The 71,488-nt window shown below is 39.0% G+C and overlaps 6 protein-coding genes and 2 long non-coding RNA genes across 11 annotated transcripts; 2 read left to right on the top strand and 6 right to left on the bottom strand.

Moving 5' to 3' along the window:
• Positions 1 to 10,156: 10,156 nt before the first annotated feature.
• On the bottom strand, positions 10,157 to 11,739 carry LOC104230151 (uncharacterized). Of its 4 annotated transcripts, XR_011400039.1 has the most exons (3): positions 11,464 to 11,739; positions 10,646 to 11,287; positions 10,157 to 10,547 (listed from the first exon to the last, which is right to left on the bottom strand). It is a non-coding gene; the product is annotated as an uncharacterized lncRNA (long non-coding RNA). The 4 variants fall into 4 exon arrangements; XR_011400040.1 differs by having other exon boundaries at positions 10,157 to 10,559; positions 10,646 to 11,739; XR_711818.2 differs by having other exon boundaries at positions 10,646 to 11,739.
• Positions 11,740 to 13,151: 1,412 nt separating this feature from the next.
• On the bottom strand, positions 13,152 to 14,669 carry LOC104230153 (uncharacterized). The gene is made up of 2 exons (XR_011400038.1): positions 14,403 to 14,669; positions 13,152 to 14,089 (listed from the first exon to the last, which is right to left on the bottom strand). It is a non-coding gene; the product is annotated as an uncharacterized lncRNA (long non-coding RNA).
• A 17,370-nt stretch (positions 14,670 to 32,039) lies between these two features.
• Positions 32,040 to 33,083, bottom strand: LOC138868444 (uncharacterized). Its single transcript, XM_070145998.1, has 2 exons — positions 32,686 to 33,083; positions 32,040 to 32,526 (listed from the first exon to the last, which is right to left on the bottom strand). Exons 1-2 carry the CDS (start codon positions 33,081 to 33,083, stop codon positions 32,040 to 32,042), a joined length of 885 nt encoding a protein of 294 aa, XP_070002099.1.
• A 2,800-nt stretch (positions 33,084 to 35,883) lies between these two features.
• On the bottom strand, positions 35,884 to 37,310 carry LOC104230150 (peroxidase 5-like). The gene is made up of 2 exons (XM_009782888.2): positions 37,046 to 37,310; positions 35,884 to 36,733 (listed from the first exon to the last, which is right to left on the bottom strand). The coding sequence occupies exons 1-2, from the start codon at positions 37,283 to 37,285 to the stop codon at positions 35,969 to 35,971; spliced, it is 1,005 nt and encodes a 334-aa protein (XP_009781190.1). The 5' UTR covers positions 37,286 to 37,310; the 3' UTR covers positions 35,884 to 35,968.
• A 2,328-nt stretch (positions 37,311 to 39,638) lies between these two features.
• LOC138868443 (uncharacterized) lies at positions 39,639 to 40,857 on the top strand. The gene is made up of 2 exons (XM_070145997.1): positions 39,639 to 39,682; positions 40,473 to 40,857. Exons 1-2 carry the CDS (start codon positions 39,639 to 39,641, stop codon positions 40,855 to 40,857), a joined length of 429 nt encoding a protein of 142 aa, XP_070002098.1.
• On the top strand, positions 40,854 to 45,290 carry LOC138868442 (uncharacterized). The gene is made up of 4 exons (XM_070145996.1): positions 40,854 to 41,051; positions 41,265 to 42,260; positions 43,262 to 43,862; positions 45,142 to 45,290. Exons 1-4 carry the CDS (start codon positions 40,854 to 40,856, stop codon positions 45,288 to 45,290), a joined length of 1,944 nt encoding a protein of 647 aa, XP_070002097.1.
• Positions 45,291 to 48,890: 3,600 nt separating this feature from the next.
• LOC104230149 (peroxidase 5-like) lies at positions 48,891 to 50,405 on the bottom strand. The gene is made up of 2 exons (XM_009782887.1): positions 50,135 to 50,405; positions 48,891 to 49,822 (listed from the first exon to the last, which is right to left on the bottom strand). Exons 1-2 carry the CDS (start codon positions 50,372 to 50,374, stop codon positions 49,058 to 49,060), a joined length of 1,005 nt encoding a protein of 334 aa, XP_009781189.1. The 5' UTR covers positions 50,375 to 50,405; the 3' UTR covers positions 48,891 to 49,057.
• Positions 50,406 to 52,771: 2,366 nt separating this feature from the next.
• On the bottom strand, positions 52,772 to 55,335 carry LOC104230148 (copper transport protein ATX1). Its single transcript, XM_009782884.2, has 3 exons — positions 55,173 to 55,335; positions 53,955 to 54,030; positions 52,772 to 53,070 (listed from the first exon to the last, which is right to left on the bottom strand). The coding sequence occupies exons 1-3, from the start codon at positions 55,179 to 55,181 to the stop codon at positions 52,895 to 52,897; spliced, it is 261 nt and encodes an 86-aa protein (XP_009781186.1). The 5' UTR covers positions 55,182 to 55,335; the 3' UTR covers positions 52,772 to 52,894.
• Between the last annotated feature and the right edge of the window lie 16,153 nt (positions 55,336 to 71,488).

The raw sequence follows: 71,488 nt of genomic DNA, 5'->3' as shown, positions 1-71,488 counted from the left end.
CTGGATTTCTGGTACGCAGACTGTAATATGGAGTCATTCATTTCCTCGATTCGGGATTAAAATTGGTGACTTGGGACACCCTAAATCTCCCAAGTGGCGACTCTGAAATAAATAAACCAATCCCGTTTCGATTGTCCTTTAATTGGAAAAAACTCCCTTGCGCCAAGGAGCTTTGATCCGGCAGCGCGATGCGCCTACCACTCCAATGTCATAGGGCACAACATTGAGAGCTGTCATAGTTGGAGAAGGGAAGTAGAGAAAATGATCCGAGAAGGGCGGGTTGTGATTAATAACAGTGACATGGAGCACTCGAACCCCCTCGAGAACTTGCCGACGGAGGTTGATGAGATTGAAGCTGGTAATGGTCTCGGCAGTATTGATGCAAAGCTCAGTGGCTAAAATGCCAATTTTGATAAAGTGGGAGGACGTTTCGTTCCTTGGTCAGCAAGAGAGAAGCTTGTGGTGGCTCATTTTGTTGTCATTTCTGTTGTTCGGATTATTAGGGTTATAAGTCGGATGTTGTCTTGTCCAGTTTGTTTTAGGATTTTGTTCTGGATTGTTTTGTTTGTTTTGTTATTTAAACCATTTCACCGGTAGTCTAATACAAAATCCGGTCTTTTATTATTTCCAGTCATCTTTTTGTTTAGTCCTTTTATCATTTTTGTTCAATGCCGATTCTAGGGACATGACATGCGCACCCAGTTTGGGCCTAGTCTTAAAAGTTAATCATAAAACCCTGGGAAGGTGATCAAAGCATTTAAAGGAAATAAGAACGGTTTGAGATTATTTGGAGCCCGAGTCATGTGGAACTGGGGCAAGTTAAACACAAAGAAAACCGTTAAAGAAAGATTCGCCTAAATTGGCATGAGGGTCGTTCATAATAATGAGAATGAGAGTGTCGCCCAACGGTGCTTTAGAAGTGACAAATGAACAAACAGATGTTGAATATAATTGTCAAGTCCAGCACCATCGGAAGAGACTATAAATCTATTGTTTAATTGTGTTGTTTGCACTTGACATGTTTTGAAGACTGGAATGACGAAGGCATTTTGTTCTGCTACCCAAACACTTTATCCTTCGTTAACCCCTTTTGAGCCTTATTTATTTTCCTTTCATACCCCTCGTTCGGAATTAGTAGCAACGAATAGAATACGCAAGCGCGGCAGGTAAACAAAAGAAGAAAAAAAAGAGAAAGAAAAGAAAACAACAAAATAGAAGAAAAAAAAAGAGATAAAAAAAAAGTCAAATGAAAAAGAGGAATTGGGAACTACGTTTGACCTGATTCCTCAAAGAGGATACGTAGGCGCTTCACGGCTCGGTCATAGTTTTGAAAAATAAAAAAACAATTCAATTAAGATATCCCCAAGCAAGAAACTGGGGTAGAGGTTGCGTTCGTTGTAAATAAATCTGGTTCCGAAAGTTGTAATTAATAACCCAGAATCGATGCACTTTTGAGCCTTTAATACCCTTTTTTCCTAGCCCTATCCAAAACCCACATTACGGTCCAAAGAAAGACCTTCTGATCAGTCTTCAAAAGATGCCAAGTCAGACAAATGAAGAGTCTTACCGGCGAACATAACATTCTGTTCCACAGCAGAAAGGACTCTAATCTCCAACAGAAAGAGTCATACCAGAAACACTCCAAAATCCCCAGCTGGAGAGAGATATAAAACGAGAGAGTCTTATTGGTGAAAACCTTCACAGGCACCATAAGGCGATGAAAGCTGAGAGAGGAACAAAAAATGGGAGAGACTTGATAGCGAAAATCCTTCGGGCACTACAAGTCGAATAAGATTAAGAATCCGATGGGGAATCGCCAATTGAAGATCTTGAAAGATGATTGACGGTAAAGGATAGGCCACATGCGCATGTCATGACCATTAGAGTCGGTATCTGCATTTGATAGGTTTTATTTATAGTTTCTTTTGTTAAAGAGTCGTCTTTCCCTTGGTCTTTTTATTCTGTTCCTTTTTTATCTTTTTCCTTTCATAGAAAAATCCCCAATAGAGTCTGTCTGGTCAGAACAAGTGTGAATTGACTTCAAAATATGCCATCAGCTTTCCAATTATGCCAGATGAGATCTGACTAGTGCACCCAAATGGTATAGTCGTCAAGGAACAAGCGCGGGGCCAGTGTCAAAAAGATATCCCCAAAAGGGAGTTGACAAAAAGATTGACAAGTGTCAAGAGGGATACCATCGCCTTTACCAAAAGTTATAAACCTCAAGGCCAAGGCCCATGAACAAAGCAAGGAAAGCAGTGTGCATGATTTGGGGAAATTCATGCTAGACTAAAAGGTCGGGGAAATGCCAGTTTCCGAGCTATGCCACGAAAGAAGAGGGATATCCCCAGCAGGAAGGGATTATCCCCAGCACATAATATCATCCCCAACAAGTTGTGGAGCACAGAGCAAGGAAGAGAGAAAGGGAAAGCCATCCCAGTAGGAGTATCACAACCAACCACCGCGTTTTAAACTAACAAAATTTTGTTTGATTTGAAGCAGGTAACGGAAATGGCATTGATGCCAGAACTGCATGCCACAAGGGATATTATCAAACTGGGGCAGAAAATTTTCCTTCCATTTAGAAAAATTTTCTGGAAGTCAGGTACCCCCAGCTGATAACATTTTATCCCCCAGCAGGTAAGTAAATAATCCCCAGCAAGTATTGAGGTAAGACATTTTCAAGTTTTAAGGATATTTTGGGTTCATCTGCCCTCGAATAGGATATCTTGGGTTCATCCGCCCTCGAATAGGATATTTTGGGTTCATCCGCCCTCGAATAGGATATTTTGGGTTCATCCGCCCTCGAATAGGATATTTTGGGTTCATCCGCCCTCGAATAGGATTCTATTTTCAAAGTTGTTGTCCATGCCAGGCGCCCACCTGTATAACAAGGGAATACATTTTGTGTCTTTACCATTAGGCGCCCACCTGTATAACAAGGGAATACATTCCACGTCTTTACCCATAGGAGATGCATTTCCTCCTAAGTTTGTTTTAGTTTCACCCTTAGGAGATGCATTTCCTCCTAAGTTTGTTTTTTACCCATAGGAGATGTATTTCCTCCTAAAGTTTATTTTTACCAATAGGAGACGCACATCCTAAGTTAAGTTTCACCAATAGGAGACGCACATCCTAAGATAAGTTTCACCATTAGGAGACGCACGTCCTAAGGAGACGCACTTCCTAAGCTAAGTTTCACCAATAGGAGACGCACATCCTAAGGAGACGCACTTCCTAAGATAAGTTTCACCATTAGGAGACGCACTTCCTAAGTCAATTTCACCAAGAGGAGACGCACATCCTAAGTTAGTTTCACCAAGAGGAGACGCACTTCCTAAGAAAAGTTTCACCAATAGGAGACGCACGTCCTAAGGAGACGCACTTCCTAAAAATAGTTTCACCAAGAGGAGACGCACATCCTAAGTTAGTTTCACCAAGAGGAGACGCACTTCCTAAGAAAAGTTTCACCAATAGGAGACGCACGTCCTAAGGAGACGCACTTCCTAAAAATAGTTTCACCAAGAGGAGACGCACATCCTAAGTTAGTTTCACCAACAGGAGACGCACATCCTAAGTTAGTTTCACCAACAGGGTTTCACCAAGAGGAGACGCACTTCCTAAGAATAGTTTCACCAAGAGGAGACGCACATCCTAAGTTAGTCCTAAGATAAGTTTCACCAAGAGGAGACGCACTTCCTAAGAATAGTTTCACCTATAGGAGACGCACTTCCTAAGAATAGTTTCACCAGTAGGAGACGCACTTCCTAAGCCAAGTTTTACCAATAGGAGACGCACTTCCTAAGAATAGTTTCACCAATAGGAGACGCACTTCCTAAGTTTAGTTGTACCAATAGGAGACGCACTTCCTAAGTTAGTTTTACCCAATAGGAGACGCACTTCCTAAGAAAAGTTTCACCAATAGGAGACGCACTTCCTAAGTTTATTTCACCAATAGGAGACACACTTCCTAAGTTTATTCCACCAACAGGATACGCACTTCCTAAGTATAGTTGTACCCATAGGAGACGCACTTCCTAAGTAAGTTTTACCAATAGGAGACGCACTTCCTAAGTTTAGTTTTTCCTAATAGGAGACGCACTTCCTAAGTTTATTGTACCCAATAGGAGACGCACTTCCTAAGTTCAGTTTTACCATAGGAGACACACTTCCCAAGTTCAGCTCTACCAATAGGAGACGCACTTCCTAAGTTTATTGTACCCAATAGGAGACGCACTTCCTAAGTTCAGTTTTACCATAGGAGACACACTTCCCAAGTTCAGCTCTACCAATTGGAGACGCACTTCCTAAGTTTATTGTACCCACATGAGACGCACTTCCTAAGTTTATTGTACCCAATAGGAGACGCACTTCCTTAAAGTTTAGTTTTGCCCATAGGAGACGCACTTCCTAAGTTTACTTTTATCCCATAGGAGACGCACTTCCTAAATTAAGATTTCACGCATAGGAGACGCATTTCCTAAATTATTTTCATTCATAGGAGACGCACTTCCTAGTTCAAAATCATTAAGGTTTCACCCATAGGAGACGCACTTCCTAAGACTATTTAACCCCTAGGAGACGCACTTCCTAAGTTTAATTTCGTGCATAGGAAACGCACTTCCTGAATTAAGTTTACTTTATTAGGAGACGCACTTCCTAGTCTGGTTCGCTCAGGTTATACTTTTGCTTTAGGAGACGCACTTCCTAGTCTGGTTCATTTAAGATTTCATTCGTAAAAGACACATTTCCTAGTTTGAGTCATTGAGATTTTACCCATAAGAGGCACACTTCCTAATATTGATAGTCCATTTATAGGAGACGCACTTCTTAGTTTGGCTTTTTTAGATTATATTTTATTTCAGGAGACGCACTTCCGGAATTGAGATTTCACCCTTAGGAGATGCACCTCCTAGTTTGATTCATTTTAAGTTCGACCATAGGAGACGCACTTCCTAGTCTAGTTTATTGAACTTTTACCTGTAGGAGACGCACTTCCTAATCAAGGTCTTTCAAGTTTTTTAGGAGATGCACTTCCTAAAATCGAGATTTTATTCATAGGAGACGCACTTCCTAGTTCTAGTCACTGAAGTTTTCACCCCAAGGAGACGCACTTCCTAGTTTAGTTCATTCCGATTCAACCATAGAAGAAGCACTTTCTAGTTTGAGTCATCGAGGTTTTTATTTTAGCAGACACATTTGCTAGCAAGAGTTTTTGGTTTTACTCGTAGGAGATGCACATCCTAGTCTAGTCTTTAGTTTACTCTCATCATTGCATCAGTAGTATAAATAGGTTACAATTTTGCTAACGACTCACAAATCTTCCCAGTGCAAACTGAGGTTAGGAAATTTTCGTTTGTTTTGTTTGTTTTGGTGGTAGGATCCCGCCTGGAAAATAGAGGTTGTTAAATTCAAGATGATGAAGCCAGGCGCCCACCTGTATAACGAGAGGAATACTTTTCAGTCTTCACATTTCATGCCAGGCGCCCACCTGTATAACGAGAGGAATACATTCAGTCTTTACATTTCAAGCGTTGAAGTTGGGAGCCCGCCCAGATAACAGAGGCATACATTTCAGCATTAATTTTCAAGTATTGAAGTTGGGAGCCCGCCCATACAACAGAGGCACACATTTCAAGATCAAGTCAGAGGACAATAAAACAGAGGGTTACAACAGGAATCCCCAGCAGGAAACAATAAAAATCCCCAGCACCGGGAAGCAAAAGGATGCAACAAGAGGTCCCAGCACAAACTCAAGTGCATGTGTCAAAAGGAAGAAAAACATCTGAAGAAAAGCACCGGAGGAAACACAAGCCGACAAGAAAGCAAGGCAACAAGAACAAATTTTAGTCTAGCATAGCTTCTTGTTTTCTTTTAAACACGGTGTAACAAGGAGATCGGTAGGCAGTGATAACAGCATGCAACAACAGTAACATTGCAGTCTCACGGTAGTCCCAGCTACCAAAACTTCCCGAACTACATTGACCTGATTCCTGTTTAGCCCAGGATATGTAGGAAACCTTTGAAGCAAAGGTTCGGTCAAATCTTTTTCAAAATAAAAAAATAAAAAAAAATGCTTCACACGGAGTACTCGGATGGGCAAAAATCGCTCGCTTTATCTTTGCACGAAAACCATTCGTGTCTTCGGGCAAAGAGGGGCAGCTGTAAGCACGTGATTTTTGCCCTATATGAGAATTACTCCCAAAAAATTCAAAAATAAAATAATTTTTCTTGGTGTGCAATTTTTGTGATATTTTGTGTAACTATTTGTATGTTTGTCTATGCATGTTTATTTGTTAAATTAATAAAAAATACAAAAATAGGCATCTTTTGCATTTTTAGCATTTAATGTCCAAATGAACAATTTTATGCTTAATTATTACTTAATTGTGTGTTAATTGTTATTGGAAGTTAATTTGCGCTTTTATAACTTAATTTAGTTCTTAATAATAATTTAAGTACTTTTATAATTTAGTTTTAGAAAAATAAAAGAAGAAAAGAGAACAAAAATACAAAGAAAAATCGGATTGGGCCACTTCTTCAATTTCAAACCACAGGCCCAAATAATTGCCCAACTTTCCCCATGACCCGGTCCGTTTCAAACCGGGTCGATCCGGTCCGCTCCATTAACCCAACACCCCTTCTTCATTTTTGTCCAACACAAAACAAAACCAAAAAAATAAAAAATAAAAAGTGAATTATCACTATTAATAGTTTTATTTTTTGTTTTTTTATATATAAAAAAATACAAAAATATTTTATTTTTTTCCTCATATATTTTTTAATATATATATATATATATATATATATATATATATATATATATATATAGTAATTTCGGAAATGATTTTAAAAAAATAAAAAATAAAAAATAAAAAAAGTAAAAGAATGTAGAAAATTTAAAAAAAGTAAAAAGTTTTAAAAAATTTAAAAGTAAAATAAGGTTGGAATTAAAAAATAAATATAAAGGTATCTGAAAATTTAAAAAATTTAAAGTAATTGAAAGTAGCATTTTTAAAAGAAAAAGAAAAGATAGTGGTTTGTTTTTTAAAGAAAAGTTAAATAAAGTGAGATTCTCTTTTAAAAAAATAAAAAGTGGGATTTTAAATAAGATAAAGTAATTAAAGTTGGAATTTTAAAAATAAAAGTAAATAAAGGTGGGATTTCTTTTTCTAAAAAAATAAAAGCAATTTGTAAGTGGGATTTCTTTTAATTAAAAAAATAATAAAATAATAAAAAAACAAATCTGAAAATTTCGAAAATTTTGCTATAAATAGAAGAGAAAATTTAGGAAGAAGGGGTGGAAAAAAAGAGAGGAAAAACTAGATAGAGAGAAGAAAAAAAGAGGGGGCGGAGTGAGAAGTATACACCCGATATACATTCTGGATACACTGAATATACAGGGGCAGAATTCATTTTGGAGAGTTTTGAAGTTGAAAAAGAATAGTTACTGCTTCATTGCCTCGCTTAAGATCTGAAATAGTCAGAACCTTCCTGCCTTTTACTTCTTCTCTATACTTGGAGTCGTTTATAGTCTCCTGGGTTTTCTGCTATTCCTACTGTACTGGTTTGCGGTGTTGCTGAATCTGTTGTTGCTGTGTTATTACTGCTGCTGACTTCTCCTTCTTTTGTTCTTGTACTGCTGTTTCCAGGTACACATTTGTACAATCTCGGCTTGAAGCAAAAAATGAAATATTAATCAGGCTTTGTTCCTGTTGAATTCCTCCTGTTTAGATTTGTGGTTGAATATAATTTTTCTTTCTTCGTATAAAGATGTAGTTGAATGATTAATGAATAATGAGGTTGCATATGTATACTTTCTTCATCTAATAATGTTAGTTTAAATTAATCGGAGAATAATTAATCTGTTTTGATATTATGGTCAATCTCATGTTCTAGTATTATTGAATAACAGAATATAAAATGAAAGCAGTTTTTCTTTGTACAAACTCGATCGCAATTTTCCATTCGCATTAGCCGTAAACTAATAACTAATAAGTTACGTTTTTCAGCATGTAAATAATTAAGAGATTTTCTTTTATTTTAGAGACGAACTTAATAGAAAATATAGTCATTGTAGGTTTATCCTTTAAAAATAAAAATGAGACGAGCCTCGCCAAATAAAACGTATAGATTGCGGGGCCCTCACAAAATGTATGGTTTAATTAGAATTCGGAAGGACCGTTTAGCGAATTTCACGGTCTTCCCCAAAATAATAACGCGATAGTCTCTTTAGGCGCGTGTTTAATATTTTACTTTCTTAAGCCTGGGTGTGCATTTCATGCGACCCGAATCCAAATCCCAAAACATCAAATAAAACGTGTTCCGGATTGTGGGTGCATTTCATGTAACGCAGTCCAAAGACGTGCTTTAAGCGATGTTCACATTTCTTTTAAAAACAATAATAATAAAGCGGTTAAAAGATAAAATTTACACATAAGTTCATATTTGTATAAAATCAGATAATCAAGCCGAATATAATAGTTGAGCGACCGTGCTAGAACCACGGAACTCGGGAATGCCTAACACCTTCTCCCGGGTTAACAGAATTCCTTATCCGGATTTCTGGTACGCAGACTGTAATATGGAGTCATTCTTTTTCTCGATTCGGGATTAAAATTGGTGACTTGGGACACCCTAAATCTCCCAAGTGGCGACTCTGAAATAAATAAACCAATCCCGTTTCGATTTTCCTTTAATTGGAAAAACTCCCTTGCACCCTCGCGGGTGCGGAAAAAGGAGGTGCGACAATTACTGTGCGTGATTTGCTTTGGAAGATCTGGAAAATATTTAATTCCCCTTTTTAACGCATCTAAATAAGGAATCCTACAGCTATAATGATTCCTTATTTAATGCATTGTATATATTATGTAGAAATACTATTAGCATGAAAGGTAATATGCAAACTATGAATATATTTGACAATATAGTTTCCTATATGGTACAGGAACGAAAATTCCCAATTTTATTTTACCCAAATTTTACAAAGGAAAACTGCACAGTATAGTTGCTCTAAACAATAATAGCTCGCAAATTGTATATTTTTTTATTTATACATAATGTATAATATATATTGACGGCTGCAGAAAAAGAGATTAACAGAATTCCCCTACATTCATAAAATATCATTTTCCATTGGCAGAATGGCCTAAATGGCACCTATACTTGTGCCACTTTGTCATGCGGATCCTCCTACTTCATTTTTTTTCATCAAGACACTTTAACTTGTTCAAAATTAATATTTTAAACCCCTCTTACCGTTTGTGTATCTCACTTGCTTGACGTGGATGACACATCATATTCCACGTCATTTTTTAAATATTTTTTCTACTAAAAATATTTATTATATATTATTTTCTTAAAGAAAAAGAAAAAGAAAATCAATGCCTCCATCTCATCTCTCTTCCCTAAAATAAATTCACATATTACTTCTTCCTAGTAAATGTCAAAATTAAATGAAAATAGAACAAAATTAGTATTTGATAGCAACAATGGCCACTTTTAGTAAGAGATTTTCTAAAGCTTGTTGCTAACAAAAACATATGGCTAGAGTGCCGTAAAAATGGCCCAAAGAATATCCACCGTTTCTCATGGCCAAAGCACTACCGGAATTACCTCTCCCATGTTCAACATTGCAGAAATCGCCACTCTGTCAATCGTCTTGAGATCATGAAGCCAACTCTTGAAGAACCTAAGTGAATCACTAAGAGATGTTGAAGACCTTTCTCTTAAGTTTTCCATTGATGTGGACTTCAAAGCCAATGGGGAACTTGATATGGCAAGAAGGCAGCAGGAACTTATGGAGAAAACTCTCCCGGAAAGCTAATTCAATTAGCAAGCCTATTGTTAGCGTACATGGGGAGACGAAAAGGGGGTATTGTGTGTGTGTGGGGGGGGGGGGAGGGAGTGGGGGAATAGAAAGAAGAATAAAAAGCGCACAGGAGAAAGGGGGGGACGAAGAGGGAGGAACAGAATATCCCTTTTGCTTCTTTTTTTCTTATTTATTTTTTATTCTTATTTTAATGATTTTTTTCTTTTTATTTTAATTATTTCTGGTTCAAAATATTCATATTCATGCTCCTTATTCGTGTGAATTACACCCACTTTGTCCAGCTCAACCATTATTTTGACACATGTGCTTGGTCAGTCAGAGGGGTTTAAAATATTAATTTTGAACAAGTTAAAATGTCTAGATGAAAAAAAAGTGAAATAAGAGGACCGACATGACAAAGTGGTACATGTATAGGTGTCATTTAAGTCATTCTGCCTTTTCCGTTACTTCTTCAAACTACAATAGAAATCAGCATTTCATTCTTCGTCCTTCTTTCTGACTCCAAATCAAGAAAACAAAGTCAGAGCTACCACGCGCCCAGAAACCCGGGGAAAAAAGGAAAATGAAAAATGAAAAAAAGAAGCTAATTACAATTGTAAATCAGCATGGCAGAATAATATGACCTATCATCACAGTTTACAGATGTACATACATATCCTCTTTTACCTCCAGGCACGAGCGGTGAAAATGAAAGCAATTTGGATCTCTAGACCTGCTACAGAAACAGCTGATGGTAATTATGAGAAACACCATGAGCAAAATACATAAAATGAACAAACAAATTCTCGTAGCAGGATTACAAAAGCAGCAAACCTGCACAGCATTTTAAGTACTGATGAACCGTTTGTTCCTTAGTCGCACGACTTTCATTCTCGCAGAACTACATAGAAGCACACTCCCAGAAAAAAAATCAACTAAAAGCACACAACTTCTGACCATTTGAAATCTTGGTTTTTAGTTGGCCAAATATATAAAGGACCCCTTTGAGTTGTCACAATCGATCAGCAAACACTTCCACTTGATATATATGTGTGTCATTTAAACACATGTAGCTGATTGGGCATATGCGTGATAGCTACCAAAATTTTGAGCACGTCAACTCATTTTTTCAGCCTATTTTTGTTTTCTTTGAAAAAGAAATACTCTCTCCGTTTCAATTTACGTAAAACTATTTCTTTTTTGGTCCGTATCAAAAAAAATAACTCATTTTCTTATTTGGAAACAATTTACCTTTATACAATTATCTATAGCCACACAAAATCATTTTACACCACACGCTCAAAAGTTTCTCTCTTTTTTTAAACTCCGTGCCTAGTCAAATGGGTTCACATAAATTGAAATAGAGGGAATATTTTTTTCTCTTGGTCTCTTTTCCACTTTACAGTCACCTCCATTACCGACCACCATTCACTGAAGCTTCATCTACGCCCCTTCAACCACTACCGGCAACAATACCTTCCATCCAATTGAAACACATAAACAACAACCAATTACTTGAATCGGCCAAATAATAATTTTAAGGAAAAAATTACACACAAAAAGAAAACAATAAATTAAAGAAAGAAAAGTGATACAAGTCCAAATTCATAATCAAGAAAATGACAGAGAGAGAGAATTAAAGATTCCAATACAATTGAATCTTTCAAATTTTTCCAGCGAGAGAGGCCACAAGATGAGAATTTTCGGCGAGGTCCGTGGGTAGTTGGGTTATTCGCTTGGCTATTCGATGTTTGTATTAGTTTTAAGAGAAGGTTATAGATTTAATTTTTGAATATGGATAGGATAGGTTTTGGGTAAAAGGTGTGTCAGGAGAAGAAGGTGGGAAATGGAAGGGGTCTGACGGGAAAAACTTAGGTTTGTTTGGTGGATGGATGGTTTTGGAAAAGGGAATGGGGGATCGGGAATTGCAATTGGGTCTGTTTGGGCAGAAGGTGGGTTTGGGTTTTTCTTTTTTAGTTTATTGAATTTCTTTTTAAATTATTGTTTACCATTTTAATTCAGCATTAAACGTGTTATTATCTTATTGGTTCATTTACCACGTAACCGGCGATTGCATTTCACGCATGTGATCTATTGAACGAAGGTGTCCAAATGACACATATATATTCGGTAAAAGTGTCTAGTTGGATATTTGGGAAGTGAAGGTGTTCAGCGTGACAACTTAAAGGGGTCATTCATGTATTTCGCCTTTTTAGTTAATAAAAAAGCTAGCAGTTAAAACCAACATAAACTTAGAAGGAAACAATGTCTTGCTTGGGTGAAAACAAGAAGGAATCAAGGTTAACGTTGACATATCTCAGGACAATACTATGGCAAGTGTCGATTAACTTTACACTTGCTATACTACTTTTGTCAATAATTAGTTACACAGATGTTGATTTAGAGCATAATGAATCATTAAGAAATGATAGAGAATCGAAGAATAACAGTTCAGGGATGTCACAAGAGGCATACACTTTCATAGAGTAATGTCTTTTCCTGCTATGTCCATAAAAAGAAAAGACTACGAGAGTGTTTTGGCTAAGCTTATAAGCTGGTCAAACTGGTTTATAAGCACTTTTTGGCTTATCTACGCGTTTGGTAAAATTAAAAGTGCTTATAATTTAAGTGCTTATAAGCCAAAAATAAGCCAAAAGCCATAAGTTGGTCTCCCCCAACTTATCAAATTTCAGCTTATAAGCACTTTAGGTTTGACTAAAATATTTACTATTCTATCCCTAAAATATTTCTTTTAAATAAAACTCTTCGTATACCCAGTTCTTCAGCTGCTTATTATTAAATTCAACACTTTTATCCAAACACGTAACTGCTTATTTTTTAAATCAGTTTCAGCACTTAAAAGTGTTTTTCAGCACCTATGCTTATCAGCTACTCTAAATCAGCTAAGCCAAACAGACTCTATAACTCTTCTCTGTACATACAAGGAAGTAAGTCTTCCACCATATTCTAGTGCAAAATAAGTGCAACATGCAATTGGAGGATCCATAAACAGAGAGACAGCATATTATAAGACATTATATACAAATAGCTGTATTTGAATTAATTTACTTTTCTCGGCACAAAGACATGCCAATATCAAAGTTATCCTGACAAAACAAATCATGAAGCTTTATAGTAGCAGCAACAAAAGCCATGAATTGTCTTATCTGCGGGGCAGTTGTTGCAGGAGAGGAGCTGCAAATGCAAGCTATCATCTTTTGACTTTTGGAGGCAAAGGATGTATGCATCCAACTGTTGCCCTGGAAAATTCACGCGCTTATGCATAAAACGCTTTGGAAAGAAATGCATACGCTCCCAACAAGACCACCAACGAGATTGGTAATTCAAATCCACAATATGTCAACATTATGAAAAATACATCATACATTTAAGGTACTAACAATCTATGTTGCTCGAACTCTCAGAAAACTTTGCCGGGTGCGTGTCGGATCCTCCAAAAATACTATTTTTGGAGGATCCGACACTGGTGTGACATCATTTTGGAGAGTCCGCAACATAACTAACAATATAAAATAACAATATAAAATTTACATGTCCGCAACTCAGCTCAGCTACATGTTCATCATGGAGCGAGATGCGAAGATTTGTTAACAATGCTTCTTGGTCCCAACTTAAGGGACCGGAAGCATACAATGCCTCCAAAGTAGAGCGATAAGCATGTAACTCCAAACTATGAATACTTGCTGCTATTTTCTCAGGTGAAGAAAGAGAGTGTCTTTCCACCTTATCTGCTGAATTTCGAAAAGACTCTGCATCACTGCAAAGAAGCTCAGTTCCTTGGCAATAAACTTGTACTGGAGAACAGTTAGAAAATTTTCTATCGTTAAGACTACAACTACCAACAGAACAGGCATCGCTATGAGAATCACTAGATTCTGTACTTGTGGAAAGGAAATAGCCAACTGAACCACTTCTTTTGGTTTGCCTCAATGCGCAATATCCATCAGATACATTGTTCAATGAATTACGCACATATTTTTCATCCGTTCTGTTTTCTTTGCACTTAGCACTAACATTCCGTCTCTTAAAAGCTCTCTCGGTTGCCTCTAAATCCTAAATGTTTCTAGAGGTTTCAGTTTTAGTGAGGGCAACATGGGATGCACTATTCAGCAAGCTAATATGAGACTTCCTCAATTCAGTACAATCCCGAGCAGCTAAATGATCATCCCCAACAAATTTAAGAGACAGGACCTTGCTCACTTTTTTAGAAGGTATTACAGCAGAAAGGCGATCAGGTCTCCGACACAGTCCAGATCCCTAAAAGAAGAAACAAACATGTACTCTAGTCAACAAACACAGATCAATTATTTCAACTCGGAGTAACTAAAAAGATGACGACTATGAACAACCAAACAATATAACGAATGAATAAATAAGATAAAGGATAAGTGGAACTCAAAATAGAAAAGGGAAAAATTCTCGAACAATAAATTAAAGCGAAAAAGGGTGAAATAAACCGGGAAGTTCAATTGGGAAAAAAGAGATGAACGCTAACAAAAAGAATCATAATGAAATGAATTGGGAGCATTAGGTTTGCGGAAAGGGAGAGGAAGGGAGACTATAAACTCACCTTCCCAATTAGGTTTAGCACTCTGGTATTTGATCTGTGCACGCAAGGCTCCTTCAGGCATCCAGTCTGACATACCAAATAGTAGTCTCTATCCAGAACCTTAACAATTGTGGCAGTTGATTCGTCAAATACCTCCACAACTCGACCAATTTCCTCATTATCCGAACCCTCCACACATGATCTGATATCCTTCCTCGACACCCTCTCAATCCTCCCCTGCTTTCCATTGTTGTCTCCACCCTATTCTTCCACTTTTCATAGTTACTTACCTGTTTTATTTCTATAGTTTCTAATGATAATACTACTTTTTCGTCTTCTTGAACCGAGAGTCTATTGGAAACAGTATCTCTACCTATGGTAGGGCCGTAGGGGTAAGTGTATGAGTCAAAATCTGACCACACGTGAATTAGCACTAAAAGGAATGGTAAGGGGTCAACCAAGTCGTGGTCGTACTCACAAGTCATAATAACGATGAGTATCTCGGCCACTGCCGGGAGCAATGAAAAGTATAATCAAGAGAGGGTATTCTGGCTAAAGATCGTTGGACAAAGGGGAATATTTATAATATATATATATATATATATATATATATAGAAGGTAAGAAGGCAAGAAAGGGGGACTGACTCCCTGAGGAGAGAGAGGGATTGAAGAACAACAGGAGACCTCCAACAACAAAGCAAAAGATTAGATTTTGGTTGCAAATCTTTGTAATTGTCATTGATGAGTCAATAAAGATAGATCTAATAGTTATCAATGGCATTCCTTCCTTTCCTTCTTTGCTCTTACATTACGGAACAATATATCAAAGATGTAAGCTTATTATTTATGTTTGATGTCTCTTAATAATCTTAAGAAGAACTATATAAGCTCGACGGTATTCGATTCTCGTATTTGATATGCTTTGATCTAGAGTTAATTATCTTTGGCTAAGATTTACCCTTTATTTCATCATTAGTTAGTTTAACAAAAAGCTTAGCACTTTTTGGTCAAACAATTTGCCGCCGTTTGTGGGGATTTCTTAGCCAAAACCTTAATTTCCTTTAGATCTAAAACCAGCCAAAATATCACTTCTTGGCTGTCATAGCCTCACCATCTCGGTACACCAACTCTAAAAAGTGGTAGATAAGTTTTTGAGATAACCAAACCAATCTAGGTCAGATCTCTACATGAAATCGAAATAATATCCGACATCTATGCAAAAACCATGCCTCATCTATAGCGATGGGTTTGGCACGTCATAGGCATGCTCAAAGTAGGATCACAGTCACTACGCACTTAGCATGACCGCAACCCTATTTAACGTATTTACTCTATATACCAGCCTGTACTCCCACCTCTTAGGAAGGGACAATAGCCTACTAAGTGATTCTCTGAAATAACGGGCATATCCTGCCTTATTTTCGTACCCACACGCGCTGTGTGATTTATGAACAAGTATGACATGTTTCCCTTGTTGTTTGTGCATATCGAACGGGATCGGATTGGGACTCGAACTCGAGATCTCAATGGGTGAAGTAAGTCCAGCCCACGAGATGCCTAGATGTGACTAAACGAAGTCAAACACGACTGCCAAATCTGAAACCGCCATTTTAGCACGAGGCGAAGTAAGTAACCCTACAACGCCTTTCCCCATTCGCCGACTTTCCAGGCTAAGGTAACAAGCAATTTCGTTTGGATTTAACTTATCATACTCTCTTTTGGCTCAGAACAGGAACACGAGCATTCTCACAGGTACGCAAACAAGGAAAGAATGCCACCGGACACACCGAAAAAATGTTCTGTACCGTGTCATCTCGCAAGCAACGACAGAGCAAAGCCCTCTGCGCCATACCGTATCATAAATAATAGAAACAACCCAAAATAGGCCGACATTATTAAGAAACAATCTTTGAAACTGGGGACTGAGCAACGGGTCCATGAAACGTATAATCTCCCCAACCGGTAAAGCATGGGCTCGAAAAGCCTAGTGCCTAGTAACCCGAACAATAAGTCCATCATCCGTCTCGCCAACAACCTTTCCGGGCCGAGCAACGAAGGGACCGGGTAAACCCGTACTCCACCGACGCATACAAACTATGCAATGACGCACAATACTCTCCAATGAAAGCAAAATTAAGCAAACCAGACTCACCCCGATGCACACACAAACAACGCGGTAACGAGTAATAATCTCCAACAAAAGTAACGCAACAGACGAATCTCACCATCCCTCCAAACCCGCACATCACCAAAAAAATAGAATCTGATTTCGCTCGAACTCATATCGGTTATAATTCGACCTCGCTCGAGTTAACACCCTTACGACCATCGGCCATTGCCAAATGGGTTACGATTCGATCTCGCTCGAGTTATCACCCTTACGGCCATTGACTATCGCCAAATGGGTTACAGTTCGATCTCGTTCGAATTAACACCTTACGGATATCGGGTATCGTTTGATGGGTTACAACTCAATCTTGCTCAAATTATCACCCTTACGACCATCACCAAATTAAAAGAAAGTCCGACCTCGCTCGAACTTACAACGGGTCAAAATTTGATCTAGCTCAAACTCACACCCTTACGGCTGTTGGCCATCGCCAAATGGAAGTAAAAATTCATCCATTCGAATCAACAACTCAAAGTTCGACCTCGTTCGAATATATAAGTCAAAATTGACTTCGTCCAAGATGGCAACTCAAACTTCGACCTTGTTAGAATATATAAGTCAAAACTTGACTTTGCCAAGTCGGCAACTCAAAGTTCGACCTCGCTTGAATATATATGGAAAAATTGACTTCGCCCAAATTGGTAAGTCTAAATTCGATCCCACTTGAATATACAAGTCAAAACTGACTTCCCCCAAGCTGGCAAGTCTGAATTCGACCTCGTTCGAATATACAAATCAAGGTTGATTCCGCCCAAGTTGGCAAGTCAGAAGTCAACCTCGCCCAAACTTGCAGAGCCAAAGTGACTTCATTCGAACTCACACAACGAGACCCGACCTCTCTTGGATCAAGAAAACTAAATTCGCACTCATTCGAATTCCCATTTAAACGATCAGGGACTCATCACGGAGAAATTTGAAGATCTTCTCCCCAAGAAAGAAAAAACAAAAAAAAAATTGAGAGAAGCAGAAAGAAAGTCAAAAGATACACAAAAAAGTGAAGCAACTATTTTATTCAAATGTACGTGCGCAATAATCACTCCTTACAAAAAGGCCAAAACGGGCCCTAAAAAATGAAAATGAAAACAAATAACAAAAGGAACAAAAAATTAAATACAAGAGCTGCAACAAAGTTTCACTCAGCGTCATCTCCACCGTCGTTCTCCCCAGAATCATGATCATCAAGAGGAAGCCTATCCTCAATATCAACTCCATCACCAGCCTCTAGTGTCGCAGGGTCGTAACCGCAGGCAGTATAACCCTCGCGTACCTTCCCCCGAGCATCTTCAAAGGCGGCCTCAGCAATGCTCTCCACCTCCCACAAACCCTTCTATATATCACGTTGGGCCTCAGGATGGACCCATAGCTCATACAAACTGGGGAGGGGGGGAACAATAGCCGATGCAGACTCGTGAGGGGGAGCTTGAGCCAATAACTGTGCCTTCTCGGCTTCAAGAGCCGCAACTCGGTCTCCCAAGCTCGAAACATCCCGATTAAGTTCACCAATTCTCTCCTCGAGCCGTGCCTCCCTCAGCGTGGCTGTTGCCCTCTTAGATTCCTGCTCAAACTTGAGGACGCGGATAGTGTCTTCTAGCATGGCCGCCCTAAAGCCAACACTTGAGCACCCTCGGCTGCCTCCAACTCTGCCACTTTCCTTTCCAGCTCGGCAACCTTCTCCGCCCATTTTGCACTAAGCGCGTTGACTCTAGTAGCATTTTGCTCAATTTCAGCCCGTAAAGACAACACCTTCCCCTAAAGGTCCTCGCATTCCGCAGCAACCCCTTTGCCCACCTCGAGCTCCTCGTCTTTGGCATAAAGTAGCTCCTCAAGATCACTGCATCTACGGATAGACCGCATCAGTTCCTCATCTCTTTTCTTTAGCTCCTCCCCGGCAGACTGGGCACTAGCGCCCGTTCTAAGCTGATCGCGTATCTTATGGCACCTATTGCGATACCGCCGATACTTCTCTACCATTTTCAGAAAAATCTCAGCCTGTGTCTTATCCCTACGAGAGCTCTCAATCTCCAGCATGTAAGTCTAAAACAAAGAGAAATGAGAAAGAGTTAGTAAAGACAAAGGCCGCAAAACAAAGAAAACAAAAGTGAACTCACTCTTAGGCCCATTGCGGCCATGCCGCGTGACAACTCAGATTCGCTGACCTCCTGAAGAGATCCGCTTTTAGCGGCGGAGCATAAAAGATCAAACTGTATCACCAAATCCACCGTATCCTGTAATAGGTTGAAATTTGATGGAATTATGAGTATGCGGGAAGGGCCTTCCGCCCTTACCTCAATCCTGGTGAATCCCTCCTCGAACATCCTTATGTCCTCAGAGTCAATGTCGGATTCAGATTCATAATCTTTAACCATGACGCCTTTTCCTTTCTCATCTGCTCGGAACAACTAACCTCAAACTCTGTCCCTCCGTCACAATAGCCTCTTGAATGCTTGCAACGGGTATCGTTTCCGTGCCTAGGGTGGCACCACCGCCAGTTTCGGGAGCCATCAGAACAAGGTCGCCCCTCGAGGGCATTTCGGCTAAAGAAGCCCCTTCCAACACTACCCTTCGCCTCTTCGACGGGGCTTCTCTACTATCGAGGATTGCGCCCAAGCTTCTCATGGAAAGGCGCCCACTCACGAATCCCCATCATGTGGGGGAGAATTGCGCTCACCCACTCGCAGATATCGACAAATAGCGGGGGAGGCATTCTCTCGTATGCAAAAGAAAAAACAAATCCTCAGCGAAGTCATCAAAGAAAGACAACTGATGACCGTCTTAAGAAAAATTGCATAAAGTAAATAGAGAAAAACTCACGAGTGAAATTCCATGTCTCAGAAAATCATGCTAGGTTCGACACGACGTGATCTATTCGGATATAGAAGTAGCTCTCCCAAAAGCGGCGATTGGACTTATCGTCCATCTTCACCACCAAACTCTTGGTTCCTCGATGACACATATGAATCACCGTACCCCGAAGAAAATAAGGGGCGAAGAGGTGGAGCATGTGCCCTAGAGAAATTCCTCGGTCGGCCAGCTCCGTATACTTGATGAGCATGAGGAAGAGTTTGTATGCATACGGAGAGAGTTGAGCTGGACACACCTCACAGAAGCAGCAAAAATCCGCCACCAGGGAAGCAAGGGGAAGCGTGTACCCAATAATAAAGAGATATGCATAAAATGTGCAGTAGCTCGGGCGATGTAAGTGCACTATGTACTGATTCGCCAGCACCATTTCAATCTGATCGGGGATTCCCCACTTGGATTTGAGCGCCATAATCGCCGCAGCATCCATCGTGGAAAGAATGTGCGTTGGTTCATCTCCGGCAGGGCTGTTAAAATCAGTCCTCGTCTTTCCCAGGCGGGGAACCACCTTATCCACCATGGGAAACCCCTCGTCTTTTACCACATCCACTCCCTCTTCGAGTAGGGATACGTCATTTTCCAGTACTGGAGCACCTACAACTTTATCAAAATGGGAAGAAGCACTGGCCATTTGTTTTCTTTGATCGAAAGAAACGAAAATGATAAAGGAAAAAGATAATGGTCACAGCGAATCCTAGAAGAAGCAGAAGTATGAGAGACTAGAGAAGTAGGAGAAAGTTTTCAAAGTTCTTTCTTAAACAATTGAAAACCGTAACATTCAAATGAGAGGCTCCCCTATTTATACAAACATAAATGCCCTGAGCGGGAAAACTGTAACGACCCGACCGGTTGCTTTGAGCTTTTGCATTTTACCCACCAGTTCTCGGGCATGACTTGCCCCGTGTGGTATATTATGACTTAAATAAATCATTTGTGTTGGGTTTCAGGTTAATCAGAATGAATTTGGAAGAACAGTCTCAGTTGAAAGCTTAAAATTTGAAAGGGTTGACCAAAATTTGACTTATGTGTATTTGATCTCGGATGAGAATTTTTATGATTTGGTTAGCTCCGTTAGGTGATTTGGGACTTAGGAGCGTGATCGGAATGCATTTTAGAAGTCCGTGGAAGGTTTAGGCTTGGATTGGCGAAATTGAGATTTCGGCGCTTTCCGGTCGATAGGTGAGATTTTGATATAGGGGTCGGAATGGAATTCCGAGAGTTCCAGTAGTTTTTTGTGCCATTTGGAATGTGCGTGCAAAAGTTTAGGTCATTCGGACGAGATTTGATAGACTTTTTGATCGAAAGCATAATTTAAGAGTTCTTGGAGTTCTTAGGCTTGAATCCGAAGTTGATTTTGTGTTTTGATGTTGTTCGGAGTGATTCGAAAACTCAATTAGGTGTTAATGATGTTATGGGAGGTGTTGGTATGTTTCGGTTGAGGTCTGATGGCTCCGGGTGTGTTTCAGGTGAGTTTTGAGCGAGTACGGACATTTCGGAACTTAGAAAATGGATGGGGGTAAAATTGTTAGCGCTGGCCGTGGTTGAATTAGCGGTGGGCGCGCTGGCTTAGTGCTGGGCGCGTAAAAGTGACCGCGGCCGTGGTCATGAAGATCTGCAGATCATCGGTCCAACTTCGGAAGCTCATATCTTTTGATCCACAGGGAAATTTGAGATGATTCAATAACGAAAGTTGTAGCCCTTCGTGTCTAGTTTCCAGAAAGATAAAGATATCGCAATTTGGTCATCTGTAGCAAAAGTTATAGCCAAAATCCTAAAGTTTATCACTGCAGAGGAAGGCCTGTGCGGCCGCGGTTGTGTTTGCACGGACCGCACTGGCTTGCGCGGACCGCGGTCATTTTGGTGCGGCCCGCGGAGGCTGGAACCTAAGGGGTACCCTATAAATACGAGGTTTTGGGTTTTATTTAATATTTTGTCCTAGAGAGCTCGAATTTTAGCGATTTTTTGAAGGTTTTTCAAGAAATTCATCGGGGTAAGTGATTTTAACTCAGATTTGGCTAGAATACGTGAATCTATCACTAAATTCATCATTTAATTCGTGATTTGGGATGGAATTTGGGAAGAAAATTGTGAAACCTTTCAAAAATGTAAAATGATGATTTGAAGGACCAAATGGTATTGGAATTGGATAATTTTGGTATGGTTAGACTCGTGAGGGTATGAGAATTCTGAAAATGTAAATTTTACCCGATTTCGAGATGTGGGCCCGGGGCTCGAGATTTGCTAATTTCGGGATTTTTGATATTTTTCGAATGTTTTCGCTTGGGCTTTGTTCCCTTAGCATATTGTGGCGTATTCGTTCTGATTTTGGATAGATTCGGTGCACATGGAGGCCAATTCGAGAGGCAAAGGCGTCACGAGCTAGAGAATTAGCCAGTTCGAGGTGAGTAATGGTTGTAAATGATGTCCTAAAGGTTTGAAACCCCGAATTGCACATCGTAGTGCTATATTGAGGCAAGATACGCGCTGGATGATGAGCGTGGGGTCTTTCACTACTGGGGATTGTGACTTGGTCCATCCCGATTGATGATTTTACGAAATATTTGACTGAAATTCATTTGTTATCATCATGATTTGGGCTGATTGCCATATTTGGGCTTCGTGCCAATTATTTGAACCCTTCGGGGATTTTTATCATTGTTTCCTCACTGCTTGACTTATTATTTGATCTCAGTCCTGTTGATATCTACTGTTTTACAAGCTTAGCCACTTTTACTCAGATTTGAAACTAAAATGATATTTCTACATCATGTTTTGGGCTAAGAACTACTGTTTTACTAATACCCAAGAGGCTTATGATGATTTCTGGACTGAGTGAGGCCGAGGGCCATATGTGAGGATATACTGAGTGATATGAGATCGAGGGCCTGAGTTACTATTTATGCCACGTGGTGGCTTGAGTGATGTGAGGCCGAGGGTATGAGATACTTTATATGCCACGCGATGGTTTGAGTGATGTGAGGATATGCTGAGTGATGATGCCACGAGGTGCCTTGATATAGCGCTTGGGCCGTAAGGGGCCCCTCCGGAGTCTGCACACCCACAATGAGCGCGGGTACCCATTGTTCTGAGTGATTGATGCTATGCCCGAGGCGCTGATATGAGTGATTGTAAGGTAGCCCGAGGGGCTGATATTGTTCTGAGAGTGAGCCCGAGGGCTGATACTGTACTGAGTGATTGATACTGAGCCTGGGGGGCTGATACTGTACTAATAGTGAGCCCAAGGGGCTGATACTATGCTGAGCGATTGATACTGTGCCCGAGAGGCGGATTTCTACTTGTTATTTACCTGTTAAATTACCATTTTACTTGTTTTAAAAGGAATATCATCTGATTTCTTCACTGATTTACTGCTTTAAGTGATTTTACTACTTGATATGGAATTGCTTTGTGCCTTTACGTGTTTATATACTTTCAGCCACTATTTATAATTATACTCACTGAGTCGGAGTACTCACATTACTCCCTGCACCGTGTGTACAAATTCAGGCATAGCAGAGTCCGAATCTGAGCGCTGATTCTTTCCAGGCTAGGCAGTGATTTGGAGTTACGAGGTAGCTGTCGACGTTCGCAGCCCTTTGTCTCTCTTATCCTCTATCATTTATGTTTTCTTCAGACTGTTGTATCGGATTCCGTACTTTGTATACCTATAGCAGATTCTGTAGTAGCTCATGACTTGTGGCACCCCAGATTGAGCATGTGTCGGGATGGTTCTTGCGGTTATTATCGTTAAATTCTGAAATTTATGAGTATTATATTATTTGTTATTACCGTTTATGATGATTAACTGTTTAAAAGAGTTGTTCTGTTTTGGTTTAGTTGGCCTTATCTTCACGAGAGGCGCCATCACGACTGGGTTCGGGGATTGGGTCGTGACAAAAACCAAGAGCCGCTAGTTAGAAAATGAAAAGGGAACGGGAAATGAAACAATACCTAGGAAACGTGCGCCATAATGATGCATGAGAAGTATTTATGACATCATGAATTGACGTGACGATCCAATTCTGAACTGACGTAACCGTCCGACACAATTCTTGAAACGTTACGTCGGTACCTTGCTATGAGGATCTTGATCCTCACATAAAGCGTTCAGATTCCTCCCAATTTTTGAATCAACAAAGTCCGCCCATCGAGCTCGCCAAGAGGCAACCCCAACGAGCGGATGGACTAACTGTATGGGTCAAAATTTGACCACATGTGAATTAACGCTAAAAGGAATGGTAAGGGGTTGACCAAGTTGTGGTCGTACCTAGAAGGTGTAATAACGATGAGTATCTCGGCCACTGCCAAAATAGAGCTATCAGAACGCTTGTACAGCAAAACATATGTCGTTATACTTGAGGGGAGTGATGAAAAGTATAATCAAGAGAGGGTATTCTGGCTAAATACCGTTGGGCAAAGGGGAATATTTGTAATATATATAGGAGGTAAGAAGGCAAGAAAGGGGGACTGACTCCCTGGGTAGAGAGAGGGATTGAAGAATAGGATGAGACCTCCAACAACAAAGCAAAATCCTAGATTTTGGTTGCAAATCTTTGTAATCGTCATTGCTGAGTCAATAGAGATAGGTCTCATAGTTATCAATGGCATTCCTTCCTTTCCTTCTTTGCTCTTACATTACGGAACAATATATCAAAGATGTAAGCTTATCATTTATGTTTGATGTCTTTTAATAATCTTAAGAAGAGCTATATAAGCTCGATTGTATTCGATTCTCGTATTTGACATGCTTTGATCTAGAGTTAATTATCCTTGGCTAAGATTTACCCTCTATTTCATCATTGATTAGTTTGATAAAAAGTTTAGCACTTTTTGGTCAAACAGTAAGTAGGATTGTTTATAGTTCGGTTTGGATCGATTTTTCCCTAAAAAGAAACCAAACCAAGTAAGTCGGTTTTCAAATATTAGAACCAAACCAAACCAATTAAGTTGGTTTTTTCTCGATTCGATTTATGTCGGATTTTGTCGGTTTTCGATTTTTTCGGTTACTTGTCAGTTTTTTCTCAAATATATGACATGCACTACCAAACACATATTCCATCGACTACATTTTCAATGTAACAATATCAAACATTTGCCCTTTGAGAAATCTATGATTTAACAAGATATATTGATGATAATTGAATCAAATAATGATGAATAATTTAAGGAATCAATTAAAAATAGATTATTTTTAACATGAAATGGATTCTTACACTTAACAAAAGAAAAGTATCAATCAATCTTGAATGTAAAGGCAAAAAACTATACTAATAGTGCGAACGATTAACATTTACCATACAATTTTAGAAACTTTGTACAAATATATATATATATATATATATATATATATATATATAAATTTGAAATAGCTATTTCTATTTTCAGTTTGGTTCGGGTTTTTTTGATTATTTCTTATTAAAACCAAAACCAAACCAAACCAAATTTGATCGATTTTAAAATTCAAAATCAAAACCAAACCAAACCAAAAACGTATCGGTTTCTTTGGTCGATTTGATTTGGTTTTCGTTTTGGTTCGATTTTTCGGGGTTTTATGAATAACCTTAGGGGTAAGGTCTGCGTACACTCTACCCTCTCCAGACCCCACTTGTGGGATTTTTCTGGGTTGTTGTTGTTGTTGTTGTAGGGTTGTATCAGGTATTCTAGTTTTTTTTTAAAAATCTTTTAAGTGATGCACCCACTTTAGCCCCTTTACAATTTTGAATTTAAGAAAATAAGTGTAAATGACAGATATCTTACGTGTAAAAATAATTTCCCATGTGTAAAAAAAGAGTTAGGGCCATAAAACTAAAAATAAGTTTGTAAAGAGTCATAAAACTAATTGACCTGTGAGCTTTCAAGATGATATGGCCATTTACAAATTGAATTTAAGTAAATGTCCCTACTGATAGGCTCTAATCCTATACTACTATAGAATGGCAAGAGTGGTCGATGCAGCTTTTACTCGAAAGGTTAGGATCGAATCCACAGAGAGCTAATATTGGTTTGGAATTGGGTTTCTATCTAATCTAGCTATGTGCGATGTTCTTAATTGCACTTTCAATCATACTTTATTTTGGTTGCTATTCTACTTTTACTACTAATAAAGAATGAAATTAAACTAAGTATGATATTTTTGTAAGGGTTTTTTCAATTGGTAAAAAGGCACCAGGGAAGTGACTTACACCTAGGTGGGTATATAATGGTGTCTAAGACTTAGGGAAGACTTGTTATAATTGGGATCATGATATAACCATTGCACATAATTACTCCCACTATACCTCCCAGTAGTTTGAGTGACTTTGCCCTAATTGGCTTTCTCAAGCCCAATTGGGTGTTTAAACAATGCAAGCAAAATTGGCTCAAGTGGGGTATTAATATTTCTAGGTTTAACCCTTTAATCGAGGCTATCAATCTCTTGAATGCACCCCAATTCCTTGTTCGCTTGAATTTCCTAGACTTAGTCACTCTTTCTCAAGAAGAGCCTAAGTCAAAAAGGCACAAATCAGTGTTTGCAACCACAAATTCAACAATTAAAGCATGAATCAAGCTAAATATCATTAATCCATAAACATTTAAGCCCTAAAATTAAAAACCCATTAAATACCCACAACTAGGGTTGGGCCACAACCCTAGCTAATGGGTTTAACTACTCATAATCAAAGAATAAATCAAACATGGAGATGAAATGTAAGCCATAAAAAGTAATTACAAGAGTAAAATCTAAGATTAATAGCTAAAGATGTTCTAAAATTACTCTAAAGGGCTAAAAATGGCGGTTCATGTGCTCTACAAAATAACAGATGACCTAAAAATCTGAAAAAGAACTATTTATACACAACTAAATTTTTCGGACAAAATTGCCCTTACGGGGATTTCGCTGACAGCGGAAAATGGGTTGCCTCAGCGCTTGGACTTTCGCGGCCGCGCAAAAGCAAGCGCAGACCACAATTCTTCTATTCTGAACTTGGTCTAAACTCTGAGTCCGCTAAGAGCAAAAAATCTAATGCCTCAGTGCTCCTCCAACCACGGCCGTGAAATATGTGCGTGGACCGCGGGCTTCAATTTGAACTCCAAACTTAGATCTCTGATTCTCATTTTTGCTGAGGGCGAGAATTGGACCGCGACCGCGTCAGATGACACCGCTGATGTGCAATTTCACCATGGGCAGCGGTAACTTGTTAAGCTTCAGGAACACTCTCTGAATTCTCAATCCACTAAGAGCAGCATCAGGACCGCCTCAGCGGTAGACCTTCCGTGTCCGCTACTATTTCTCGTTGTCCGCGCCCTTTGATTTCAACTTTGAACTTGTGCAGGTTTCACTCTTTTTTGATCTTGTTATGACTTCGTTATCTCCTTTTGATCAAACACTGCAAACAAGCACACTAAGTTAGCATTCGGGAATACTTGTACATACTTTTAATCCAAAACCTAAGCAAAAATGAGCATAAAATAGGCTAGAATCCCTAGTTATCAACTTCCCCAAACTTAAGCTTTTTCTTGTCCTCAAGCAAACAAAGTAATTCCCACCTCCTCAAGATAAAAGGAAGGAAAATTTTAGCTGTCCTAAAGTAACCTCATCAAGAATCAATTGGGACTAACAATTACCCTCAATTCAAATGCATTATTAACAATACACAACCTTTTTAGTACCATGGCTTTAGTGCGACACAAAAGCATCAAGAGTTGAATCAACTCATCAAGGAAACTCTTTCTACTACTTTGGTCATTGTGGAACCTAAAAGCATACTCCTCAACTCTCCATATGCAAACCTCGTTTTTAGATTGTAGCACTCAGAACGAGGATTGTGGAAAACACACTCATCTCTCTCAAAGGAAGGTCACAAGTCCGGCTCTAAGTATCATAAGCTTGCCCCTTATGTGAGTCACCATAATGTAAGCTCACTCAACTCAAGATCATATAGGGATTTTGCGGGAATGTAATGAAGGTTTTTGGTTCAAGGTAGGATATATTGGTCAATGAAGGTTTCATCTTTCCTTAAGCACTTCATTTTCTTCATTTTGGCTCACATTTTCTTAACTCTTTGAGTCATTTACTTATTCCTTAGGGGCTAGAGAGACACACTGTCACTCTTTCTTGTTCATTTCAATCCTCTTTTTCTCTTTTCTAATCTTTCCAAGCCTTTCATCTTTGCTTTTATTGAATCCCTTCATTTCTTCCACATTGTTCACTTTCTTTTTGACTTTTTGGCTTTTCTTTCTTTTTCTTTTTGCCTTTCCTTTTCTTCATTTTGTACCTTTTATCACTTTTGCATTCCTCGTCTCCCCCCAAACTTATGCTTTTGCCTTGTGCTAAGGAAAGATCGGGTGCCAAGAGAGGATCATTTTAGAACGGATAAAGGCTTGTATCATGTTTATTGAAAGAATAAGGGCTATGGCTCAACGGGGTTGACTAGGAATATCATTCTTGGTAGGCTATTGTTGTTCTTAGGTCTCAATTTAGATCAAGGAGAGCCTATAATCACTTCTCAAATTGAGCTACACTTAGGATTTTGCCTAGATAAATATTCAGGGCAAATTCTAGACTTATTGGCACGAGACTTGGACTTGCAAATTAAAACCTCACTACACAAACTATAGGATTGCTAAAGAGACAAAGTCGAGGGCCCACAACAACCTTAGCTAAGATTTTGGCAACACAAATGGTTTCGAGAAACCACTCGATGGTTGTTTAGTCAACACAAGAGTCTCAAGGTCACAACTATCACCATCATATACACACCAATTTGTTTTTAACCATAAGGTCAAAGGTAAATGTGTTAGGACCAAGTGAAGCATTGCCTGATGCACTATTGTTCACTAACTACTATTTACACAAAAACGAAAAGAAAATAGACTCAAACCCTTAAGAAGGTTGTAATGCCATCCATCATCGGGAAGAGCCACCTCGTTCACACAAACTCCACCTTTGTAAAGAACCATGACGTTAAGAAAACCAAAGGCTTATTGATTACGAAAACTTGTAAAAAATAAGAAGATACCAACTAAAAAACAAACTACTAAATGAAATACTAAGCTAAGTTATTAAGGAAAATTGCAAAAGAAGTTATGAAGTAAAATACGGAAAGTAAACTGAATATGTACAATAGGGGATATAGATGAATATACATAATGAGGAATGAATATATACATGAGAAAGTAACTTTATATACAAACCAAGATTGAAAAATAACAAAAAGTGAAATAAATGGTAAAGTCATATACATACCAAAAGTGAAAAGTAACAATAAAAGAAAAATAAGTATCATATTTACATCCCAGTATCACAAATCAAAGTAGGACCACCCCCAAAATAGGAACTATCATTGTCCTCAATGCTAATAGCCAAAAAAAGATCACGGAAGAGGTTAAAGAGTAAAGAAAACTCCCTATGGGTCCTCTGTCTGCATGGGGTCCTGTGGCTGGGTCCCTGGATCACCTCCCTCGGGGTCCTGTGGCTGGCCTGAAGCACCTCCCTCGAGGTCCTCCAGCTGAATCTCCAAGTCATCAGCCTGAGGAATCAATCCTCTCCTCCTAGGATCGCCATTAGCCTCCTGCTCTAGTATTTGCTCTGTCTGAGCTGCTGGAATCTGGTTCTGTAATAATAGCTCCAATGGTAGGTCACCATCTGACTTCATCTTCTCCACCTCTCCTCTCAACAGCTTCACGAACTACTTTGAGGCCCAAGTCTTTTTCAGTTTCTTCGTCTGCTTGCTTAGCTCCTAAATTGATTTTCCTTGAATTGCAAGAGCATCAATGATGAGCTTTTGGTTGTCCATGAGCTTCTTCTGGTTGTCCAGAAGCTCCTTAAGAGATTCCTCCACTGAAGTTGGCACCTGGGGCTGTGCGGGAATTGATTGGTCTGCCACTGAACTGGATAGTACAGACAGCTTAGAAGTTGCTGCCTACATCCAGTTGTTGATGCTGGAGAGGGTCTGGTTCAACCTATGTGTAGTCAAAGGGTATGCTGATGAGGAGGGCACTGAGGAAGGCATGTAAGTAGATGGTCCGGAGGCAGGATCTAGTATGGCAGTGGGAGGCTCAAAAGTAGTGACCACCACTGCTGGCTCTTCAGACAGGCTAGTAGAAGTAGTCGCTTTGCCTTTGGATTTGGGGTTGCCTGGACCCTGAAGGTTGTACCATGAGAAGGGCTTCTTGGGTTTCACCTTGATATCAAAAACCCTTTTCTTGACCTCCTGATCCTCCAAATACATGGTAAGGAAGTTTGTAAAAGAGTAGGATCTCTCACCCCTATTGACCACTCTGGCTATTGCCCTGGACATGATATTTCCAACATTAATCGGGTACCCCGCTATAATGGACGCCACTATAATCGGCCGGGAAATCGGCATGTCACTGCCATGACTAGTAGGGTCCAATATGCTGCACACAAATGTATTCCAACCCTTTGCCTCGAAGTTCAGGGTGTTCCTATATATAGAGACCCCTACTGTCAACCAAGCTGGAGTAGTATCCAGGAGAGCTAGTAGTGATGCCAACCACGGGCGGGCCGCCTCCTCCAAGGCCACCTTTTCTAAGTACAACGACTCATCTTCATCATTAAAACCAATATAGTCGTTCATAGTCTTTCCATCAAACTTGATCTTCAGGTTCCGCACCTTAGTCATAAATGTGCCCTTTTTGATGTTGGCGACATTGGCATAAAATTCCTTGAGTAGGTGCTCATTAGTGTCCGGCAGCCTGCTTGTGAAGTATTTCCACCCCACTCTTTCATCAAAGTGCTGCTTCACATAGGGTTGTGGGGCAGAAGATCCCGTTCTATAAACTGACGCTCATGTATGAGTGACCTTTGAGGCCACCACTCCTTAAATTTATGATAGGCCTGCTCACTGACAAACCTCTACTGCCACACCTCCGGTTTTCTTGTCCTTTCCAAACCTCTAGTATGGGTATCACCCCCTCTCCCGTCATCATGTGTCTCAGTATCAACATCAATAGGCTCCGGTCTATGTGGGGAGGTAGTAGGAGAGGCTGGTGTCGAAGACTCACTATTCTCCGTTGAGCCATCAGACGACTCAGACGAAGAAAGAGAAGTAGGAGAGGCTTGGGGTGTATCTCTCAGTCAAAAATCTCTCCAGGAAGTCTGCTACATGTGTGGGCATAGAGTCACTCTCTGAGGCCTCCCGGGAGGGAACATACTCACTCCCCTCGGAGTGGGATGCATCTCTGTTTGCAGCTTTGCTAACTTTCCGCATTTTCCCAATAGATTGCCACACTGCTAGGGGTAACTTGATTTGTCCTCATCCCCTACCCTGGGAGGACTCTGCTTTCCCTTTTTTTTTTTTGTCATTGCCACCTTTTGTTTTAACCATTTTCTGCATACATAACTAGTGGAAGATTGTTAGTACTGGTGCTAAAAGAAGCAGTAAAGAACAACAAAAAACAATTGACAATATTGTAAAAACTAGCAGACTCGCTGACAACGGATAAAGCAACACTGCCGCGGAATGAGAACCATTGAGAGCGGAAACTTGGGCGCGGCCGCAGAGGCATGGGGATAAAACTACCCATCCTCTAATTCTATGATCCCGCTGAGCATAGAAAATTTGGTGCAGCCGCAGAAGTTGCACTGTTGTCCGCAAAAAAACAACCGCGGCCGCGGACCCATATTTATTACTTCTTTGAAGCTGAGTACCGCTGACTGCAAGAAATATAGCAAAACCACGTAAAATGGGCCGCTGTCAGCAGACTTTTCCACTGTTGACCGCGGTATTCAAGACTTCCAAACTCAAGTTTGTCTCATGAACGTTGACCGCGTAATTCAAAAATGGACTGAACAATCCCAGGGTTTCTATTTTTCAAGCATTTAGTGGATATCATCTACATTGTTAACCGCACTAAGTATTCATTAATCAATCCTAACTATTTAAGCCTAATTTAGTTACATTAATGAAGCCTAAGTTAAAATTAAAAGAAAAAGAGGAAGAAGAAGCAAAACCTAAAAATTAAGAGAAAAACAAGAACAAATTGAACAACAATTCTGAATTGAAATTACCAGTTGAGTGGTGAGTGATGGGAGTGGACTTCTAGTTCATTGTGTATGCGGACTAGGGCTTGGGTGAACAATAATTTTTTTTTCTTGAAAGTGGAGAGAGCAAAAAGGGTAAAAGGTCTCATGACCTCCTATTTATAGAAAGCACCCTGAGACCCATAGAACTCACCTGGAGCGGCTGCGGAATATCACTGTGGTCCGCACTTTTGACGAACAAAAGGGTTGCTTATTTAAAACAGTCGCTGAGAGCGAAAAATGGCACGCGATCACAGAAAGGCACCGCTAATTGTGGAAAATGCACTGCAGATGCGGATGAAATTTCAGAGAAGTTTCATTTTTGGACTTTTCAAGCCCGCGTCCACTACAAAATTACGCCTCCGCAATATGGCCACCGCTGACCGCGAAAAGTGGAGCTCTATCTGCGGTCCAACTTTAGACTAGGCCATAATATTTTTCAGCTTAGTCCTGCACTGCATCAAATATTCCTACACACATCTCACAACCACTTAGTCAAAAACAAATCCTACACTAAGAAGAAAATCAAAAAGAAGAAAACACATGGGTTGCCTCCCAATAAGCGCCTGATTTAACGTCGTGACACGATGCAGGTTACCATCAATTATTTGAGATGGATCATTGCCACCACGTGGCTGTCATCGAACTTGCCAAGATAATACTTTACTCTGTGCCCATTAACTCTGAAGATTTCACCCTTTTTGTTTTTCAAATCAAGAGCACCAAACAGGGTTACATGCACAACCTCAAAAGGGCCACTCCATTTTGACTTGAGCTTTTCCAAAAAAAGTCGTAACCGGGAGTTGAATAAGAGAACCAAGTCACCTTCCTTGAATTCCTTACTACGGGCATACTTGCCATATAAGTACTTCATCTTGTCCTTATACAAGGACGAGCTGGAATAGGCATGAAATCGGAACTCATCAAGCTCATTGAGTTGCTCTACCCGGAGATTTGCTGCAACATCCCATTCAAGATTTAACTTTTTCGAAGCCCACATGGACTTTTTCTTTAACTCAACCAGAAGATGACACACTTTTTCAAACACCAACCGATATGGAGTCATACCAATTGGAGTCTTGTAAGCAGTCCTGCAATCCCACAAAGCATCATCCAGTTTCTTCGATCAGTCAGTCCTATTTGCATTGATAGTCTTTGACAATATGCTCTTAATCTCCCTGTTGGAGACCTCAACTTGCTCACTAGCCTGAGGATGGTAAGGGGTTGAAACCTTGTGATTTACACCATACCTTGCAAGCAAACTGTCAAATGCCTTATTGCAGAAATGAGAACCTCCATCACTGATGATTGCTCTAGGAGTGCCAAACCGAGTAAAAATATTCTTCTTGAGAAAAGCCACCACACTCCGGACCTTGTTGTTGGGTAAATCCATGACCTCAACCCACTTGGAAACATAATCAATGGCCACTAGAATGTACGTGTTACCACATGAACTCAAAAAAGGCCCCATGAAGTCAATGCCCCACATGTCAAATATGTCAACCTCAAGAATAGTGGTGAGAGGCATTTCATCCTTCTTTGAGATTCCACCAGCTCTCTGACACTCATCACATCTCTTCACAAGCTCATCCGCATCCTTGTACAATGTAGGACAATAAAATCCACAGCTAAGCACCTTTGAAGCCATTCTGGCCCACCATAATGACCACCGTAGGGAGAGGAATGACAAGCATCAAGAATACTCATTTGCTCCTCTTTCGGAACACATCTCCGGATCATACCATCATTACATATTTTGAACAAATAAGGCTTATCCCAGTAGTAGTCCAAACTATCCCGTTTAAGCTTCTTCCTTTTGTTAGAAGAGAGCTCACACGGAACAATTCCGGTCACAAGAAAGTTGGCAACATCCGCGAACCAAGGCATGCTATTCACAGATATGGAGAGGAGTTGCTCATCAGGGAATGAATCATTAATTTTGAGGCCATCACGAGGCCTCCCCTCCTCATCCAAGTGGTACAAGTGGTCCGTCACTTGGTTTTCACTTCCTTTTCGTTCAACAATCTCAAGGTCAAACTCTTGGAGAAATAGAACCCATCTCATCAACCGAGCCTTAGAATTCTTCTTTTTTCATCAAGTAGCAGAGTGTTGCATGGTCAATATGAACTATCACCTTCGGACCCATGAGATAAGGCCTACACTTCTCCATTGCAAACACAATTGCTAGGAACTCTTTTTCCGTCACCGTGTAATTTACTTGAGCATAATTCATTGTCTTGCTTGCATAATACACCGAGTGAAACATCTTGTTTACTCTTTGACCCAATACCGCTCCTATCGCAACATCACTTGTATCACACATGAGCTCAAAATGGAAGCTCCAATTGGGTGCGGTAATAATAGGAGTGGCTGTCAATTTATACTTGAGAAGTTCGAAAGCTTTTATGCATTCATCATTAAACACGAACTTGGCATCTTTTTCCAATAATTTGCACAAAGGATTCACTACCTTAGAAAAGTCTTTGATGAATCTATGGTAAAGCCCCGCATGCCCAAGAAAACTCCTAACCCCCTTGACTGAAGTAGGAGGAGGAAGCTTTGAAATCACTTTAATTTTTGCCTTGTCTACCTCAATTCCGTTCTTTGAGATATTATGGCCGAGGACAATGCCCTCCTTGACCATAATGTGGCATTTCCCCCAGTTAAGCACTAGATTTGTCTCTTCATATTGGGCCAATACTTTGTCAAGATTCTTCAAACACTTATCAAAAGAGTCACCCACAACACTGAAATCATCCATGAACACTTCCAAGAAGTCCTCTACCATGTCAGTAAATATAGCCATCATACACCGCTGAAAGGTAGGCGGTGCATTACACAAACTAAATGGCATCCTAGAAAATGCAAAGGTATCATATGGACATGTGAAGGTGGTTTTCTCCTGATCTTCTAGAGAAATCAAAATCTGGTTGTAACTTGAGTACCCATCCAAAAAGCAATAGAAGGCACGTCTAACAAGTCTATCTAGCATCTGGTCAAGAAATGGCAATGAAAAATGATCTTTGCGGTCACTTTATTCAACTTTCGGTAGTCCATGCACACCCTCCATCCGGTGATAGTCCTGGTGGAAATCAACTCATTTTGCTCATTGGTGACCACATCCATACCACCATTCTTTAGCACACATTGCACCGAAGAAGTCCAGGAACTATCCAAGATGGGGTACACAACCCCTGCATCTAACCACTTGATCACCTCCTTTTTGATAACCTCTTACATAGCCTCGTTCAACCTCCTTTGATGTTCTACGGAGGGCTTGACATCATACTCAAGTATAATCTTATGCATGCAAAAGGCGTGGCTTATTCCTCGAATATCATCTAGAGTCCATCCAATTGCCTTCTTTCTTCTTTGGAGCACCTCCAGTGTGACCTGCACGTTAGTAAGACAAGAAGAAATAATAACAAGTAAAGTTGAACTAGGGCCCAAGAATTCATACCTGAGGTGTGAAGGCACAGGCTTCAACTCCAAAACGGGAGGTTCCTCGATTGAGGGCTTTGTTGGTTGAGTCTTTCTGTTCTCAAGATCCAAAGAAAGCTTACGGGGCTCATAAGAATAAGAACCCATTCCGTGAAAAGAATTGACACACTCCACCCTACCTTCATCCTCATTCACTTCAAGGTTCAACAATACCGCTTCTAAAGGATCCTCCACATTGATCATGGCACTAGTATCATCAAGTATCACCTCCGTGACAAGATCCACAAAAGATCAAGCTTTAGTACTATTTGGCTGCATCATTGATTTGCACACATGAAAGATAAATAATGTTTTCTTCACCCTCGGAAGGTGAGCTCCCCTGCTTCCACATCAACTAATGCCTTCCCAGTTGCTAGGAAAGGCCTTCCCAATATTATAAGCACCTCATAGTCGACTTCACAGTCAAGAATCACAAAATCAACAGGCAAAATAAACTTGTCCATCCGGACAAGAACATCATCAATAATACCAAACGGCCTCTTCATCGTTATTTTTTGTGAAAATCAATTTGTGTTTGACTAATTAATTTGAAAAGCACTTTTGAATAGGCACTTTAAGAGTATTTTTCTCAAAAGTACTTTTCAAAAAGGTGTTTTGGGAAAGAAACTTTTTTTTTTTGCTTACTTGCCAATTTTCTTGCAGCGTGTGACACTAGTTTAAACAGAAGTAATTCAATGTATGAAAAGAAGTAATCATTCTTTCTTTTAGAAACTTTCAATCAGGAATAGAAGTTTATTAAGAAAATTCATCTGTAACAATTCAACAAAGATTGAACCGTCGATCCTTACTTCAGTAGGATGTTTACAGCTCACAAAAACCATAAAAAGAAGACTGAAAGAATGACAAATTAGTTCACAGCAAAATATAGCAGTTCTTCCTGCCATGTTACCTGGTGCTTGTCCTGGTGGAAGATAGCAGAGACCACTGATATAGCTAATGTGAATGTAAGCTGACCCGAACAGCGCCCTTATAAATTAAAAAGATACAAAAATAATAACAACATTGCGGTTCTTCCTGATCTCACAATGAAAATTAGTTCACAAAATGGCAGTTCTTCCTGATTTCACCCTTCCACCCTGTGAGGACATCCAAGGTACCCATATGCACCATTGCATCTGCGAATTTCTTACCCCACACGCGCCCATATCTCGCGTTGAAGTTCACCATTTTTGCAGTTTTAGGATTACTCATCAATGTTTGATCAGAAACTAATAGCCCCTTCTTACTCTTCAAATCCATGTAGTATCTATTATCCAACCTGTTTGGTGTTAGGACATCAAGATTCGCAGGGTTAGCGACTCCTGTTCCATTTGTAAGTGCTTCTGGTGGGCAAATGGACTTTAACATTCTTTCATATTCAGGATCAATTGGCAGATTTTGTTGCTTGTTTTGAGGGTATAGCCGATTTGCAAAAACAGCGCAATGAGCAATACCAATAGAATGTGCACCAGAGAGGGTGACCATTTCATCAACCGACATCCCTTTTCTTGCAAAGCTCTTGATCAGTTCCTTGACACCAACAAATGGAGATGGAAGATTAGGTAAAGCCTCATCCTTGATAGAAACGCGTCCATCACGGCGTCCTGCTTGGACAGCATAGTTTATTTTCCCTACTTTGTAAGAACTATCACGAGCAGCAAAGGCGAGAATGTCTGCACACGAGACAGTTCCAGGGCATGCAGCCTCAAGCTTAGCTTTAGCTGCATCAATCACCTCAAAACCTCGTAAACTGTTCTTATTTGCTACGCTTTCCTTTTCTGAATTTGGTCCATCCAATAGCACAGATGCATCACATCCCTAAAGTACATAAATTGCAGAAAAAAATATTAAGTTAACGAAATTATCAAGTGTAGCACTTGTTGAACTATGTGACAACCTCATTTAAAGGCTTAATGGGACGATCACACAATTCAATATGGTAACAGAGCAAGTCGAGATTTTGAGTTCAAATCTCACCACCACCGAAATATCAAAAAGTATTTCCGCATATTTGGTCCATGAAAACTAATGAGGCTCCCACGTGTGGGGCGTGCTGAGACATAATATGTTAATGAAATAATGAAATTGTTAAGAGAACACTAGCATATTAGACAAAAGGACATAACATACCCTCACAAAGCAGTCATGAAAATGTAGCCTGATAAGGCCCGCAGCAATGCCTGGATTACGAGAAACGGCTTTGTACACAACATTTCTCACAATGGATTCAGCAGAGGGACAAGTATGTTGATAGAAACCAACTTTAAGCGGACAGTGTTGTTGTTTTTTGGCCAAGGAAGAGACTGAAAAGGATAAAACCATGCAAGAAACAAGTGCAATAACTGAACAATTGAAGCCCTTTGAATCCATTCTTTTTTCGGATTAAGAACAGCTAGCTACTTCGGATTTTTCCTCTAGTTGCTCTCCTCAGATGATGTATAACTTATGTACACCGTGAAGTATTTATAGTTTGGAATATGCTTTGTGTCAATATTAAAACAGAACATGTCTGCCTCTAATACAAACTGCAAAGGTTGAAGTTTTCTTTAGTTTCTATGACTTTTGAAGTGTTCCACAGATACCACCTTAATATATTCATGAAGAATTTAAGTTAAGATGTCCTAGGATACAAGATAATCTAGAAATAATATGATTGAAAACCAAGAATCTGGACTTAATTTACTGTGGTTTACCTGAATGGAAATTGATTAATTTTAACTCTTTATCAAATGTTGATGAGGTAAAAACATCTTTTCGGAGAACAGAATAAGATTCTTGATTCTGGAAAACTTGACTCACTATGCTAATCCATAGGCAAATTTTGATTTCACGAGTTCAAATTCTCATTCTTTTCGAACCAAAATATTTTCCCTCAGTAATCTTTTTAGTGGATAAACAAATTTAATATAAAGGTCAAGTGTTCTTTTTTTATTTGATTAGATGGTAGCCACTATGTTCTCTTTTCATGGCCAATGTCAACTCCTTACTTTAAGTTGTAGAATAGAAAGTCTTGACTTTTTTCATCTGATTCTTTTTGTGATAACTTATACCATGAACTCCATTCCTATTGTATAACTCAAACATTCTTGATCAGCTATTTATATGTCCACCTTGATTGATCTGCAGACCAAAAAGAAAGTCCTTTCTTTCATTATTATATGAGTTTTATGAAATAAGTTAAAGGCATCTTATTAAGGTTTGGCTTTAGGCCGCCACTTCCATAGTTAGCTTTTAGTTTACTTGCTTTCATTCAGTTATAGTTAGTAAAAACATCTCCAATTGCTATTCAAAATATCTGTAAAGTTGATTACGAAACATTCAGTGAGTATAACAAGAGTAATTGGTAGGTTAATTCCCTGTTGATTCGACTTTGGGCTAAATACTCGGATTATATTTGCAGCGACCGCTTTGTTTTTTTATAAGGTATAGTTAGGCGTGATCAAATTTTGGTGTCGTTTCCGGGGAGTTAACGGTGTTATCAATTATAGTTGAAAGAAATACAAAAATTCTTAGTGTAGTCATTTTTCTTTATTTTCAATCTATACATTGAAATTTTAACGTTTGTTGACTTGGTTGTATAGGTGCATGCCTAGAAACTCATCGAGAACTGGTGAAGTATTTGAAACATTATCAGATCCCGAGAAAGTTTTCAAGGCCTTGAATCGGGCCAACCAGAAAAATAAACAACAACAATCAACTGAACAACTCGAACTAGACATGGGGGATAATGTGTTAGACCCAGCTGCGCCATTGGCGCCAGTGGCACCTCTTGTGTCAGAGGCTGCTCTATATGACTGGGCATAACCCACAACAGAGAATTTGGCCACAGCGATATTAGTCCCGTAGATACAGGCCAAGTCATTTCAAATCACGAACAACATGCTGCACTTGTTGCAAAACAAGGGGCTATTTTCGGGGTCATACATTGAAGATCCTCAACAACACTTTAAGAATTTCCTGTCAATCTGCAAAACTCAAAGGCAGCCCAACGTAACTCAGGAAGCAATAAAATTGTTGTTGTTTCCATTCCAGTGACAGGAGCTGCCCAGACTTGGCTAAACTCGTTCCCTATTAATTCCATCACGACTTGGGAGGAGTTAGTCAAGCAATTTGTGAATAAGTTTCATCCACCCAACAAGACTGCTCAGCAAATTGATGAAATTTTGAGCTTCAAACAGAAATCAATGCAGACACTGCAAGAAACATGGGAACGATTCAAAGGGATGTTGTTTATATGTCCACACCTCTTTATTCCAGATCAGATGTTAGGGCAGCGATTTTACATGGGTTTGACAGATAGCCTGAAGGCTAATGTTGATGTTTCAGCTGGTGGAGCATTCTTGGGCAAAACATGGAGAGAAAGCCAGAGCCTACTTGACAAGATGGCACAAAATTTGGGGTGGACAACCAGGAATGCACCTATCACTCCAGTAGTTCACTCAGTGCCCTTAGATCTATCTAACACTCTTGTTGAAAATATGGCCACATTAATGACACAGATGAGTATACTCACCAAAAAGGTGGAAGAGTCAGGATAAAAGCAGCAAGTACACATTGTAGATACTACCAATGGGGGCTTATGCACATCTTGCATTAGTCAGCCAATTGGTAACCAATGGAATGCAGAAAGTGATCATCATAATTACCCTGGGAACATGAATTATGTATCTAATTATGGGGGCCAGAGACAGGGTGGTCAGATTTGAGGCTAACAGAATCAGCCATGCATGTCAGTCCAGCCACAGCTCAACAATGGAAATATGGGAGGTATGCAACCTCAAAATAATATTGTGCCTTACCAAAGGCCACATGGATAAAACAATCAAAATAAGCAGCAGGGGCATCATCCTCCTCAGCAGCAGCATGGTGGAAGATAGGAAGATGGGTTTGCTAGACTCGAGGCAATGGTGCAATAGGTTATTGGGTCAAATGCAAAAATGAGTGAAATGGTAGATGCACATGAGATAGTTATAAAGAATATTGAAGTGCAGATGGGCCAGATATCGATGTCTTTGAACAATCGTCCTTATGGGACATTGCCTACAGACACTTAAATAAATCCAAAAGATCAAGGCCCGAAGCAGTTGATGGCAATGAGTCTACGTAATGGCAGAGACTTAGACTTGGAGAAAGAGAGGGCTCGAGAAAGCAGATAGATTGAGATGCTTGTACCAGTGCCCATTGAGCTAGATGATTCAACGAAACTGACAGAGGTGACAGTACAGCCTACCCAGGAAGAAACCAACACACAGATTGAGGCTGAGAAAGAAGCTGAGATAGCCCAGGAACCGCTAGTTGAGGTGGTGTCTGAAAAATAGAATACCCAAATCATTGGGAAGAAGAGACCTTCAGCACCATTCCCACAGAGGCTGGCCAAGTACCAAAAAGAGGAATAATACAAGAAATTCTTGGAGATGCTGAAACAAATCCAGGTAAATATTCCATTGATTGATATTTTGAAGGAGATGCCTGGTTATGCAAAAATGATGAAGGACTTGATGTCCCGAAAATTCAATTTCTAAGACTTGGCCATAGTGACTCTAACTCAAACCTGCAGTGCTGTGGTGACTAGACCAATTGCTGAGAAGTTGTCTGATCCAGGGAGTTTCACAATTCTCTGCACTATTGGTAACTTTGCCTTTGCCAAGGCACTTTGTGATTTGGGGGCTAGCATTAATCTTATGCCCCCGGCGATCTATAAGAGGTTGGGGATTAGAAGAGCTAGACCCACTTCTATGTTATTGCAGCTCGTTGACAGAACCGTGAAAAGACCCTCTAATATCCTAGATGATGTGTTGATTCAGGTAGAGAAATTTGTGTTCCCTGCAGATTTTATGATTCTAGATTGCAAGGTGGGTGAAGAAATTCCCATAATTTTGGGAAGGCTATTCGTGGCCGCAGGGAGAGCTCTCATTGATTGTGAAACTGGGAGCTTAAGATGAGATTGAACGATGAGGAAATAACATTCAATGTACATAAATCTATAAGGCGACCGAGTGAATTCGTCAATTGCTCTCTTATTGATGTCGTGGATGTAATTGTAGAAGCAGATGATGAGACGTTGACTATTAAGGACCCTCTTGTTGCATGTCTGGTAAATTTAGATGAGGTGAATGGGAAAGAATTGGTAGAATGGGTGCTGGCTTTAGAGGGAAGAGGGTTTTGGGATAGAACACTTGAATTCGAGCCCCTGCACTTAGAAAACAGAGAAACTCTTCCAGCCAAGCCATCCATAGAAGAACCACCAAAGCTGGAGTTGAAGCCACTGCCCGCCCATCTCAGTTATGAGTTCCTTGGACCTAACTCCACATTACCTGTTATTATTTCATCTTGTTTGTTAGATGTGCAGGCACAACAACTTTTGCAGGTACTCAAGGAGTGCAAGACTGTCATTGGGTGGACCATGGCAGACATTAAGAGGATCATCCCGGCATATTGTATGCATAAAATTCTGCTGGAAGGGGGGCACAAACCTTCCAGAGAACACCAAAGAAGGCTGAACCCCAACATGAAGGAAGTGGTGAAGAAAGAGGTGATTAAGTGGTTGGATGTGGGAATCATTTTCCCCATCTCTGACCGCAACTGGGTTAGCCCAGTGCAGTGTGTTCCTAAGAAGGGTGGTACGACGGTGGTAAAAAATGAGAACAATGAGTTGATCTCTACAAGAACTGTCACAGGCTGGAGAATTTGCATGGACTACATGAAATTGAATCTGGCCACCCGAAAAGACCACTTCCCACTTCCCTTCATTGATCAGATGCTTGATAGACTGGCTGGGAGGTCTCACTTCTGTTTTCTAGATGGATACTCAGGGTACAATCAAATCTCCATTGCACCAGAGGACAGAGAGAATACCTCCTTCACATGTCCATATGGCATTTATGCTTTTCGGAGGATGCCCTTTGGCCTATGCAATGCACCTGCCACATTCCAAAGGTGCATGATGGCCATATTTACTAACATGGTCGAAGACATAATGGAGGTTTTCATGGATGATTTCTCAGTGGTGGGAAACCCATTCGACGAGTGCCTTATAAATCTGGCACGAGTGTTGAAAAGATGTATTGAGACTAACCTGGTACTTAATTGGGAGAAGTGCCATTTCATGGTACAAGAGGGCATAGTCTTGGGATACCGAGTATCAAGCAAGGGAATCGAGGTGGATCGTGCTAAAGTTGACGTGATAGCAAAGCTTCCACCCCCCACTTCAGTCAAGGCAATCAGGAGCTTCCTCGGGCATGACGATTTCTACCGGAGATTCTTAAAAAACTTCTCAAAAATTGTCAACCCTTTCTGTAAGTTGTTAGAAAAAGATCACCCTTTCTTATTTTCTGATGATTGCAGGGTAACATTCGAGGAGGTTAAAAAAAGGCTAGTCATAACACCCATCATTGTCGCCCCCGACTAGGAGCAACCAATCGAACTCATGTGTGACGCCAGTGACTATGCAGTGGGAGCAGTGCTGGGACAACAGAAAGACAAGCTAATGCACCCATTCTATTATGCTAGTAGAACGTCGAGTGGAGCCTAGCTGAACTACACTGTGACTGAAAAAGAGATGTTGGTTTTGGTGTTTGCATTCGACAAGTTCAGATCATACCTGATTGGCTCTAAGGTAATTGTATATACTGATCATGCAACTCTTAGGTACTTGATTGAGAAGAAGGAGTCCAAACCACGCCTGATTCGTTGGGTGCTATTACTACAAGAGTTCGACCTTGAGATTCGTGACCGTAAAGGCACAGAAAACCAAGTCGTTGATCATCTATCACGACTTGAGGGAGCTGAAAACTCAGTTGAGGTTGAGGATATTCTGGAAATCTTTCCAAACGAGCAACTACTCGCTACAAGCCTTGAGGAAGTGCTATGTTATGCAGACTTTGCAAATTACCTAGCAAGCGGTATAGTTCCCTATGACCTTTCTTCTGTGCAAAAGAAAACGTTTTATCGTGACTGCCGCATGTATTACTGGGATAAACCTTATCTATTTAGAATATTGTTGACAATATGATCCGGAGGTCTGTCCCCGAGATAGAACAATCTTCTGTTTTGTAGGCATGTCATGCATCAACGTATGGCTAGCACTTTGTAGGAGTCAAGACGGCAGCAAAAGTACTAGAAGTCGGGTTCTACTGGCCAATAGTGTTTAAGGATGCACATCAATAGGTGAAGGGCTGTAATGAATGTCAGCAAACCGGGAACATTTATCGTCGCCATGAGATGCCCATGAACCCAATTCAAGAGGTTGAAGTGTTCGATGTCTGGGGGATAGACTTCATGGGCCCCTTCGTCAGCTTCTTTGGCAATAAGTACATACTTATTGCTATAGATTACGTGTCCAAATAGGTGGAAGCTGCAGCACTTCCCACCAATGATGCAAGAGTGGTGGTGGGGTTTTTGAAGAAGAATATATTCACCCGTTTCGGGACCACCCCGAGAGCTATTATCAATGACGGAGGCACTCACTTCTGCAATCGAGCCTTTGAGAAATTGTTAGCAAAGTACGATGTACGCCACAAGGTGGCAACCCCGTATCATACTCAGACCAGTGGACAGGTCAAAAAGTCAAATAGAGAGATAAAGAGTGTACTGACCAAGACTATGAACGCCACAAGAACTGATTGGGAAAAAAAGCTAGATGATGCACTTTGGGCCTACAGAACTGCTTTTAAAACACCAATTGGCATGTCACCATATAAGTTGGTATTTGGGAAAGAACATAGAGCTTGGTGGGCAATGAAACACCTAAATCTGGACATTGAGGCTGCGGGCACAACTAGAGTCACAGAATTGCATGAGCTCGACGAGTTCCGATATCTTGCTTTCGATAGAACAAGGCTGTATAAGGAGAGAATGAAGAGGTTGCATGCCAAGAACATTGTTGAGCGAAATTTCAATCCCAAAGACATGGTATTGCTTTATAACTCAAGACTAAGGCTATTTTCGGGTAAACTCAAGTCACGATGGTCTGGACCATTTCGAGTGGTCGAAGTATTCCCTTCAGGTGTCGTAGAGATTGCCTCAGAGAAAGACTCTCATACATTTAGAGTCAATGGGTAGAGATTGAAACTATATGTGGTCAGGAATGAACCAAAGGAAGTGTCAGAGATCCATCTAATTGAACCTCAGAGGTCGAGCGAGCCTTAAATGCGCTTATCTGCGTCGTGTCGCGACGTTAAATCAGGCGTTGCATAAGAGGCAACCCATTTATTTGTTGTAACTGTCGTGCCATAACATTAACTAAGGCGCTGGTTGGGAGAAAACCCAATGATAGTTAGTAGTTGTTAATTTTGATTTTGGGAAGTACTAATCAATGCAGGTGAGCTTGGGTAGGTGATAAGTCCAACGGACGTGGAAAGAACAGGTGAAAAAATAAAAAATGTTTGTGCCCAGGAGCGCGCCCGCGCTACAGGCCGCGCATATGGGCAAACATTCTACCTCAGCTTCTCAACCACTAGCATGACCGCGCTATGACCGTGCTAGAAGCGCGACCAGGCTAGTGGTCGCGCATATGGCCAAGCACACTATCCTCACTAGCGCGGCCGCGCTCGTAACGCGCTACGACCGGCCTAGTCCCGCCCAGCTAACGCTTTATTTAACTTAATAATAATTTTTATTTTCTTTAGTCTTTATTTTGTATGTTAAATTCCCTAACTATCCCCCCCCCCACTTTAATTACTCCTCTCTTCTTCACTCCCAATAATCCCCAACGCAGAAACCCCTGCCCCCTCCCTCCCCAAACCCTAACTCCCTCCTTCTTCAAATTCCATCTTCTTCAAACTCTCCCTTCTCCAAATTCCCAACCCAAATTTCCCAGGGTTCAATCCCAACCCCCTACTCTTCTTCACTTCTCCCCACATTATCTAACTACAAGTATGGTTTCTTTTTGCCATTTTTTTTTATAGATTTTCGTTTTTCTTTTTCTTATTATGTAGTAGTTTTTTTTTCTTTTCTTTTCTTTTCTTAGTAGACATTTGTAGTGTTTGTGGGTGGTGATATTTGTGGGAATTGTCTCTTAACTTAGTAGGTGATTTTGGGAAAATTGTGGTGGTATTAGGGTGCAACATGTTTGAATTGGGGTGTGGGTATATAATGCCCACAAGGTGTTTGTTTAAGTGCCACAGTGAGTGTATATGAGTAATTGTGACCAATTGTGCGCGTGAAGTCTGAGTAACCGCATTGAGTCACATATTTTTTGGGTTGTGCTAATGTTATTCCTTTTTCAGGTACTATGGCTCCATCTAGGAAACGACGCACCATAGGTGCTTCTTCCAGCAGTCAAGCTGGATTGTCCAGGGCGCGCGGGTCAGCTCCTGCTCGTCCCTTTGATAGTAGCAGGTTCGTCGGCCAAGGATCAGGATCTCTTTGCGGATAAGGCCCCTAAGAAACCGATACTAGAAAGGGGAATGGATATAGGGTCACTCCAGCTGGGCTGCCCTATCTTGTATAATGAGCTGGTAAGACAGGGACTCCAAATATTCTTTGAAGAGCTGGACGAGGGAAATGTGATGGTTGTCCGTGAATTTTACGCCAATGTAAAAGAATATGTGAATGGCGTAGTAACAGTACGCAGAAAGGCGGTGGATGCCTCTTTTGAGGCTATACGTAGGATATACCAACTGCCCGCTCCCGTGGATCCGTATGAAGACGGCTATGAAATGTATGGCAGATCACACACACAGTGGGATATGTTCTTTCCAACAATCTATGCACCCGACAAGGAAATTATATGGATGAAGTATGGTCAGAAGTTTCACTCCGCGGCGCTAACCTTTGAAAAGAAGTGCTGGTTGTATGTTATCAACAACCACCTGATCTCGTCTTCCAACACCACGGAGGTGAATGGTCATCGGACGGCTCTGATTTGGTGCTTTATGATTGGCCACAGCTTTGACGTGGCCAAGGTGATTCATGAGGAGATGTTCACCCGTTGTCCGGTGAAAAGGTATGTGTTCTTTTTCCCGGGTCTAAGTCAACGTAAAAATAAAATTAAAAAAATATATAAAAAATAAAATAAAAAATAAAAACAGAAATATGTTGGACTCTTCCTGATGACAGATCTTCTAGACAGTTTTTTTGAGGGAAGTAAGTCTAAAGAAAATACCATTTTTTTTTTTTTTTATTTTAGGTAGTATAGTAACTCCCCCTTGATTTTTATTTGGGCCACGGTTCTTTTCCAAGGGTTTTGCTTGAACCGGGTGTAGTTAGTTTTTATTTATTTTGTTTCTAGTTTTAGTTAGTTCTGATGGGCTACGAGCTGAAATAGAAAGAGAAACCCTTGCCGTTGATACACTTGAAAACAGTAGACACTAGAGTGTGATGCTTAGTCTCAATGGTTGATTCTTGCTAGAGTGACTTAAATTGTATATTTGCAACTGACTTAAGTACTCAAACGAGAGTGTCTTGATAAGCCAATCTGGAGTGAGTCATGTACCATGTGTGTGTGAGTTGTACTGTATTCTATGCTCTGCATTTGATGGCTAGAACTTGCTCCATGTGTTTGCAAAGCGAAATAGTAGCTTTATTCAGTCTTAGAAGTGATATAGGCATTTCTTTGTTAAGCCAGATATATAAAGTAGACCCACCTAAATGCAATACATTGTAGTTAACCCCGTTGAGACTATAAGCCTGTTTCCTTAGCAACCACATTATTTGAACCCTTTTTACCTCTCATGAGTACTTGAATGGTTATGAAATATGTAAAAGCTAAAATGTGGGGTGGTGGTTTGGTTTTTGAATGGAACCAATGAAATAGATAATAAGGTTCAGTATTTTGAAAAAGTAAAAGAACAAGCACCACTTAAAAAAAGAAAAAAAGAGAATGAGTAAATGTAGTATTTGATAAGTGGTGACTTGACACAATTGCACCTAATGGTTTGACATAAGTATGATTTTGAATGCTAATGTGATTGTATTAAAAGTGCTTAGGGAGGTTAGTCACTATATCCAAATATATCCTACTCGTCCCTTAGCCTACATTACAACCAAATGAAGTCCTTAATGATCTTAGACTAAATGGGCTCGAATAGTAGAGTAGTACACTACGGGCAAGCCTATGGTACATCTGTGTGGCATATGAATTTTCTTTCGGAGAGTGTGCGGATTTTTTCTATATAAATTCCTAATTATTCTTAATATTATTGTTTGTGAAACTACTCTCTTGTGTGATGTAAGGGCATATGATTTACGAAGGAAAGGTAAGTCTTGACTTCTATATAGAGTAATTTGAGTAAGTACGAATATTGCACGGCACGTGAGAGTCGATTTTTGGGGCAAAGATTGTACACTACTAGACGTGACTTTGGTGATTTGTTCTTGGTGTGATACGTTAGGGGAAAAGCTTAGTGAAGGACGCTTTATAGAGTATGGTGGATTGCTCGAGGATTAGCAATGATTTAAGTGTGGGGTGTTGATAATAGGCTAGATTTATGTAATTTGGCGAATGTTTATGCCCCAATTTGACTGTGTGCACTGTTCTAGGATAGTTAAATGACGATAAATTGGTTCTAATTGTGCATTTCATGTTTTGCAGGAGCGAATTGCGCTTATGAGGACTTAGGACAGCGTTTGGAGCTAAATGAAGCAAGGGAAGCCCCTCAGATCCTCCTTTCTTCCTTTTGTATTTTATCATTTATGATGAATTTTGTTGTTGTTAGTATGAATACGATTATGAGTAGCTAAATATTTAGTCTAGGGTTTTGATGGAACCTGTTGAAGAATGAACTTCATGTTATATTAATATAGTTTGCCCCGTTTAATCTCTATTTGTTCAACTACGTTCTTTTTGTAGTTAATTGATAGGATCCTCAATTAGTTGTGCCTATTTAGTATGTATTACTTGGGAGAGAGTGCATATTTAGGTAATTGTTAAACAACACCATTCCCAAAGTATATGAGGGATCAATAACCGAGGGTTTAAAGGCGGGATTAGGGATAACGAAGCCTTGGGTGCGATCTTAAGTGAGCTGTAATAAAAGTCAGCTAGCGTAACTCGGGAGAGTGCGTCTACTAAATTGTTGTAATTACTCGAGAGAGATTTAGTAAGAGTGTTCATGATCGATAGAGACGATTAGGCAATTCTATGCAAAACATAACAGGACGGGATTCTATCAATAGGGGAAATCATAACCTTAGGTCCTTCTCTTATTTGCATACAACCCAGTCATAGTTAGCTTTTAGTTTACTTGCTTTCATTCAGTTATAGTTAGTAAAAATATTTCCAATTGCTATTCAAAATATCTGGAAAGTTGATTATGAAAAATTCAGTGAGTATAACAAGAGTAATTGGTAGGTTAATTCCCTGTAAATTCGACTCTGGGCTAAATACTTGGATTATATTTACAACAATCGCTTTGTCTTTTTTTATAAGGCATAGTTAGACGTGATCAATATCAGATATGAGGTGCATATGATGAGCTTTAAACTCATAGCTGTAGTGGAATTGACATACGCAGAACCTAAGAAGTCTCTCATTTTCTTTTTGCTGATTCTAGAGATGTTAATTCAGTTGCAGCACAAGGTTTTGAGCCTATCTCAACCTTGAAAATTGGCCTTATTAATTTAGGGAAACACACCAATTTTTGGACCTTAAAAAAGAAATAAAGAAAAAGATCATTATCAAAGTGATTTAAAGATAGAAATGTATTTCACCTCGAAGGATCTTTCATTTTTGCAGAACTTTTGTATTTCCAAGTTCGCGCAGAATGTCACACTAGCTTAAATAGAAGTAATTCTTAAGTGCGAAAAGAAAGGGCAGCCCGGTGCACTACGCTCCTGTTATGCACGAGGTCCAGGGAAGGGCTGTACCACAAAAGTCAATTGTATGCAGTCTTACCCTGCATTTCTACAAGAGACTGTTTCCACGACTTGAAGCCATGACCTCTTGTTCACATGACAACAACTTTACCGGTTACACCAAGGCTCCCTTCAAAGTGCGAAAAGAAGTAAAAGTAAATTCTTTCTTTCACAAAGAAACTTCTAATCAAGAATAAGTTCTATTAAGAAGATTCATCTGTAACAATTGTACAAAGATTGAACCATCCTCAGTTACATAGGATGTATGCAACTCAAAATAACAATAACAAGAAGGCTGAAATAGTACTGGAAACCTTTACAAAACTGAAAAGGCAAAAGCATGACAAATTAGTTCACAAAATGGCAGTTCTTCCTGATTTCACCCTTCCACCCTGTGAGGACATCCAAGGTACCCATATGCACCATTGCATCTGCGAATTTCTTACCCCACACGCGCCCATATCTCGCGTTGAAGTTCACCATTTTTGCAGTTTTAGGATTACTCATCAATGTTTGATCAGAAACTAATAGCCCCTTCTTACTCTTCAAATCCATGTAGTATCTATTATCCAACCTGTTTGGTGTTAGGACATCAAGATTCGCAGGGTTAGCGACTCCTGTTCCATTTGTAAGTGCTTCTGGTGGGCAAATGGACTTTAACATTCTTTCATATTCAGGATCAATTGGCAGATTTTGTTGCTTGTTTTGAGGGTATAGCCGATTTGCAAAAACAGCGCAATGAGCAATACCAATAGAATGTGCACCAGAGAGGGTGACCATTTCATCAACCGACATCCCTTTTCTTGCAAAGCTCTTGATCAGTTCCTTGACACCAACAAATGGAGATGGAAGATTAGGTAAAGCCTCATCCTTGATAGAAACGCGTCCATCACGGCGTCCTGCTTGGACAGCATAGTTTATTTTCCCTACTTTGTAAGAACTATCACGAGCAGCAAAGGCGAGAATGTCTGCACACGAGACAGTTCCAGGGCATGCAGCCTCAAGCTTAGCTTTAGCTGCATCAATCACCTCAAAACCTCGTAAACTGTTCTTATTTGCTACGCTTTCCTTTTCTGAATTTGGTCCATCCAATAGCACAGATGCATCACATCCCTAAAGTACATAAATTGCAGAAAAAAATATTAAGTTAACGAAATTATCAAGTGTAGCACTTGTTGAACTATGTGACAACCTCATTTAAAGGCTTAATGGGACGATCACACAATTCAATATGGTAACAGAGCAAGTCGAGATTTTGAGTTCAAATCTCACCACCACCGAAATATCAAAAAGTATTTCCGCATATTTGGTCCATGAAAACTAATGAGGCTCCCACGTGTGGGGCGTACTGAGACATAATATGTTAATGAAATAATGAAATTGTTAAGAGAACACTAGCATATTAGACAAAAGGACATAACATACCCTCACAAAGCAGTCATGAAAATGTAGCCTGATAAGGCCCGCAGCAATGCCTGGATTACGAGAAACGGCTTTGTACACAACATTTCTCACAATGGATTCAGCAGAGGGACAAGTATGTTGATAGAAACCAACTTTAAGCGGACAGTGTTGTTGTTTTTTGGCCAAGGAAGAGACTGAAAAGGATAAAACCATGCAAGAAACAAGTGCAATAACTGAACAATTGAAGCCCTTTGAATCCATTCTTTTTTCGGATTAAGAACAGCTAGCTACTATAGCTTAAACAGGTGATGTATAATTTATGTACACCGCGGAGTATTTATAGTTTGCAATATGCCTTGTATCTACTTCCAGCACGTAACGAAGGAATCTTATGTCAATATTAAAACAGAACATGATTGCCTGTAATACTAACTGCAAAGGTTGAAGTTTTCTTTAGTTTCTATCAACTTTGAAGAGTTCAACAGCTACCACTTTATTATATTCATGAAAATTTTAAGTTGACAGTACGATAGTGCTCATAGGGTGGCTAAGATGATCGATAACCAAGAATCTGAATTGATTTACTGTAGTTTACCTGAACGGAAATTGATTATTTTTTAACGAATTATCAAATTTAATGAGGTAAAATAGATGTTGGCAGAAAAGCAGGAGATTCTTGGTTCTGGAAAACTTGAGTCACAATGCAAAATCTATAGGCAAATTGTATTTCATGAGTTCAAACTCTCATTCTTTTAGAACCAAAAATTTACATAAAATTTCTTAATGTATAAAAAAATTCCATTTGAAGGTCAAATTTGCTTGTTTATTTGATTAATTAGTTGGTAGCCTCTATGTTCTCTTTCTGGTAATGTCAACTCCTTATTATAAGTTATAAAAAGTCTGACTTTTCTTTTCCACATCTAATTTAAGTCTTTCCTGATAACTTATACCACGAACTCCATTTCCTATTGTATAAAAGGAGGAAACCTGCTCTCTGCTACTTAAAAAAAGCTTGTGTCAAAGAAGATTAATTAAGTACTGCCAAAGAAAATTATTCCTTATTCTGCAGAGCTGTATTTTTGGCTTTCCATCTAAGCTCTCCCATAAGAAAATTAACACCCTCTATAGAAATGATCGTCCTCTTAAGCTAATAATTTGAAATTGGTCAACCAAAATATGTGATACTTCCACGCGCATAGGCGGATTCAGAATTTAAGTTTATGGGTTCCTACAGAAATCTCAAGTTAATATACAACAATAACTGGATTAACGGACCAGGTTCCAAGCTAATTATTCTTATAATACAAATACCGGATCTAGGCAAAAGTTATTGGATTCACGGGAACCCGTAACTAATGCACTGAATCAACCCTATCCACGCGGATAAACAACAATAAAGGTGTGCCATAAAGGTCAATGAGGTGGGTGAAATATATGACAGATCAGGCGGATCTGACTTGTAACCTATGGGTTCTCGTGAACCTAGTAGCTTTGCCCGAACCCTACATATCTATTAAGAGATCCATAAAATATCTATAAATATTTGACTGTAAACCCAATTATCCATTGTATTTTAACTTGAGGTTGTTGTAGGAATCCATAAATTTCAAATTGTAAATCCGCATATATCCTCATCTGCCTAAGCCTTTGTGCACAGAGTTACTCGACTGTACTGATGATACGTAGCAGTAGCTAGTAGAATAGCCAAAGCGTGCACAAGTTGATTAGTACACTACCGTTATTTTTTATTTTTTTTTAAAAAAGGATCATTTACAACCTTGACTATTGAAATAGGAGTTTACTATAGGTATTGTTTCTTAATTATTGGGTTATATGAAAGGTTACCTAGACCCAATAACATGTAGAAGTAGTGCCAAGACATTGGGACTTGTTCTCAAGTTTCTCTTCTTCTTGCACAATATAAGAATCTAAACTGCATGTGAAGATTTTGTGATGAACAATTGGGAGCAAACATACAGTGAATAGTTTAAGAAAGGACCAATTTCAAATTGGTTGGAATTGTTTAGTAGCTTAAAACAAAACATGATTGTCCATACTAGGAACTGCAATGTTGAAATTTTCTTGGATATACTAGGCTGCCCTTAGATCAGTTCCATTTCTATGACATACAAGCCATCTGGTAATTGTACTGTAATCGGAATCATTTGATATGGAAGAAGGATGATTTATCAGAGAGAGATGATAATAAGAATGATTTAACTTTGCCCGTGTGAGCTTGCTCACGTTGTTACTCCCAAACCCGGATAAAGGAGGAAGCTTGCGCTAAATTGTCAGTAAGCATTAAATAGAATACAACCAGTAAATTTATAAATCCTCTCGATACAATGTGAGGATGCACATAATCGACCACAACTTGCTTGGGACTGAAGCATATGTTGTATGATAATGTGAATTTGGTTATGGGTGTTTCAATAAAGGTAAAACCTTGGAACATGTTCCCTCAACAGAGAAAACTAAGCAAGGAATCCAATCGTTAAACCAATGCAGGAAAGCTGAAGGTTCCATCACATATACCTAAAGGAAGCATTTTCTTAAGGTTACTTGCATTAAATTCCTGACAAATTTGTTTTCTCAGATGTTTAACTAGAGAGATAAATCAATGCACTTGATATCTATATCAAAGAAAACAACACCAAATGCTCAAGAACTTATTGCAATTTTAGATTTTAACTGTTCAAGCCTCATATTACACAAAGGAATTCTTGATAAAGTCGTATAAATCACAAGCCTTGACATACAATTCCAGGCCATTAGACACCATCAAGCTGTACCAACAGCTTCTGCAGGCTTTTCTTCAGTTTGAGCCGGTTCCCCTGCTTCCCAGAAAGATGTTGGTTTTCCAGTCTTTGAAACAGTCTGGAGAACAGCTTCTGGTTGAACATTTCCCTTTACTGTCACTTTTTGCTCCTTCAGATCAATGTCAAAGTTTTCTACACCTGAAGATGGTTTATAAAGAAAACATGAGTTGATATTTTACCGATATTTATCTGTTATGAGACCTATAAGCAAAAAGCGACTCAAGCTCTCGTTCTTTAGTGATGCATAATGCTATCCGATAATCGCAGGCTTCTTGATAAAGCCCTTTAGCAGAATGGAGAAGATTCCGATCGGTGATTGAGTTAGCAGTCAAAAGAAGGAATGTTTGACATATGGTGTAGGGTGACTGACTGAAGCTATTCTCACCATTAATGGTACAGTCAACTACATGTGGTCGAGTGAGAAAGATGACGAGGACTATAGAGGAGCATTCTTGGCCAAGTTCTACTCAAATAGAATAGACTACAAACAACAATTTCATAGTTTACGGAAAGATGGATGAACCAACCACAGCTGATGTTTTTTCAGAGATATGCAGATATGACAAGATAACTTTTCCCATATAATAATAAGCAAGCAAGCATGTGTACTGTAGCTTTGCAGCAGGCATGGGAGAATATACAATAGAAAGCATCCATATGACAAGTAATGTTATGATGGCAGTGTTTGACTGGGCATAGAGTTTAAGAAAGAAATAAAGACTTTGACACATACTAAACCATTAGAACTTATGGTTTTAAACGTGTCATGACATCATGACATTTCAATGATCATACGAGCATGGCATTAAGTGTGGAATAGGAAGTTTAAAGTCAAAGAGTTTCTAAGTATAGAAAGGTATCATTTTCTTGGGAACAAGCTCATATAAAATGAAACTGAGGGAGCAATATATTCTGCTAGTAATAAGGAATAATCTTAAACTGATCTTATCATGGCAGTCTTACACAGGAGGCTAGTAAGTTAAATGTTGTAAACCAATAAGAATCCTAGTACAGCAGTTTACCTTCCATTTTCCCCAGCACCCTTTTTACAGCTCCGACACAGCCTTGGCATGACATGCCAACCTTGAGAACAACAGTCTGTCATCACAAGGGGTAAAAAAATTTGCGTTAAATTGACAGTTGCAGAGATGTACAGTTATGATAGCATAACATAAGCAAATAGCACATTCATCAACTAGCCAGCATGGCATGAAGCTTTTGTAAGTTTAAGCTACTTACTGTTTAAATCTTTTCAAGTGTCACAAGACTCGCAACAACCGTTGAACATATGATGCTCGACTTTATAGAGCGTTTAGCAGCTGTGGTATCAGATGACCCCCGCCCAACCCCAACAAAGAAAAACAATCCCCAACCCCCTCTTCAACCAAAAGAAGAAACTAAGAGTCGTTTCAAATTTCGAGCTTAACTTCGACAATTTTTTTATATATTTGAAGGAAGATATCTGTGAACCACGACATGTAAAGGGCCGGTTTCGTCTAAGTGAAATACTTAAATGGACACTTTGTGTCAAAGCTCCTAAACAAGAAAAAGTGTTCCTTCATTCAAATTCATCAATTAACTGCTTTCTTGTTTCTTTGAGAAACTCTTGTTAGAAAAGCACTTTTTGAACAAAGTCAACTACTTAAAAACCCAAGAAATAGCCGAATACAGCTACCAAACACAGTAGCAAACACTAAGAAATTCATTCATCTTCAAACAGTCATAACTCATAATCATGTCAAGAGTGATTTTTTCATATTAAAACAGTAAATTCATTCCAAAACCATATCTTATCAGCTGAAACAAGAATAAACCAGATCAACTTCCCACTAAACAGACAAAGCTTACCAAACCCTTCAATTAATTAATTCAAGATTACTCTTTAAAATTAACAAAGTCAGACAGCATATAAAAACCAAAATTTGAATCTTGAACTTAGTTTCTCTGCATATGGAAGAGAAAAACTCAAGCCTAAACATTGAAAAGCAGAGGAAAAAACCTCATAATCATGTAAGAGTGATTTTCTACCCCCATTCAATCAATCAATTAACTACACCTTAATCTCAAAAGAGTTGGGAAACGAGTTGGGGATTTTCTTCCCATTATAACAACATATTCATTCCAAAATTCAAATCGAAAATCCCACTAAACATGTAAATTTCATCAAACCCTTCAAAGAACAAATTCAAAATTATGGTTTAAAATTACTAATTTGAAAAGAATAGGAAAATTAAAAGTACCTGAGACATGATTATGAGAAGAAACTTGAGAGGTTTTTGAAGAAAAGAATGGTTTGATACAAAAAGTCAAGAGAGAAAATTTGGACCTTTGAATGGTGTGATATGAGAGGTGTCAAAGGCCTGCTATTTATACATTACAAAATGGAAAAAAAAATTCTTTCTTATTGTCTTTTATTTTAAAAACAAATTATATAAGGAAACGGTTAATTTGGGATTTGATTTTAGTTAGTTTACCCACCGGTTAACACAGTACATCAGTTTATTTTTTAAAAAGAATTGCTTATTTGGCTAAATTTCTAAAATCTGGTAAATTTAGCAAGTGTTTTTTTGTCAAAAATTGATTTTAGATAGGTATTTTAAGATAATAACAGTTTGTGTTTAATTTAAGCATTAGAGAAATGTTATGTTAGTATCAAAGAAATAATTTTGTGTTCGGTTAATCTTTTCAATGAAAAATTACAAAATTTATTTATTTATTTTTTACTTAAAATCACTTATATTACTTTTCGAATACTTGGAACACTTTTTATAAATAATATCATGCTATAACATGATGGATAGACTATAAGAAATCAATAACACGATTAACAGAAGTAGATATGATAACTAATGGAGGATATATATATATACTTTACAGCAACAACAAACTTAATGTGTATTTACAAAGTCGGGGTCAAGATATGATAGTTCGTATGCACACCGATGTTATTTTGATAAAACCTTGGCTTAATTTATGTGTACATATAAATTAAAAATACTATATATATAACATTGTGAAGAACAATATTCATCTCATAATGTTATGTTTTTTATTGAGAAGAATGTTTTTCACAAAAGTCTCGAATTTAAATATGAAAAACAGAGAACGTTCTAATGATTGAGCAGTGTTTTACCTTTGAGTGACCAACTCAGCATGAATCAAAATTAATCGGACAAATTAGCTTTAGAATTAGATTAGATGCATAAATAAAGAAAAGAAAGAGGTATTCGTTGGACCTAACATTCATTTTCCTCAACCAAACTTTATCAAATTTAGAGCAGTACAAAATACTTCTTCCTATTTTTTCTTTTTTTCTTTTCAATGGTAGTAGTAGTACATGCACTTTGTAATGCAGTACCATGTCCTTTATGCAGTACAAGCTCGTGAACCGAATGATAAATAATAAAATATTCTTATTCTCCTCCTTTTACCTAAGGACATGAAAAAATCATTTTTCTTTAGGCCATCCATTCCAGACGAGTTTAATTTTAATCTTGAAAAAGTCGATCCTCTATATCCTTGACAAAATTTCAAGTTAACTACGAGGAATTTCATTGAAGGTTGAACTTGGAGGAGTTATTATTAGGGATAGAGTCAGGATTTTAACTTTATAATTTTTGAATTTTAAAACGATGATTTCAAGTGTTAATGACTGAGTTCTAAAATATTTATATATATATTTAATAAATTTCTTGACCAAAAATACATTGTTTAAGTTATTGTATTCGGTCAAACCCATATGTATATCAGCTTCTGCCTCCACCCCTGATCATCAAATGCCAATGGAGGCAGTGTTGCGTGAAAATTGTTCAAGCAGTGTTGACCTATTGTTAATTAAGATTAATTTGTATAGTGTTAAAACTAAATTTAGCGTTTTGTGATTCACAGACTTTAGTTTCTATCACAAATTAATTTTATTTTGCATTATTTTTCAAATAATGTTGACATGCGTTGTCGAATGACACCACTTGATTTCAAAGTCGTATATACCTCTATAATAGAGTTAAAGTTTTTCAAGTACTTCATTCTCTATTTTTACCTTATTTTGGGGTAGTATATATATCAAGTTCTATAGTTCCTTAAACTTCATGAAGTATAATCAGAGATATTATATGTCCATGCTCGCTAGTTTGATTAACTTTTGCGCTTTTTAAGTATTTAGGACTTGAAATCTACTAGTCTGATTAATTGAGATTCATATGGAATATAAAACGTAAATCAATTCCTAGAAAAAAGTTCATGACTTTTGATTGGGGGCGAAAGAATTCTTGCCATCCAATTATTACCCTTTTAATATGTAGCACATAATGCATGAGCATATTCTCAATGCGAGATTTAAGGGTAACATATGAACTTGGACAGCCATGATATGCTCATTGCATTTTCAAATTGATTATTCCAAGTATTGGCATCACATTCTATACATCTAATTTAATATACATATTTTCGTCTTGTACAGCTTGGTGAATAAGAGTCAAAACTCGTTAGTTACTATAATTGTTTATGAATTATCCTCAAGGTAACTTGGTCTACTAAGAGTGCATTATTTGATTCGAGGAAAAGTATTGGCTTAATTCCCAGAAGAATAGAAATACATAACTGCTGCAAAAATTTCAGGTTTGAGGAATAAGTCCCACAAGGCATCTTCAGTTTTTGTCACAGTAGGTATATATGAGATATGGATTTGGACGAAACCAATAGTTTTTGCTTAGTTCCTTTATTTATATTAAGAAGCTTGTTAAATATATAAATTTTTAATTGCGAACCTAGTAACTTGACGAACTATGAATTCGGTAGCAATTCAAAACCCATAAACTTCAAATTCTAGTTCTGCCTTCTTCTAGGCGATGCAGTGTTACGTTGGTCCTCATTTGACTAAATTATAGAATGCCTGGTTGAAGGTTTGATGCAATAGATAGTGTTCTTTTTATTTTGGAAAATGATGAGAGGAGAGAAATCATGGCTGCCATATTATGATATTACGGAAGAACAAAATTATGGAATTCTCTTAAATGGAAATGTGGTCTATATGGATCAAAATCTATCCCTAAAATAATTAAGTCAAGATAGCATTAACGATACATTCTCAGGCCGCCACGTGTCAAAGTAGTTTAAGAAACAATGAAAATCATGGTCGAAGAGTCAGTAAGGACTGAGGTCGAGGAGTCATCAAGTGCTACAGAGTTATAACGGTTAGTTTCAAGATAGGACATTAAAGAGAATATTTTAGTAGATATTCTCTGCATTTGTACTATTAGAGTTTCAAGGAACATGTTCCCTATAAATAAAGAGACACAATGATAGGAAGAACAAAATATTCATTTGTAAAGAATACATTGACTTTATAAGAGAGAATCTAGTCTTATCACATATATACAAAAAGAACCTTTTTACCAAGATTCCAAGAACAATACGAAGGTTCGAAAGACTTCTCAATCATTCATCATTGTCTGAAAGAATATCCCCAGATCTCATCCCTTTATGAGTGACTCATACAATTTATTTATATAAATACCATATATTGTAATTTATTACTATTTAGTGTCATATTCCTTCTTTTTAGATCGTTGAATATCACTATTTCTGCTCATATTTATTACCATCTGGATAGTATACATTATTTATTGGTTTTACACACGTAGCTCCATCTTTGGATATTATTTTTAACTAAGACTAATCCTTTGTTGAAGAAATATAATTGGGTGAGCCAAAATCAATATTTTTCGTCAAACGGTTTGGCGCCGTCTGTGGGAATTTTTTAGTTAAATTTTTAGTTTCCTTTAGATTTGTAGCTGACGTAAGTCGCTAACCTCACAAACCCGGAGAACTTTCTTTGCACGTACAAAAATATACATGGCAGGTAACCAAGGAGAGAGGACCAACCTCAAGAATGCTATCAACGAGAGCTGTGAAACCCTAGGCAAATATGTGACGCCCATTGCCTCCCCTAGGCATGATAGGTCGCCTCCTCCCATTGTAACTGTCACGACCCTAAAACGGACCCTGTCGTTATGGCGCCTATCGTAAAACTAGGCCAGTCGACACAAACCCCCAAACCAACTAAGCAGATATAATAATTCATTTAAAGTCATTAATAAACTATAAATCCCAAAATATAGAGTGGAATAGAACAGTGTGGAAACAAACACAGCCCGACATCGAGGTATCACTAGTCATGAGCATCTAAAATCTGTCTAAGAGTATGAAAAGATAACATAGTCTAATACAAGTCTAGTACAAAAGGAAATAAGGATAGGAAGGAGAAGCACTGAGTTGCGAACGCCGAACAGCTACCTAGTCAACTCCGAACAAGCCTGCTAGGAAGCAAATCAGCATTAGCTAGCGTGATCCGAGACTCCTGGATCTGCACACAGAGTGCAGGGAGTAATGCGAGTACACCAACTTAGTAAGTAATAAAAATAAAGGCAGCTGAGGATAAGAAAACACGTAAAATACAGCATAATGCTACAACAAAACAATATAAAACTAGAGCAATGCAATAAAACAGTAAAAGCTCGTAAAACGCCTTAGTTCAGTAATAACCTCTTTAAAACATCTTTCAGCAGTTCAAACAAGTGATGAAAACATGGAAAAAGGGTAAAAACATAAATCAGCCCCTCGGGCAAAATACCAAAAGAACCATCCCCTCGGGCTATCTCACAATCACTCGTATCAGCCCCTCGGGAAATAACATGAAACAACAACAGCCCCTCGGGCTATAACACATCTCACACTAGGTACCCGCGATCACTAGGGGCGTACAGACTCCTGGAAGGGCTCCTTACAGCCCAAGCGCAATAACAAGCCATCACGTGGCATAATCAAACATGCACTCGTCCTCATAACAAGCCACCTCGTGGCGTAACAAATCAAGCCATCGGCCTCGTAATCATGAATCAAACAACATTGTTGTGGCGCGCAACCCGATCCCATTGTATCCTCACAACACAATACCTCGGCCTCACTTAGTCAGAAATCTCTCAAGCCACTCGGGCAATAGTAAAACACGATGCTCAATCCAAAATATCATTTAAAATATCAAAAACGAGTAAATATGGATAAGTTGTGAAAACAGTAGAATACAGCATGACTGAGCATAAATACGAAGTCAAAACAATGAGGAATAGTAGTAAAAATCCCCTAAGGGTCCAAAACAGTTGGCACGAGGCCCAAATATGGCATTCAGCCCAAAACATGGTAATAATTTCCAAAACACAATGATATCAACAAGTTTTCAATCAAATACGCGGTTTAACAGTCATACGGGACGGACTAAGTCACAATCCCCAACGGTGCACGACCTCACACTTGTCACCTAGCGTGTGTGTCACCTCAAAAGAGCACAACGATGTGAAATCCGGTGTTTCATACTCTCATGACAACATTTACAATCATTACTTACCTCTATCCGGTCCAAACTCTAGCCCGCGATGCCTTTGTCTCTCGAATCGGCCTCTGAATGCTCCAAATCTATCCAAAAACAGAATTATACCATCAAAATATGCTAAGGGAACAAAGCTCACTCGAAAATAACCAATTTACATCAAGAATCCCGAAATTGGACAAACCAGATCCCTAGTCCCAAGTCTCGGATTCCGACAAAAATCACAAAACTAGAATCCTTACACTCTCACGAGTTCATACATATCAAGAATACCAAAATCCGACCACAAATGGCCCCCCAAATCCTTAGATTTAAGTCTTTAATTTCCAAGCCCTAACTTCCAATTTTTTAGGCTTTAGATTCCACAAATTCCATGTTTAATTAGGTAGAAATCATAATAGGATCGAGTATTAAGTCCATAAATCTTACCTCCAAGTATTTCCCCTTGATTCCCTCTTCAATCCTCCTAAAAAAGCTCCAAAATCGCGGAAATGGTCTTTTAAACATTCTGCCTAGCTATTCACGTTCCTTCTTCGCGAACGTGGTCAACGCCTTGCGTTCGCGAAGCACAAACTTACGTTGACCACTAATTCCCTCATTGCGAAGACGACACCCCTAATGCAAACACGAAGCTTCAGCTCAACAAAGCATTGCGAATGCGACTACCAACTCGCGAACGCGAAGAACAATTCTCCAGGATCCCAGATGCTCACCTTTCCTCTACGCGAACGCGATGACCACTGACCTCAGCCCTTCGCAAAGGCGGGACCACCTTCGCGAAAGTGAAGGCCAACTCTACTGCCTCACATCCTAAAACTTCGCGAACGCGAAGGCCAAATGCCTTGTCACGCCCCAAAATCCGAGGAGCGCGACCGGCACTCAACCGAGTAAACCTGACTGAGCAAGCCTGATAGGTTTCATTCTACCCAAACAACTTCATGATTAAATAGGAGATGGACTCCTTTAATCAGATTTAGTAAGTATTTCATTAACAACTTCCATTAGCAACTTAAATCATAATTATCAAAATATTACAAGTTTCATAAATCCTTGCCAAACATCAATATTTCTATTTAAATTCCAACACCCGACACTACCCACAACCTGTCTACGGAGCCTCTAAATACAACTGAAGAATAATACGGAAATGCCAGCAACAAGGCTCCGGTTTTACCTTACACAAATACCAAAATAAGACTCCGGGAAGAAAAGCGACATGAGCCACACAGGGCCCCGAGAGGAAAGGGGCTCACCAATACAGCTGACGAAAAGTGGAGGAGGTGCTACTGCCGGTGGGCTGGAGTACCTGCTATGGATCCACCTACAATCATAACACGAATGTAGCGCCCCCGGCAAAAGGGACGTCAGCACATTTGAATTGTACTGGTATGTATGAACAAACTTGCCCTAAGTAAACTCAAACCATACACAAGTAACAAGTAGTAATGGAACCAACAATCAAATACACATGAAAGAAAACCATCAAGCCAAACAAGTTACAATCTCTCCATTTCCCCTTCAACATTTTCACATCAATGATTTCACAACTTTCTCATATTTTCATTTCAATAGTGATTTCGATCACTTTTCCACCCTTATTACCTCGGCCACGCTTATCACCACAACCCACACCTTATTACTTTGTGTTGTGGCGCGCAACCCGATCCCACCGAACAATCACAATATACAAACAACACAACAGCAACAACAACAACAATTCACAAAGAACAACAACAACAATTCTCAAAGAATTTCTATAGCCATCAATACTATTTCCATCATATTCAACAACTCATATGCATTTTATGTCACCGCGATAATTGCCAATACAAGCCATATATGTTATTACCACAGTTGTTCCAACTGCATCATTTACGATTTCCTTCCATCATTTGTTTCTCAACTCTTACCACATAACACATTCACAATCACACATTTGGTTTATTGCCAATTACGTACACCATTATATCGGGAGACTTAACCACGAACAATCAAATCATACCAATCACAAGAATTCCACAAATAATCCACATAGATATCACATACCAAATATTCGTACACCAAACAAAATGAATTTACAAAGGTCAAAGTTAGCCATACATACCTTGTTTGAGCTTTCCTTAAGTTACTACGACGTTTCGAAAATTCTAGCAATCCCAATCTACTTGAGACATAAAAAAAAATTGACACAAATTAGGAAGGTATTCATGGTTTCAGCTCATTTGAGCATTTTATCAAACACTAGTTGAGCATCTTGATTTTAAATTCCTTTTACAAGATTTTCTTCTTTCCCCAACCCAATCTTTACTTATTTATATTCATCAATCTTCCCACAAACCTAATTTGTACATGCATGTATACATAATACTATTACCCCAAGAATCATACCCCAATAACCCACCTCACAATCTCTACAATACCAACACAACCTAGGTTAGGCACCTATGACTTCCAATCCCCATCCCATGAGTTACAATACTTAATCCATACTCATATTTCCATAATAACTCCATATATGTAAGTCTAAGGTGTAGGATTACCTCTTGTAGACCAAATCTTGAAAGACAAATTTGGGGTGTTCTTGAGATTTTGAAGAAACCCTATGAAACCCAATCAAAATCATGTTGTAACTAGTGATTGAGAAGTGAAATCACCATGAAAACACACTTAAAAACTCACCTTAGGTGTGCAATTGGATGCCTTGGTCGAGTTGGGGGTGTAGAGGAAGCCCTAAGCTTGAGAAATGACTCAAATTCTCTTATTTCCGGTCTTTAGGATATTTAAAAACCTTCCAGGTGCGCGAGCTCGTGCTATGTTCGCGCGCGGGAGGCAGAATACTCAGCATAATGCGCGACTTCGCGCTAATGTTCGTGCTAGAGACACCTGCCCAGTAAAATGGTCATAACTTTCCGTATACACCTCTAAATGACGAACGTTTTGTTGCGTTGGAAACTAGACTCAAAGGGCTTTAATTCGATAGGTTATGCATCACACAAATTCTTATAGAACTGGAGATATGATCGTTCAAAGTGAGGTCTTGTGCGCACTCATTTACAGATTTCGTCTAATATGAAACTTTTCTAACTTGGCTTAGACTTAGGCCTCTCCTTAGACCCCAATTTACCTCTAATATGAATTATATGCTTATTAACATATCCAATTGATATCCATTATACATTAATCCTCATTTGCACACAAAATGAAATAATTAGCCTACCTTGGCACGACGAAATCTCAAATTATTTGGAAAAATTTTCCGGGGCTTTACATTCTCCCCCCCCCCCTTAGGATCATTCGTCCTCGAATGAGGATCAAGGTTCACTCATTAGTCATCCTTATGTAACTTCTGCTTTTTCACATTATGAAATATATCAACAGCCCCGAATTTGGCTAACTCCTTAAATTTTCGAAAATTTCGGCAGAGTTCCCTTTGTAACTAGGCCTATCCACCTGTTAGAGAATCACCCAAAACCATCCTAAAAACTCATCCATAGCTCGACAAAGCACCATAATGTATATATCAATGACAAGAACCTCAGCATTACAAACACTACTTTATCACGATGATACCTGGGCATGGACTGCACATTTTTAAATCATATCACCTAGAAAGTACCTTTCAAATCAAAACCAACTGCTATGCAATCAAGAGAAAATATTTTATTCCCACAACACTCTCGACCCTCAATGGCCTCTCATATCTACAGACTTCGCCAGAACACATTCACGAGAGTAATTTCTACCCCTAAACTTACTTAACAAGGATAACAAGTAGATATTTCGCATAAGCTAACCATCCACTAACTTCACCTTCAATAATTTCCACCGGAATGATACACAATGATCTCCACCTACCTTCTTAGACATAGACATATGAATCCACAAGATATATGGCGGACAACTATGGGAACACTTCATACTCCTAGTGCGACCTAATGTGGAATACACTTATGCAATCTTTATTATCAACTCACATAACATCTTCAGGGGAAAATATTGAGAATAGCCTGCTCACCCTCCAAACTATAAATCTCTAGGCGAACACTCACACTAAACCCATGATGACCTTCAACAATTACTCTAAGATGTGCTATTATAAATTGACCATAAAAATACCTATCAAATATATATGTGATCAAACTGCGAAGCTTCCTATTTGACTTGTCTGATCTTATAATACCCAATGGACCTAATACAATGAGTAACAATAGAGTTCAAGATTAGGCTGGAGCTATTCAGGAATCCATTAATGCGTTGAGTAGATTTTTTTTTTTTTTGAGGTTATATGCTAATGGACACGAAAGTTATGACTAATAATGTTGACATGGTTAATTACTGTGACGACGTCAATTATTACACAAATGAGGCATAGGGGTAAGTAATACATTAGCAATAGGAATCATTAAGGAGGAATATTCAAGTACATGACCCAGTCTTTTCCTAGGATGAAGGGAAAATCAATTCATGCTCTAGTACCTTGAATGCGATATGGGATTCAAAATACATGAAGTGGAATTACACTCCTGACGTTAGCTGACACAAGGAATCTATACCGTAAGCCCATGAGGATGAAAATAAAGTTGAACACTTATGAGATTACCATATTTCAAACAGCTTAACCTATCCTGATAGTTGATCCTATATGATAGAACTAAAGATACGACAACGTGTCTTCCAAATCAATATGCTCATGATATGTGCAAAAATCTGAGGGCATCTAATCTCACCCCCCTTTCACGAGTAAAACCACATAGCTCAGACATCTGAATGTTGGGATGAAATCATGTACTGGTTAGAGGCATTTTAATGGTATACATGATGCCCCGGGGAGAAAGACAAATGACACACTTATTCACCCAAGGAGGTGTAATACCAAGGGTAGCAAAACTCCCCTCTCATGACAATGATATAGTTAATTATTCTAGAGGCCGAGTGAGAAGAAAGCCACGTAACCCATCCAATCCGACCCATTTAAGACTTTGGAAAAAGGTATACACTTTGGTTTGAAATTATGGCAATTAAATCTCGAACTTTAAGGAAAATCATTACTTACTTTTTTTTTGAAATCCAAGAGACAAGCCCTTGTAGTCCTAGAAAATCGTCAACAATGGCAATAAAGTACTTAAAACCATTACGAGTTGGTATGAAACAAGGCCTTAAAGTACCCACATGGATAAGTTTGAATGAATGAGACGTCTTAATGCATTTATCGAGGAGAAGTAACCTGGGTTATCTAGTCACATGGATAAGCAGAGCAGGTAAATGGTTGTTAGAAGAACACCTACAAAGAATACCAACAATAATTACTTATTCCAACTATAGGAATATGTCCCCTTCCTTAATGCTACCAGACTTCCTCTTTGATGCCATGAAACATAAAGAAATTTTACAATGAGGGTTATCAGATGAAATAGATATTAGTGTAGCAAAACTAATAAGCACCATTTGGAACCAACAAGCTTAAACTAAGTCAAAGATATTAGAAGTCCATAATAAAGGGGGATTTACCTAATTTCAGTGTCCTTTTAGAAACAGGTACTTGTAGAGTGTAAAAAAAAAAGAGGTGAATTTAATCGAACCGTATAGTTGGATGACTAGTCAATACATTGAGATAATATCGAATTGAAGATTATGGGTAAACAACATATGATGCAAGAAAAATGAAAAGAAAGTGAAAGAGCCTTATGGAAGTCCTTTTACATTGTAACCACTAGGAATGGTGGTAATATAAAGCGATTACGAGAAGCTACATTTTTGAAAGAAGATTTTTGTATGAAGTCACGTGATGTATAGCTCTGGAATTCCAAAATCCAATTATGTTTAGAAAATCTACTTCATAATGAAGCACTACAACACACTTCCACACAACCAGCTATTGCAAACCACTTTGGGAGATGCTATAAGACTTAACGGAGAGAAAGGCTTTGACATATGAATGTGTTACTAGGTGTATTTCTCCTTTGTTAACCCAAAACCTAAAGGCGGGAGTTAGACTGATAAGCAGATTGTTGGACTAGCACAAGTGTAGATAATCCATTATCGGAAAAAGATCATTCAATTTCAGTAATTGCGGCATGCTATCAACCCTTGATGAACTTGAAGTGATATGAAATCCAAATGAGATAGTATAGAATAATCATGGAGGGTTTGCAGATGTTCATAGTGAGTTCTTCATGGATTTTAACTTGAGAACTACCCAGATGCTAATGAAATACAGAAGAATATGAGAAATAGGCGTTGTGCTATCATAACCCCCAAAGGTGTGCTTGGTCTTAACGGAGAGCCTAGTAAGGGTCCTTACGAGATAGAAAGTGTTACAATGACTCACAGAAGGATATGTTCTCTCATGGTTATCGAACAAGTGTGGGGAAACTGGCACAATGAATTCACTAACTAAAGAACACAATGAACACATGTTATGGAGGTGTAAGGAGAAGGTAAACATTTGTTATGAGATGGACATGCTTCTGCTATTTTAACTCCCAACTGCAATATACGACCATGCCATGAGCAACCACAATACTAGGACAAAGTGAGCTACTTACTGCGGCACGTCCCAAGTGGACACGAACATTATGGCGACACATGATCTTCCTATGACGTGGATATGAGGATCTCAAATTTCAGAGAGACTTTATGCACACGGTGACCATTTCGATTGACATGCACTCATGTGAGGTGTTAAGGTATGCTCTTATGTTACTAGGCAGTGAGAAGCTTTCATGATGATATTCGCAAGAGAGTAGATTGATTGTTCAAACCATATAAGCCATATACACAACTGAGTAAACGAGTGACTCGAGCAGGATCGCAACGCTGGGACGCTTTGCATGGAACTTGACACCACATAGGTAAACTTTACGACGGTACAATTATAGGCACAAACGAGTAGATTTTGTCCGTTTAAATAAAAGATTCTGTAAGAAATTCATCGGATATAGTCCCTTGGTGAGAATTTAGGAAAAGCAAGTGGGAAGTATCAATCTTAGAGTTATAACTCAATTCAAGGGCATAATTATAGAACTTAATTCCACAAGAATGTAAATAAGAGAATTCATAATAGAGTGGATTCACGAATAGTGCATCTCGTTCAAAGAGTCGATACACGCAATGTTTTGTTATTCAACACCTTGTTATGACCATGTTTATGAGAACTCTTCAATATGGATGTACATATATAATGAGTAGAAATTTTCATTTGACTCCCTTAATGACGTCAGGTTGATAGGGCAATAGCTTAATCGATACCCATCGACTCCACATCCCTAACGTACGTAGGTAACATACTGATATACTATATGATCTGACGGTGAAGAGACATCAATAGGGACAGGGACACTCTCCTCTTAGCGATATGTTTTACCAATCCATCCACAGCTCAATACATTCTCCTACAAGTTCTTGGGCAATCCACTCGGACTCAATGGTGGGATCAATCCCTCCTTTCATGCTTCTAATTCGCGGATTATGGTATCAAGGTTACCAATCTTGAGAATAAGGCTTAGAGAGGAATTCAGCTCCCTAACTTGAGCTCTATCGCACGATTGGAGTATCAAAGAAGGGTGAAATTCCTAAATGTCCGAATAGCCTCCAACTTATAGATGTGGTCGACAACACACCGGTAAGAAGGACTCTACTAGACACGGTTCCAAGACATACTAGGATACTTTAAAACCTTAGGCTTTGATACCAAGTTTGTCACGCCCCAAAATCCGAGGAGCGCGACCGGCGCTCAACCGAGAAAATCCGACTGAGCAAGCCTGATAGGTTTCATTCTACCCAAACAACTTTATGATTAAATAGGAGATGGACTCCTTTAATCAGATTTAGTAAGTATTTCATTAACAACTTCCATTAGCAACTTAAATCATAATTATCAAAATATTACAAGTTTCACAAATCCTTGCCAAACATCAATATTTCTATTTAAATTCCAACACCCGACACTACCCACAACCTATCTACGGAGCCTCTAAATACAACTGAAGAATAATACGGAAATGCCGGCAACAAGGCTTCGGTTGTACCTTACACAAATACCAAAATAAGACTCCGGGAAGAAAAGCGGCATGAGCCACGCAGGGCCCCGAAAGGAAAGGGTCTCACCAATACAGCTGACGAAAAGTGGAGGAGGTGCTACTACCGGCGGGCTGGAGTACCTGCTATGGATCCACCTACAATCATAATACGAATGTAGCGCGCCCAGCAAAAGGGACGTCATTACATTTGAATTGTACTGGTATGTATGAACAAACTTGCCCTAAGTAAACTCAAACCATACATAAGTAACAAGTAACAATGGAACCAACAATCAAATACACATGAAAGAAAACCATCAAGCCAAACAAGTTACAATCTCTCCATTTCCCCTTCAACATTTTCACATCAATGATTTCACAACTTTCTCATATTTTCATTTCAATAGTGATTTCGATCACTTTTCCACCCTTATTACCTCGGCCACCCTTATCACCACAACCCACACCTTATTACTTCGTGTTGCAGTGCGCAACCCGATCCCACCGAACAATCACAATTCACAAACAACACAACAGCAACAACAACAACAATTCACAAAGAATAACAACAACAATTCTCAAAGAATTTTTATAGCCATAAATACTATTTCCATCATATTCAACAACTCATATGCATTTTATGTCACCGCGATAATTGCCAATGCAAGCTATATATGTTATTACCACAGTTGTTCCAACTGCATCATTTACAATTTCCTTCCACCATTTGTTTCTCAACTCTTACCACATAACACATTCACAATCACACATTTGGTTTATTGCCAATTACGTACATCATTATATCGGGAGACTTAACCACGAACAATCAAATCATACCAATCACAAGAATTCCACAAATAATCCACGTAGATATCACATACCAAATATTCGTACACCAAACAAAATGACTTTACAAAGGTCAAAGTTAGCCATACATACCTCGTTTGAGCTTTCCTTAAGTTACTACGATGTTTCAAAAATTCTAGCAATCCCAATCTACTTGAGACATAACAAAATTAACACAAATTAGGAAGGTATTCATGGTTTCAGCTCATTTGAGCATTTTATCAAACACTAGTTGAGCATCTTGATTTTAAATTCCTTTTACAAGATTTTCTTCTTTCCCCAACCCAATCTTTACTTATTTATATTCATCAATCTTCCCACAAACCTAATTTGTACATGCATGTATACATAATACTATTACCCCAAGAATCATACCCCAATAACCCACCTCACAATCTCTACAATACCAACACAACCTAGGTTAGGCACCTATGACTTCCAATCCCCATCCCATGAGTTACAATACTTAATCCATACTCATATTTCCATAATAACTCCATATATGTAAGTCTGAGGTGTAGGATTACCTCTTGTAGACCAAATCTTTAAAGACAAATTTGGGGGTGTTCTTGAGATTTTGAAGAAACCCTATGAAACCCAATTAAAATCATGTTGTAACTAGTGATTCAGGAGTGAAATCACCATGAAAACACACTTAAAACTCACCTTAGGTGTGCAATTGGATGCCTTGGTCGAGTTGGGGGTGTAGAGGAAGCCCTAAGCTTGAGAACCGGCGATATGATCGTTCAAAGTGAGGTCTTGTGCGCACTCATTTATAGATTTCGTCTAATATGAAACTTTTCTAACTTGGCTTAGACTTAGGCCTCTCCTTAGACCCCAATTTACCTCTAATATGAATTATATACTTATTAACATATCCAATTGATACCCATTATATCATGAATCCTCATTTGCACACAAAATGAAATAATTAGCCTACCTTGGCACGACGAAATCTCAAATTATTTGGAAAAATTTTCCGAGGCTTTACATGCCTGCAACACCAACAGCAGTTTTTCTGCAACTTTTTCCAAGATGAAATGATCCGTTCAACCACCCGAAACTCACCCGAGGCCCTCGGGACCTCAACCAAACATGCCAACATATTCCATAACCTCATTCAAACTTGTTTCAACCTTCAGAATGCTCAAAACAACATCAAAACACCAAATTGACATCGGATTCAAGCCTAAGAATTCCAAAAACTTCCAAATTCCGCTTTCGATCAAAAAGTCTATCAAACCTCGTCTGGATGACTTGAAATTTTGCACACACGTCAAAAATAACACAACGGACCTACTCCAACTTTTGGAATTCTATTCCGACTCCTATATCAAAATCTCGCCTATCAACCGGAAAACGCCAAAATTTCAATTTCGCTAATTCAAGCCTAAATCTACTCCGAACCTCCAAAACACATTCCGATCATGCTCCTAAGTCCCAAATCACCTTCCGAAGCTATCCGAACCATCAGAATTCACATTCGAGCCATTTTTCGCATAAGTCAATATCCGGTTGACTTTTCCAACTTAAGCTTACTCAAAAGAGACTAAGTGTCTCAAACCTTACCAAAACCTCTCTGAACCCGAACCAACCAACTAGATAACACATAATATAGCTGAACAAGACAATAAGAAGTAGAAATGGGGGAAACAGAGCGGTAACTCATGAAACGACGTCGTTACATCCTCCCCCTCTTAAACAAACATTCGTCCTCGAACGAGTCAAGAAACATACCCGAAGCCTCAAATAAGTGAGGATATCTGCTCCGCATCTCCCGCTCGGTCTCCAAGGTAGCCTCCTCCACGGGTCGACCTCTCCACTGCACTTTCACTGAAGCTATATCCTTTGATCTCAACTTTCGAACCTGACGCTCCAAAATAGCTACTAGCTCCACATCTTAAGTCAAATCATCATCTAACTGAACCGTGCTGAAATCCAAAACATAAAACGGATTGCCAATATACTTCTGGAGCATAGAAATATGAAATACTGGATGCACACTAGATAAGTTGGGTGGCAAAACAAGCTCATAAGCCACCTCCCCAATCCTCTGAAGCACCTCAAAAGGCCCAATGAACCGAGGACTCAATTTACCCTTGTTCGCAAATCTCATAACACCCTTCATGGGTGAAACCTTCAATAGGACCTTCTCACTAACCATGTAGGACACATCCAGAACCTTTGTGTCAGCATAACTCTTTTGTCTCGACTACGCTATATGAAGCCTCTCCTGAATCATATTCTCCTTGTCAAAAGCATTCTGCACCAAGTCTGTACCCAATAGCCTATCCTCACCGGACTTAAA

The sequence above is a fragment of the Nicotiana sylvestris genome, chromosome 5, assembly GCF_000393655.2.
Source record: "Nicotiana sylvestris chromosome 5, ASM39365v2, whole genome shotgun sequence".
NCBI classification, from domain to species: Eukaryota; Viridiplantae; Streptophyta; class Magnoliopsida; order Solanales; family Solanaceae; genus Nicotiana; species Nicotiana sylvestris.
This window is presented reverse-complemented; position numbering and strand designations above follow the sequence as displayed.

What these genes read in the sequence shown, in the direction of transcription:
- LOC138868444 (XM_070145998.1), bottom strand. Translation starts at nt 33,083, where the DNA reads ATGGCTTCAAAGGTGCTTAGCTGTGGATTTTATTGTCCTACATTGTAC. An exon ending in TTTGACAGTTTGCTTGCAAG is followed by an intron (nt 32,527 to 32,685) that starts GTATGGTGTAAA and finishes GTGGGATTGCAG; the next exon opens with GACTGCTTACAAGACTCCAA.
- LOC104230150 (XM_009782888.2), bottom strand. Translation starts at nt 37,285, where the DNA reads ATGGATTCAAAGGGCTTCAATTGTTCAGTTATTGCACTTGTTTCTTGC. An exon ending in TTCATGACTGCTTTGTGAGG is followed by an intron (nt 36,734 to 37,045) that starts GTATGTTATGTC and finishes TATGTACTTTAG; the next exon opens with GGATGTGATGCATCTGTGCT.
- LOC138868443 (XM_070145997.1), top strand. Translation starts at nt 39,639, where the DNA reads ATGCATGTCAGTCCAGCCACAGCTCAACAATGGAAATATGGGAG. An exon ending in CAACAATGGAAATATGGGAG is followed by an intron (nt 39,683 to 40,472) that starts GTATGCAACCTC and finishes TCAAACCTGCAG; the next exon opens with TGCTGTGGTGACTAGACCAA.
- LOC138868442 (XM_070145996.1), top strand. Translation starts at nt 40,854, where the DNA reads ATGAGATTGAACGATGAGGAAATAACATTCAATGTACATAAATCTATA. An exon ending in GGAAAGAATTGGTAGAATGG is followed by an intron (nt 41,052 to 41,264) that starts GTGCTGGCTTTA and finishes TTAGATGTGCAG; the next exon opens with GCACAACAACTTTTGCAGGT. An exon ending in TATTTTCTGATGATTGCAGG is followed by an intron (nt 42,261 to 43,261) that starts GTAACATTCGAG and finishes GTGTCCAAATAG; the next exon opens with GTGGAAGCTGCAGCACTTCC.
- LOC104230149 (XM_009782887.1), bottom strand. Translation starts at nt 50,374, where the DNA reads ATGGATTCAAAGGGCTTCAATTGTTCAGTTATTGCACTTGTTTCTTGC. An exon ending in TTCATGACTGCTTTGTGAGG is followed by an intron (nt 49,823 to 50,134) that starts GTATGTTATGTC and finishes TATGTACTTTAG; the next exon opens with GGATGTGATGCATCTGTGCT.
- LOC104230148 (XM_009782884.2), bottom strand. An exon ending in GGTGCTGGGGAAAATGGAAG is followed by an intron (nt 53,071 to 53,954) that starts GTAAACTGCTGT and finishes AACCATCTTCAG; the next exon opens with GTGTAGAAAACTTTGACATT.